Raw genomic sequence first — 70,708 nt, forward strand, 5'->3', positions numbered from 1 at the left:
ATCCATCCATCCAGAATCCATAAAACAGATGAAACAGTAGGACGATAAGATGATGCGTTCTACATGTGGTAATTCTAAAATAATGATATAGTTTTGCCACCATCTGTTACAACACATGGGGAACTAAAACAAGGGACCGAAAAAAGAAAAGCTTTGATGAAAAAAACAAAAAAACGAAATAGAAAAAAAAAGGGTCTGGTGGGACAGTTTCAAGAGGCTGGACTCAGGGTTCGGCATGGATTCCCTTTCTTGTCCTTCTGTTCACTGTTCTCTCTCTTTTAGTAAAAGTACTTTCCAGCCTGTGAAGGCCCTACGCAGCCACGCTCTTTCATTACACGCACCATGCCTCCCAGCACACAGATGGGTCGGACACTGGCTCTCGGGTAAGCTCGTATATTTTACAAACTTCTTCTTTTTAGATGTACTGAAGATATATTATTTTATTTTCTTCGGGGGCCACACTGTTCTAAGAAAGACCCACAACACGGTAACACTGCATAGTATTCGATTCGCAGGATGCTGGATGACTGCAACATCCATTAGTGTGATATTGATGTCAAACACATTCATTAAGTTTACTTTGAAAGAGTTTATAGAGGACCGTCATGATTAGAAATAAGCGGGGGGAAAAAACAACAACAAAAAAACAACATATGGCCATAGTGTAGGCCTGCAAGCACAATGCAGATGTACCACACCGTAGGCCTATATCAATTCAAAAAATTGCACTTTTAATCCAAGCCAGCCCATAGACAGGAGGTGCGTCTACGATGCAGTCAATATATGGGTGGCACACAACCATAAAAAGCACAGCCTTCTTTGCGGCGTTTGATTTACTGTCACGGGGGCACGGTCGGAGGGCATCATGAAACCCTTGTCAGATCACTAATGAGGCTGTGCACGTCTTTCAAGCACTCTTTATATCCTCTCTTTCGCCTCTTCCCCTTTCCCTCGTAGCGTCCTTCCTTGTCCCTCGTTCCAGGATATTTTTAGGAATTATATCCCCGGGCTGATGGGCGATGTTCTAGGCGCTAAAGTGGGATTGCTTTTATCTGCCGGTGTCTTTGTTTGTATTCTTTATTTTTCAATTGGATACTTGTTATGTGGAAAAGAAAAGATAATCTCTGTTAAGTTCTCTCCTTGTATAACTGAAATGAATTTTGTGTCTCTTTACAAGCCATAACTCACCAGAGAGTTGTCTATACGTTTTAAATGTTGGGCTTTATATTGACATCATAGTGAGGGCTATATTGAACATCTCAGGGATCGACTCCAGGCCAAAGTTTCCTCTCTTATTTTCTGTTTCCAGTTACAGTCTCTAGGCTACTAAGTCAATGGCCCTGATTTATCATAGCTTCCATTGTGGACTGTGTGCCTCTCCACAATGATTGCATAACATAAGACTACCTCACCTTAGGTATTTTAACTCTATGCAGGGTCATCTTGTAAGCTATAATTTATGTTTTAAATAGATGAAATACGACGTTGGAAGGGCCGCTGTGCTTTCCCCCCTCACCGTGTCGTTTCATCCGTCTAAAGAGACTCACTTTATTTGACTAGCCACCATTGGCCCTCTTAAAATAATATAAGGGCAACACAGTTCTCCAAGGAAATTAAGTGCAAGTTGATAATTAAGCTATGAATCACCGGGACACTTGCTATGGGAAAGTTTTAAGGAGGACCGGGTCCGGCCAGGGTTAGCAATCATTTGCAGTGGTCACATTAAAATGTGCTGACAGCAGCGACGGGAACAAGTTCCCACTTTGATCCGATGACAGACCTCCACCTAATCTACATGTCACGTCCACTCCCTGTGCCCACCCTTATTAACTCATGAAGCTTGTAAAAACAAAAAGAGCTAAAAAGAAGGAATAAATACAAGAATGAGATTGTTTTGGAACCAAAACCCTGGCAAATATTACTTGTACATCACACGTGCAGTTGAACAATTGCACGTCTTGTCGCACGTTTTAATCTCTATTTAAAATCTTAAAATTGGCGATTTTCTAATTTTGTTATCTTTTCTTTTGGTTTGTAGTTATTTGTGTAATTTATTTTCATTCATTGAAACCCATATACTGAATGTTGTTTTGAAAGCACAATATCGTGTATTTTTCTTCTGTTAGCATATTAGCATTGTTTCAGCAAATATAATTGTGTTGGACAACCGAATATGGAAACAAAATAAGTATTGAGAATAATACCAAAAACACGTTGGCTCCGCCTGTATAGCCCACTGTAATATTACGTTACCGGTCTCTGTAGGAAGAATTGACCAGATTCATAACTCAAGCTGGTTGTAGACGGTGAACCGCAGGCAGATAGTCCAATCGGTTGGTGGGTCATCGAGAGGCAACGTCCTAAGAACATCAGGCAAGGTGTTCTGCTGCCCCCCAGGGGCCTGAAAGAGAGCTCGCAGACAGGCCGTTGTGTTGGGTTCCCGCCGCCTGCCACTGGATGCATGGGACTCAAATTTACCATGGATGTGTTAGGAGTTGACACATGTAGGCCTAGGTATAATAGAAGATGATTCTTTGATTCTATTTTTTCTTTGGAAAAAAATAAATAATAATAATAATAATAATAATTGTAGTATCACTTCAACTGCAATTATATTTACTTTCTTTCATCTATTTAATGGATATATGGGTTGTGTACTTTTCAAAAATAGGCCTAGACTAAGGCCTATTTGTTAACAACAGTGGAAAAGCAATCCAAAAAGGAATTGTTACTCATTATTTTTGTGTCAAAGTTCTTAAGATCCAATAAATGTGTTGCGTAAAAATATGCAACTGCTACCTATTTTGGGAAAATATTAATAATCTTATGGTTATGACGCATTTACAAAGTTACCAAATTATCAATTCATAAATGTAACAGTTATTGTATGAAAAACTGTCGCTAGAGCAACAGAGCATGTTGAGAATAAATCATCAAATCTCAATCATCAAATTTAGAAACGTGAAACCCTTATCGATGTTACACAAAACAAAACTGAAGATGAATCACTGGAGTAGATTATGATGCACAAGTGAAGCACTCTCAAACATCTGTTTCCTGTGTGTGTTACAGAAAGATATTGCTTTGTAGCAAAGCGAGATGTGCCATCAGTGACTGGTGGAACAATACTTTGTGTTTCCTCCCAAACAGACACAATGTCACAGAGGCACGTGTCTACATTTTGTAGTTGCTCGGGGAAAATAATTGCCTTATCTGCAACTGTCAAAATGATGAATGCCCCAGAGAGCTCCGAGAATTGACTGATGGAATTGTAGGGTGGGTGTGTGTGTGGTGGTGGTGGTGGTGGTGGTGGGGATGTAATCCCTGATCGGAACACTTTGTATAATACATTAACCCTCCTGGTACAATAGGCTGCACAGAAACAGATTTGTATAGACTTGTAGAAATAAATTCGACAGAGGTTGAAGGATCGATAAACAGCAGGATTTATGGGCTTGTCTGAGTAAGTCAATGCCATACAAGGAGTATTTTATAAAAATGAAAAAAAAGCAATGCTAGATGTATTTATGATGGATCAGTAATTCTATTAAAATAAATAGACCAGTAGTATGTGACATGTATTTGGAGCTTTGTTGTAATGTGTGTATAGAATACAGGCCTACTAGTAGTATTATTAGTGCACCTTGTCTTTTATGAATTTTCAGAATCTCAAATTGGGATCTCACATTAGTTTGGATGTCTATGATATGGCTAGGATGTGCTAGTAAAACTTCATTATTTGATTATATAAATCATTTTCGTACAGAAGATAACTTGGGGGTGGGGTGCGAGGGGGGAGGGGGGTGCTGCTATGTCCCCCTTACTCCTTAAGGACCAGGGGTGTGAACCCCCTTTAAAAAGCAAAACCGTGCCAAATATGAAGGGATATCTTTCTTAATTATAGAAGACATTCATATTTGATCACGCCGTCTGAAAAACGGTACCTACCCATCTCCCTCCCGTTGGTCACACCTGGCTGGATCACGTTTTTATCCCCAATATGAGCCGGGAACACACCTGTAGCAGGTTAATGACCCCAGACTTTCCACATCATTTCATTTACCAGCCCACTGCCGGGGAAGCTAAACGCTTCACTCCCAATTCACTAAATTATGAATTAGCTAAAAGGTGAGGTGATTAAAGATTCTCTTTTTTTTGGGGGGGTGGGGGTCCAACCAATAGGGCTCTTCCGGCAAGGCTAAAAGGAATGTATTCCGCCGTTAGTTAGAAAACGGCTCCCATATCAATTTCGGGGAAACATAAATATTAGAGGAGGAAGGCAAATTATGTGAAAATTACCAATCATAGGGTGCAACTAGAGAGGAGTTGCTCCTAATGGCGGAGCTGATGGCACAATGAGCATTGTGCATAGCCAAGTGTGTTATTCCGTTATCTGGGAGTGATGCCATTTTGACGCGTGGGCATACATCAAGATATCTCAGCTGAACCGGTTTATAAATGCACACTCACTCAAATCAATGATACCTTATGAAACCACAGGAGTGTGTTGTTCCATATATGAAATCAAATTGTAACACGTAGAAATACTGTTGATGTTGTTACCTGAGTTGTTATTTTTGGGATAATCATAAAATCTCGAGATGTTATAAGACACTCCCTAGATTGTACATTATGCTCCATATTCCCAATGATTCAGTAAGACATTTATTTAGCCTTAATGACAGCTTGTCAAACACACACAAAACTTCCAGCTCTGATAGTATGTACTGTTTCTGACACGTCACATGGTACAAACTGTGATATCTGAATAATGCTGCTAAATCATTATAAGTAGCATAGAGATCAGTGCCTTGCTCTTCCCCAAGGCTTAGTAGCATCTGGCTCTACATGTGTGCAGCAGCTACATGCATGTTTCGTCGTTATTAATCCCAATTAATTGTCCCTGCATTTTCCCGTTTCAATATTTGACTTTGACGTGTTGAAAGACCTTAATTAAAATTGACTTTGCACACAAGCATGTGCTCTTGTGTCTCAGCTTCAAATTGCAAATAGGTGTTACTTAACATGAACATCTTGACGTTCACATTTGGGCACAGACGGTGGCCTAATGTCGCTGGTTTCTTCCACTCACGCACGCTCATAGATAGAAGGCGTTTGTCCTCAGTAATAGGCATTAATAGGCAGACTGATGTCTCTACTCAATTCTGTAAATTGGAAAGCGTGTGAGACTAATGACTACTGTGTGTGTGTGTGTGTGTGTGTGTGTGTGTGTGTGTGTGTGTGTGTGTGTGTGTGTGTGTGTGTGTGTGTATGTGTGTGTGTGTGCGTGTGTGTGTGTGTGTGTGTTGTGCGTGTTTGTGTGTGTTTGCGTGCGCGTGTGTGAGCGTGCGGGGTATGTCCGTTTGTTTGTGTGTGTGTGTGTGCGCATATATGTGTGTGCATGTGTGTGTATGTTTGTGTGTGAGTGTGTCTGTGTGTGTGCATTTGTGTGTGTGTGTGTGTTTGTGCGTGTGTGTGTGTGTGTGTGTGTGCGTGTGTTTGTGTGTGCATGCATGTGCGTGCTCTGTCTGCCTAGAGCCACCAGGGAGAGCTGTGTCTATTCCTTAAAATCACTACAACTCACTACACCAACTGTACCAAGGAGAGTGTAGAGACTGGCTTCATAGCAGGCTTGTTTGTTTAAGGGGCAACAAACATGACTGTACACACAAGTGAGTTTTTTCTTGTTGTTGTTGTTGTTGTTGAGGACCCTCCTCTTCGTTTGGACATAGGATGAAGGAGAACTCAATTAGTGATCCAACTATTGGTGTATTTTACCGAACCCCACATTTCATCTGTTGGGTCGGTATTTGATCTTTAACTGTAAAATATTTCATTCAAGATTCAGCTCCTTAATGGGCCCTGATGTACTTTTGCAAATTGGGCCACCGTGCGCTCTGAATTGAGAAGCCAACTCTTTGAAGAAAGTGTGTCCATAAAATGTCCAGCGCAGGATGTGAGGTTGTCGGGGTCTATTGCTTCTGCTGCCCATTAACTAGGGATTAGTCCTGGTCAGCCAGACAGGCCCTTTGAAGGGGTAATTCCACACACTCCCCCACAATAGAGAATCAGGAAGCAATCATAACACAAACCCAAGAGATGGGTTCAACTAAGGAAGTCAACTTTTCTTCTGTTGATGATTAATGCAAAGATTGTACGCTGCTGTCGTACAAAGCCGGAACATAGATAGGGACATCTGATTCTCATTGTCAGACACACTCATCCACCCCTCTTTCTTGAGAGTGTAAAGTCAGAAAAAAAACCATTTAAACTCAAGCAGTTGTGGTGAGGAGCGGTGTGCAGCCAGTAGGGAGTCACAGAGCAGGCCCACCACGCCGAGTCCCATATATCTGTCAACACGCCGCGCACGGGTCTGCGGTGGTACCATGGTAAATAAAGTTGTTTGTGAAAGAAAAAAGAGTTACCATTTTACACACATACACATCTTTTTCAAGAGAGGTTTGAAAATGTGTCAGACAAAAGAGTCAAACGTAGTATAATAGACTTAATTCAATTGCTGTATCTTCTAGACTGAAAGGGAGACAGGATACATTCAAAACCTCTCTTTCTACTGGGCAGCTGTCTACTGAGGTGTAGTAGACTCACAGAAATCATGATTACAGTTTACTAGGTAAAACTGGTAAGGTCCCATTACAGCATGCTTACTGGTCTGCCATCATAGTGATGAGTGATAGCTGTATGATCTCATGGACATTCGTCTGATGAAACTAGTTTTATTTATGTGTTTACTATGTGATGGCCTATTTTTATCAGCAGTTCACAGTTTGTTTATTGTACTAGTTTGAAGTTTTAATGACTGAGATGAGTGAGGTTTGTTTGTGGAAAAGATTTCTTTTTTAACTCGGAGAAGGAACTCAATGGACCTTTAATTTTAAGGACCTGAAAAAAGACAATTTCCTGCCGTGTTGTGCTAATACAAAACATTAGCACATAAACCGAAATAGAAATTCAACCCGCTACACGCAATACTTTTTTCCCACACAAAGGACTAGTTGTTCGGCTAACTTCCAGCCCGGTCCTGAGTGCTGCCCTTGACTAGCCCAAAAGAGTTCCGTCTGCCCAGGCAGGGGCCTTCATTCGGACTTTAATGCAAATGTCCATGGTTGCTAAAAGGGACACGAAAAGGGGGAGGGCGAGTTGAGTTGGCACGAGAAGGAGAAGGCTCGCCATGTTTCCCATGCCCACTGCCAGAAGAGAGATAAGCCTTTAGTTGGATGGATACGGTCCGATAGGAACAACCGTTTATGATGCTTCCTGGTAAATTCAGTAGAAAACAGACTAATAATAATAATATAAGTTCATGAAGCAAAGATGAATTCAAATATAGAACTGAAGTAGCCTTTGAGTACCACAGAGCTTTACCTGAATCTTAAAGAGATTTAAAAATAATCTTTTGACGTCAATCAGCTGTCATCTACTGTTAATGATAGGTCTGGGCCTGCCACCTGTTTGGCAAATTCTTGCTCTAGTAGATGATTGCATATCTGCAAAGGCGAATAGGAAGTGTGTGTGTGTGTGTGTGTGTGTGTGTGTGTGTGTGTGTGTGTGTGTGTGTGTGTGTGTGTGTGTGTGTGTGTGTGTGTGTGTGTGTGCTTAAGTGGGTAGTTTCAAGGCCAGTACTGATGGTACTGTGTAGTATGTAAAGCACCACTATAGTGTGCTCTGCCTGCAAATAATCAGTGTCCTCTGTTCTTTGTTGAAAAGCACACCTGTACTCCTTTGGGTAGCAAGCTCTCAGTTGGCTGCTATGCCGCCATGTACACACAGGTGCACCAGCATACGACATAAATGAGAGATTCTCCAAAAATATATATTTTTAAAAAGTTAGACCAATAGAACTGGTGTGTGAATTTAGTACCGTCTTACGATGTGGGCACTCAGAGGTTTCAGTTTGTGGTGCTGTTGAACTGGAGAGGGACTCATTGTCTCATTACTGTGTTCTTGTGGTGCGCTTCTGTAAGCATTGCAGCGGTAAGACAATGCTATACTTGCAAACATCACACAGACAACAAAGCACTCCATAACAACTGGGGGTGGTACTGTTCTGCAGTGGGGATTTCTGGTACATGCTCAAGGTTTTTATTTTCTTCAAGGGAGCATTTTGCTATTATACCGTATCGAATGAGACGAGAAGTTACAAAATGACAGCCTTGTGAGGCAGGAATAGAGAGTCTTTGTTCACCAGAAGGAGCTGGTGTATGAAAATTGACCTTTGCTAATGCCTCCCATTTAGCTCTCAATCACTCTCCTTTTCTTTCTCTCTATCCCTCCTGTTCTCTCATTCTGTTCTCGCGCTCCCTTGCTTTCTCTGTCTCTGTCTTTGGCGCTCCATTTCTCTCTCTACCTTCATCTCACTCTCTCTCTTACTCTCTCGCTTATTTACCCTCTCCTGTTTCCCCCCTCCTCCTTTCTCTCTCTCTATCCCTTATGCTCTCTCATCCTGTTCTCTCGCTCTCTTTCTCTCTGTCGCGCTCCATTTCTCACTCTTTCTCCCTCCTTCTCACTCTCTCACTTGCTCTCTCACTCTCCCTCTCCCGTTCCCCCTCTCTCCCTGTTTATCTCTCTCCCTATCTCTCTCTCTCTCTCTCTCTCTCTCTCTCTCTCTCTCTCTCTCTCTCTCTCTCTCTCTCTCTCTCTCTCTCTCTCTCTCTCTCTCTCTCTCTCTCTTACTACAGAGGAAACTTTCTGAGAACCTCCATTGCATATGATGATGTGTTTTGGACCATTGGCAATATTTAGGGTGTGTAAATAATAAATGATAAATGGACTGCATTTATATAGTTATTTTCTAACCAGTGGCAACTCAAAGCTCTTTACAACACTGTCTAACATTCACCCATTCATACGCATAACGACTGCAGAGTCAACCATGCAAAGCGACAGCCAGCTCGTCGGGAGCAGCCGTGGTGAGGGGTCTTGCTCAGGGACACGTGGACACTCCGAGCAGCTTGGGATCAAACTAGCAACTTTACAGTTCTCAGTCAACCCGCTCTGCCTCCGGAGCCAAATGCCTCCTCGCCCCGGCATACTGGAAGAACCCCTGCACCCTGTCCCCTCCACATTATTAACCATTTGGTTCCTCCCCCTTCCACTTTTATTCCAGGGTAGATACATAACCAGTAATTTTCAATATCATCCCACTGCAGACGCAAATGGGCGTTCTCGTGTGGTGGGGGATCCCGTTTACGCAGACTGGAACGCCCCTTCTTATTCTTCGTCGCCTTTCTCGCTGAACTGTATTAAAATGTCAAAGTATACTACTTCGAAACTATGTAAATAGTGTTGTAAATGAACTTCCAAAGCTTTTCAAATCTTCTTAGGAAAATAACTTCACAAGGTGTGTCTTTTTACAATTTATTCGTTACCAGCATTCGTAGTGTTGATCAGCAGTGAAGTAGTCTGCTATAAGACGTTGACGTCGCTTAGCAACCGAAGACGCTGGGGTTGACAAGTTACCAGACTACTACCCATGCAAGTGAACGGAGCGGAGCGTTCGACGGCATTGAGAAGACCAGTGTAATAAAGGCCTATAAAATGTCTGTTTTTATGGCATAGATTTCTCCTCAGATTAGGCCAATAAAGCAATGATAACAAAACAAAAAAAACACAAACGCTCGAACAAGGCCCGGCCGGCCCGGCAGGCCGGGTCGAGTCAATCAAAACCCTCATTGTTTAACATGAATAGGCTAAACAAATGACCGCTGTAGCATATTTAAACACAATTCAAATTGTGCAGAGAATTATTTCCATTGGTCATTCTCAGTGGCGGCTGGCGATCAAACATGTTGGTGGGGCACAGTAACAGGCAGGGGGTCTGAGGTTCCCCCCACCCCCATATTTTTGGTGCATTTGGGGATGGCCACTATATTTACCTACTATTAATTCAGATTCATAGCCTACATCCTGACTTGCAGGGCCTGGACAAGCTTACACTGCATCTACAGACCTACTTCATGGCCATTCCACCAGCCATTGCTATTTAACCCATTGTTGTTATTCTGATATCAAGACAAATCATGATCACTGTCCTATAGCGTCCATTTTTTGTGATTCTCAATGTCTACTTCAAATGCAGTTAGAAATATGGGACAGCTGCTTCATTTTGTTTATATGCTACAGGCCGAAAGACCAAATTAATATGTAACTTACTTGCTCCTTTTAAGATAACATTGCTTGGGGAGTCCAATTCCTCCACTGAAAAGGGTGGAAAGTGCTTACAACTCTCTGCTAGTTAGCGATCACTGTTGTTTTTTATTGGTCGTCATGAAAAAAACATAAGGGGTAACACTGTTGTTTTTTATTGGTCGTCATGAAAAAACACAAGGGGTAACACTGTAGTTTTTATCAAATGAAACATGAGGGATGACACTGTCATTTTAATCAAATGAAACATAAGGGGTAACACTGTTGTTTTTTATCGGTCGTCATGAAAAACATAAGGGGTAACACTGTAGTTTTTATCAAATGAAACATGGTTGTCATGAAAAAAACCATAAGGGGTAACACTGTTGTTTTTGTCATAAAATAAGGGGTAACACTGTCGTTTTTTATTGGTCGTCATGAAAAAACATAAGGGAAATAATAGAAATACACACATACATTTTAATGTCATGTATATCCTCTTTATTGATGATTGATTATTGTGTATTGTCATCGCCTCAGTGCTGCAGTGGAGTGTACTCTGCCTAACCCACTGGCGACCGCGGCTCAATTTCTGTGGAAAACAAAATATCTTTAATTTGAAACGTAATGCTATCATGTCTATTGCATATATATTGTCATATATAACCACAGACATATTTAAATTATTAATCTCAGTGGCAAGTGGAGAGAGCTGTGAGCTAACCCCCTGGAGACCGGGGTTCAAGTCTGGTTGATGTCCTCTGTTGGAAGACTATCTATTGCCTCCAAACCAAAAACAACCTTAAAGCCAATCAACAGCACCATCAGGATGGCTCTACTTAATGTGAGGTCTCTTAATAACAAATCATTTTTAGTTAATGATTTTATTAACACTTCCAAACTGGATTTTATGTTTTTAACTGAAACATGGCTGGAACAAAATAACAGTGCAACCGTTCTGATAGAGACAGCTCCTCCCGACTATAACTTTTTTGATGCATGTAGATCTGGAAAAAGAGGTGGAGGGGTTGCTGCTATATTTAAAAATGTATTTCAGGGGAAACAGATGTTATTTGGGGATTTTCCATCGTTTGAATACCTTAGTGCTGTATTGAAATGCTCCCCCAGAGTTCTCCTATTAATTATTTACAGGCCACCCACATATTCTGCAAATTATTGTCTAGCATCTCCACATATTTTGACTGTCTAGTTATAACTGGTGACTTCAATTTTCATACTGATGATTTGAATGACAAGTGTGCAAAAAAACTTTTTACCATTTTGGACACATTTGAACTGTCTCAACATGTGAAAGAGGCTACTCATTGCAAGGGGCACACTCTAGACCTGGTTATCACAAAGGGCCTCAATGTTTCTGATCTCTCTGTGACTGATCCTTCCTTGTCTGACCACTTTGTGTTTTCTTTAACATATCTTTTATTCCCGACATACAGACAAAATCAAACACTGTCAAAAAACGGTATATCAATGAAGATTCTAATGTACTTTTTAAAAAGGCCATCTCCTTGCTACCACCTCTAAACCCATGTACTGCTGATGATCTTGTAGAAAACTTTAATTTGAAAATTTTGAAAGTCATAGATGTCATTGCACCTTATAAGGTTAAAACGATTTCTGGAAAGCAAAAGGCACCCTGGAGAAAAGCTGCTTCTGTAACAGCACAGAAAAAGGAATGCAGGAAGGTTGAACGCATCTGGCGTAAAACAAAACTTCATATTCACCATGATATCTATAAAGAGAGCCTCCGTGCCTACAATTTAGACTTAAAAAATGCTAGAGAAACATTTTTCTCCAATATCATTAAAACCAACACTAATAATGCAAAAACCCTATTTGCAACTGTTGACAGACTGACCAACCCCCCAACAGAAATTCCACCTGATCTCCATTCCACGCAGAAATGCAATGAGTTTGCAGCTTTTTATATTGATAAAATTGAAGGTATCAGACGCGCCATCAATATCTCCACGTCAAACAAAAATGTTGGACTACCACCCTGTTCAGGCAAAAATTACGTGGCAAGGATGGCATGCTTTAATGTTATAGACTCTCAAAATCTTGTGGAAACTGTGACACAACTAAAGCCATCCACCTGTTGCCTTGATACTATACCTACCAACCTCTTTAAGAATGTTTTCGACTGCCTAGCAGTAGACATATTGCAGATAGTTAACAACTCTCTCCAGTCAGGCAAGTTCCCAAAAGCTTTGAAAACTGCAGTTATTAAACCCCTTTTAAAAAAGCGGAGCCTAGATGCCTCTATTATTAACCACTACAGACCAATATCAAATCTACCCTTCATAAGTAAAATCATTGAGAAAGTTGTCCTCCAGCAACTAAATCACTTCCTGGCATCAACTGGTTGCTATGACACCTTCCAATCAGGATTTCGACCCCTGCACAGCACTGAGACCGCCCTTATTAAAGTTGTAAACGACATCCGTCTTAACACAGACTCTGGCAAAACCTCAATACTAATGCTACTTGACCTCAGTGCTGCATTCGACACTGTAGACCATACATTACTTCTGGAAAGGTTAGAAAACTGGGTGGGGCTTTCAGGCACTGTCTTAAATTGGTTCAGGTCCTACCTACAAAATAGGAACTACTTTGTTTCCATTGGCGACTTTGTATCAGAATCAACCAACGTGACATGTGGAGTCCCACAAGGTTCGATCTTAGGACCCTCTTTATTCAACATCTACATGCTCCCACTAGGGCAAATCATGCAAAATAACAATATTGACCATCATTGCTATGCTGATGACACGCAAATCTATGTATCGCTATCACCAAATGACTATCGGCCCATAGATCTGCTGTGCCAGTGCATTGAGCAAGTGAAGGAATGGATGTGCCGAAATTTCCTTCAACTAAATGAGGACAAAACAGAGATAATTGTATTTGGTCCTAAAACGGAAAGGCTTAAAGTAACCCAACACCTTCACTCTCTGTCCCTGAAAACCTCAATCAAAGCCAGAAATCTAGGGGTTATCATGGATTCAGATTTACATTTTGACAGTCACATCAAATCAGTTACAAAATCGGCATATTATCACCTTAAAAATGTAGCAAGACTTAGAGGGCTCATGTCCACCGAAGACTTACAAAAACTTGTACATGCCTTTATCACTAGTAAGCTTGATTACTGCAATGGTCTCCTCACAGGTCTTCCAAAACAAACTCTGAGGAAGCTTCAGCTTGTTCAGAATGCTGCTGCTAGAGTTCTAACAAAGACCAAAAGATTTGATCATATTACACCAATTCTGAAATCGTTACATTGGCTTCCTGTAGGTCAGAGAATTGATTTTAAAATCATGTTGCTAACCTATAAATCCCTACATGGTTTAGGCCCAAAATATTTAACTGATATGCTTCCACTACATCAGCCTTCTAGACCACTAAGATCCTCTGAGACCAATCTGTTAATTATCCCCAGAGTAAACACAAAACATGGGAAAGCAGGATTTAGTTACTATGCAACAAATAGCTGGAATAAACTCCCAGAGGATTTAAGACTTGCCCCAACTCTGAGCACCTTTAAAACAAGACTGAAGACTTTTATGTTTGCTATAGCTTTCTGCTAAAATCTTAAATACATTGCACTTTCTAAAAGCTTTTTTAACTTTGCCTTTATTTTCTATTTTAATACTAAAATGCCTTTTTCTATATTAACCATTTCTTTGCATATGTTTTTCTTTTACTTATCTATTATTTTATTTTATTGTATGACAATGTTTATATGTGAAGCACTTTGAGTCTGCCTTGTGTATGAAAAGTGCTATATAAATAAAGTTGCCTTGCCTTGCCTTGCCTTGCCTTGCCTATCATGTCTATTGTCTATTATGTCATATATAACCTCATAACCAGAGCTGTGAGCTTACCCCCTGGAGACCGGGGTTCAAGTCCGGTTGATGTCCTCTGTTGGAAGACTCTTATCTCTATTTCATGCGAATTATAAAGTCAAGTATAACCATTGTGTTGACTTTAATCGGTGTCTTGATGGTGCATAGATAAGTTCGGAGGTTAATACTCGAAACAGCTCACGTTCGGATCCCTGCAAAAACGTTGACAGGGGTACCGCTGTTGTTTTTTATTGGTCGTCATGAAAAAAAAACATATATGAAAAAATTGTCCTTGTCAAATAAAATATAAGGGTTAACACTGTTGTTTTTCATCAGTCATCATGGAAAAAAAACATAAGGGGTATCACTGTCGTTTTTATCAGTCGTGATGAAAAAAAACATAAGGGGTAACACTGTCATTTTTTTATTGTCGTCATGAAAAAAAACACAAGGGGTAACACTTGTTTTTATCGGTCGTCATGAAAAAAACATAAGGGGTAACACTGTCGTTTTTTATCGGTCGTCATGAAAAAAAACCTTAAGGGGTAACACTGTCGTTTTTTATCGGTCGTCATGAAAAAAAACATAAGGGGTAACACTGTCGTTTTTTTATCGGTCGTTTTTTATTGATCGTCATGAAAAAAAACACAAGGTGTAACACTGTTGTTTTATATCGGTCGTCATGAAAAAAACATAAGGGGTAACGCTGTTGTTTTTTATTGGTCTTCATGAAAAAAACACAAGGGGTAACACTGTTGTTTTTATCGGTCGTCATGAAAAAAAACATAAGGGGTAATGCTGTCGTTTTTTATCAGTCGTCATGAAAAAAACATAAGGGGTAACGCTGTTGTTTTTTATTGGTCGTCATGAAAAAAAACACAAGGGGTAACACTGTCGTTTTTTATCGGCCGTCATGAAAAAAAAACATAAGGGGTAACGCTGTTGTTTTTATCGGTCGTCATGAAAAAAACATAAGGGGTAACACTGTCGTTTTTTATTGGTCGTCATGAAATAAAAACACAAGGGGTAACACTGTTTTTTTTATCTGTTGTCATGAAAAATCCATAAGGGGTAACACAGTCGAAATGTATAGAATAAAACATAGGGGGTAACACTGTCGTTTTTATCAAATGAAACATGAGGGGTGACACTGTCGTTTTTCTTTGGTCGTCATGAAAAAAACATAAGGGGTAACACTGTCGTTTTTTATCGGTCGTCATGAAAAAAAACATGAGGGGTAACGCTGTTGTTTTTTATTGGTCTTCATGAAAAAAAAACACAAGGGGTGACACTGTTGTTTTTATCGGTCGTCATAAAAAAAACATAAGGGGTAACACTGTCGTTTTTTTATCAGTCGTCATGAAAAAAAACCTTAAGGGGTAACACTGTCGTTTTTTATCGGTCGTCATGAAAAAAAACATAAGGGGTAACACTGTTGTTTTTTATTGGTCGTCATGAAATAAAAACACAAGGGGTAACACTGTTTTTTTTATCTGTCGTCATGAAAAATCCATAAGGGGTAACACAGTCGAAATGTATAGAATAAAACATTGGGGGTAACACTGTCGTTTTTATCAAATGTAACATGAGGGGTGACACTGTCGTTTTTCTTCGGTCGTCATGAAAAAAAACATGCGGGGTAACACTGTCGTTTTTTATCGGTCGTCATGGAAAAAAACATGAGGGGTAACGCTATTGTTTTTTATTGGTCTTCATGAAAAAAAACACACGGGGTAACACTGTTGTTTTTATCGGTCGTCATGAAAAAAACCTTAAGGGGTAACACTGTTGTTTTTTATCGGTCGTCATGAAAAAAAACATAAGGGGTAACACTGTCGTTTTTTTATCGGTCGTTTTTTATTGGTCGTCATGAAAAAAAAACACAAGGGGTAACACTGTTGTTTTATATCGGTCGTCATGAAAAAAACATAAGGGGTAACGCTGTTGTTTTTTATTGGTCTTCATGAAAAAAAACACAAGGGGTAACACTGTTGTTTTTATCGGTCGTCATGAAAAAAACATAAGGGGTAACACTGTCCTTTTTTATTGGTCCTCATGAAAAAAAACATAAGGGGTAACACTGTCCTTTTTTATTGGTCCTCATGAAAAAAAACATAAGGGGTAACACTGTCGTTTTTTATCGGTCGTCATGAAAAAAACATAAGGGGTAACACTGTTGTTTTTTATTGGTCGTCATGAAGAAAAACATAAGGGGTAACACTGTCGTTTTTTATTGGTCGTCATGAAAAAAAACATAAGGGGTAACACTGTTGTTTTTTATCGGTCGTCATGAAAAAAAACATAAGGGGTAACACTGTCTTTTTTTATCGGTCGTCATGAAAAAAAACATAAGGGGTAACACTGTCCTTTTTTATTGGTCCTCATGAAAAAAAACATAAGGGGTAACACTGTCGTTTTTTATTGGTCGTCATGAAAAAAACCATAAGGGGTAACACTGTCGTTTTTTTATTGGTCGTCATGAAAAAAACATAAGGGAAATAATAGAAATACACACATAATAATAATTCTTTATTTCAGACCCAGGAAGATCCATATCAACACAGACAAAATAAACAAACATACATTTTAATGTCATGTATATCCTCTTTATTGATGATTGATTAATGAGTTTTGTCTTAGCCTCTGTGGTGCAGTGGAGTGCACTCTGCCTAGCCCCTTGGAGACCGGGGTTCAACTCCGGTTGATGTCTCCTGTTGAAATGTCGAAATTCATCAAATAAAACATAAGGGGTAACACTGTTATTTTTTATTGGTCCTCATGAAAAAAAACATAAGGGATAACACTGTCGTTTTTTATCGGTCGTCATGAAAAAAACATAAGGGGTAACACTGTTGTTTTTATCAAATGAAACGTAAAGGGAAACACTGTGGTTTTTTATCCGTCGTCATGAAAAACCCATAAGGGGTAACACTGTCGTTTTTTAGCGGTCGTCATGAAAAAAACTTAAGGGGTAACACTGTTGTTTTTTATTGGTCGTCATGAAAAAAAACATATTTGAAAAATATAAATAATTGTCCTTGTCAAATAAAATAGAAGGGGTAACACTGTTGTTTTTCATCAGTCAGCATGGGAAAAACACATAAGGGGTAACACTGTTGTTTTTCTTTGGTCGTCATGAAAGAAAACACAAAGGGTAACACTGTCGTTTTAATCAAATGAAACATGAGGGGTAACACCACTCATCGGTCATCATGAAAAAAAACATAAGGGGTAACACTGTGGTTTTTTATTGGTCATCATGGGAAAAAAACACAAGGGGTAACACTGTTGTTTTTTATCGGTCGTCATGAAAAAAACATAAGGGGTAACACTGTTGTTTTTTATTGGTCATCATGGGAAAAAAACATAAGGGGTAACACTGTCGTTTTTATCAAATGAAACGTAAAGGGAAACACTGTGGTTTTTTATCCGTCGTCATGAAAAACCCATAAGGGGTAACACTGTTGTTTTTTATTGGTCCTCATGAAAAAAAACATAAGGGTAACACTGTCTTTTTTTATCGGTCGTCCTGAAAAAAACATAAGGGGTAACACAGTTGTTTTTATTGGTCATCATGGGAAAAAAACATAAGGGGTAACACTGTCGTTTTTATCAAATGAAACGTAAAGGGAAACACTGTGGTTTTTTATCCGTCGTCATGAAAACCCATAAGGGGTAACACTGTTGTTTTTTATTGGTCCTCATGAAAAAAAACATAAGGGGTAACACTGTCTTTTTTTATCGGTCGTCCTGAAAAAAACATAAGGGGTAACACAGTTGTTTTTTATTGGTCATCATGGGAAAAAAACATAAGGGGTAACACTGTCGTTTTTATCAAATGAAACGTGAAGGGAAACACTGTGGTTTATTATCCGTCGTCATGAAAAACACATAAGGGGTAACACTGTCGTTTTTTATCGGTGGTCATGAAAAAAACATAAGGGGTAACACTGTTGTTTTTTATTGGTCGTCATGAAAAAAACCATATTTGAAAAATATAAATAATTGTCCTTGTCAAATAAAATATAAGGGGTAACACCGTTGTTTTTCATCAGTCAGCATGGGACAAACACATAAGGGGTAACACTGTTGTTTTTCTTTGGTCGTCATGAAAAAAACACAAGGGTAACACTGTCGTTTTAATCAAATGAAACATGAGGGGTAACACTGTTGTTTTTTATTGGTCGTCATGAAAAACACATAAGGGGTAACACAGTTGTCTTTTATTGGTCGTCATGAAAAAAAAAAAGGGGTAACACTGTTGTTATTTATTGGTCGTCATGAAAAAAAACATATTTGAAAAATATAAATAATTGTCCTTGTCAAATAAAATATAAGTGGGAACACTGTTGTTTTCATCGGTCAGCATGGGAAAAGCACATAAGGGGTAACACTGTTGTTTTTCTTTGGTCGTCATGAAAAAAAACACAAGGGGTAACACTGTTGTTTTTTATTGGTCGTCATGAAAAAAAACATATTTGAAAAATATAAAATAATTGTCCTTGTCAAATAAAATATAAGGGGGAACACTGTTGTTTTTCGTCAGTCAGCATGGGAAAAGCACATAAGGGGTAACACTGTTGTTTTTCTTTGGTCGTCATGAAAAAAAACACAAGGGGTAACACTGTCGTTTTAATCAAATGAAACATGAGGGGTAACACCACTCATCGGTCGTCATTAAAAAAAAACATAAGGGGTAACACTGTTGTTTTTTATTGCTCGTCATGAAAAAAAACACAAGGGGTATAAGTGTTGTTTTTTATTGGTCGTCAGGGGTAACACTGTCGTATTTTATTGGTCGTCATGAAAAAAACATAAGGGAAATAATAGAAATACACACATAATAATAATTCTTTATTTCAGACCCAGGAGGATCCATATCAACACAGACAAAATAAACAAACATACATTTTAATGTCATGTATATCCTCTTTATTGATGATTGATTAATGTTTTTTGCCTTAGTCTCCGTGGTGCAGTGGAGTGCACTCTGCCTAGCCCCCTGGAGACCGGGGTTCAACTCCGGTAGATGTCTTCTGTTGAAATGTCGAAATTCATCAAATAAAACATAACACTGTTGTTTTTTATTGGTCCTCATGAAAAAAAACATAAGGGGTACTGTCGTTTTTATCAAATGAAACGTAAAGGGAAACACTGTGGTTTTTTATCCGTCGTCATGAAAAACCCATAAGGGGTAACACTGTTGTTTTTTATTGGTCCTCATGAAAAAAACATAAGGGGTAACACTGTCTTTTTTTATCGGTCGTCCTGAAAAAAACATAAGGGGTAACACAGTTGTTTTTTATTGGTCATCATGGGAAAAAAACATAAGGGGTAACACTGTCGTTTTTATCAAATGAAACGTAAAGGGAAACACTGTGGTTTTTATCCGTCGTCATGAAAAACCCATAAGGGGTAACACTGTTGTTTTTATTGGTCCTCATGAAAAAAAACATAAGGGGTAACACTGTCTTTTTTTATCGGTCGTCCTGAAAAAAACATAAGGGGTAACACAGTTGTTTTTTATTGGTCATCATGGGAAAAAAACATAAGGGGTAACACTGTCGTTTTTATCAAATGAAACGTGAAGGGAAACACTGTGGTTTATTATCCGTCGTCATGAAAAACCCATAAGGGGTAACACTGTCGTTTTTTATCGGTGGTCATGAAAAAAACATAAGGGGTAACACTGTTGTTTTTTATTGGTCGTCATGAAAAAAACCATATTTGAAAAATATGAATAATTGTCCTTGTCAAATAAAATATAAGGGGTAACACCGTTGTTTTTCATCAGTCAGCATGGGACAAACACATAAGGGGTAACACTGTTGTTTTTCTTTGGTCGTCATGAAAAAAAAACCACAAAGGGGTAACACTGTCGTTTTAATCAAATGAAACATGAGGGGTAACACTGTTGTTTTTTATTGGTCGTCATGAAAAACACATAAGGAGTAACACTGTCGTTTTTTATTGGTCCTCATGAAAAAAAACATAAGGGGTAACACTGTTGTTTTTTATTGGTCGTCATGAAATAAAAACACAAGGGGTAACACTGTTTTTTTTTCTGTCGTCATGAAAAATCCATAAGGGGTAACACAGTCGAAATGTATAGAATAAAACATTGGGGGTAACACTGTCGTTTTTATCAAATGTAACATGAGGGGTGACACTGTCGTTTTTCTTTGGTCGTCATGAAAAAAAACATGCGGGGTAACACTGTCGTTTTTTATCGGTCGTCATGGAAAAAAACATGAGGGGTAACGCTATTGTTTTTTATTGGTCTTCATGAAAAAAACACACGGGGTAACACTGTTGTTTTTATCGGTCGTCATGAAAAAAACCTTAAGGGGTAACACTGTTGTTTTTTATCGGTCGTCATGAAAAAAAACATAAGGGGTAACACTGTCGTTTTTTTATCGGTCGTTTTTTATTGGTCGTCATGAAAAAAAACACAAGGGGTAACACTGTTGTTTTATATCGGTCGTCATGAAAAAAACATAAGGGGTAACGCTGTTGTTTTTTATTGGTCTTCATGAAAAAAACACAAGGGGTAACACTGTTGTTTTTATCGGTCGTCATGAAAAAAACATAAGGGGTAACACTGTCCTTTTTTATTGGTCCTCATGAAAAAAAACATAAGGGGTAACACTGTCCTTTTTTATTGGTCCTCATGAAAAAAAACATAAGGGGTAACACTGTCGTTTTTTATCGGTCGTCATGAAAAAAACATAAGGGGTAACACTGTTGTTTTTTATTGGTCGTCATGAAGAAAAACATAAGGGGTAACACTGTCGTTTTTTATTGGTCGTCATGAAAAAAAACATAAGGGGTAACACTGTTGTTTTTTATCGGTCGTCATGAAAAAAACATAAGGGGTAACACTGTCTTTTTTTATCGGTCGTCATGAAAAAAAACATAAGGGGTAACACTGTCCTTTTTTATTGGTCCTCATGAAAAAAAACATAAGGGGTAACACTGTCGTTTTTTTTGGTCGTCATGAAAAAAACCATAAGGGGTAACACTGTCGTTTTTTTATTGGTCGTCATGAAAAAAAACATAAGGGAAATAATAGAAATACACACATAATAATAATTATTTATTTCAGACCCAGGAAGATCCATATCAACACAGACAAAATAAACAAACATACATTTTAATGTCATGTATATCCTCTTTATTGATGATTGATTAATGAGTTTTGTCTTAGCCTCTGTGGTGCAGTGGAGTGCACTCTGCCTAGCCCCTTGGAGACCGGGGTTCAACTCCGGTTGATGTCTCCTGTTGAAATGTCGAAATTCATCAAATAAAACATAAGGGGTAACACTGTTATTTTTTATTGGTCCTCATGAAAAAAAACATAAGGGATAACACTGTCGTTTTTTATCGGTCGTCATGAAAAAACATAAGGGGTAACACTGTTGTTTTTATCAAATGAAACGTAAAGGGAAACACTGTGGTTTTTTATCCGTCGTCATGAAAAACCCATAAGGGGTAACACTGTCGTTTTTTAGCGGTCGTCATGAAAAAAACATAAGGGGTAACACTGTTGTTTTTTATTGGTCGTCATGAAAAAAACATATTTGAAAAATATAAATAATTGTCCTTGTCAAATAAAATAGAAGGGGTAACACTGTTGTTTTTTATCAGTCAGCATGGGAAAAACACATAAGGGGTAACACTGTTGTTTTTCTTTGGTCGTCATGAAAGAAAACACAAAGGGTAACACTGTCGTTTTAATCAAATGAAACATGAGGGGTAACACCACTCATCGGTCATCATGAAAAAAAACATAAGGGGTAACACTGTGGTTTTTTATTGGTCATCATGGGAAAAAACACAAGGGGTAACACTGTTGTTTTTTATCGGTCGTCATGAAAAAAACATAAGGGGTAACACTGTTGTTTTTTATTGGTCATCATGGGAAAAAAACATAAGGGGTAACACTGTCGTTTTTATCAAATGAAACGTAAAGGGAAACACTGTGGTTTTTTATCCGTCGTCATGAAAAACCCATAAGGGGTAACACTGTTGTTTTTTATTGGTCCTCATGAAAAAAAACATAAGGGGTAACACTGTCTTTTTTATCGGTCGTCCTGAAAAAAACATAAGGGGTAACACAGTTGTTTTTTATTGGTCATCATGGGAAAAAAAACATAAGGGGTAACACTGTCGTTTTTTATCAAATGAAACGTAAAGGGAAACACTGTGGTTTTTTATCCGTCGTCATGAAAAACCCATAAGGGGTAACACTGTTGTTTTTTTTGGTCCTCATGAAAAAAAACATAAGGGGTAACACTGTCTTTTTTTATCGGTCGTCCTGAAAAAAACATAAGGGGTAACACAGTTGTTTTTTATTGGTCATCATGGGAAAAAAACATAAGGGGTAACACTGTCGTTTTTTATCAAATGAAACGTGAAGGGAAACACTGTGGTTTATTATCCGTCGTCATGAAAAACCCATAAGGGGTAACACTGTCGTTTTTTATCGGTGGTCATGAAAAAAACATAAGGGGTAACACTGTTGTTTTTTATTGGTCGTCATGAAAAAAACCATATTTGAAAAATATAAATAATTGTCCTTGTCAAATAAAATATAAGGGGTAACACCGTTGTTTTTCATCAGTCAGCATGGGACAAACACATAAGGGGTAACACTGTTGTTTTTCTTTGGTCGTCATGAAAAAAAACACAAGGGGTAACACTGTCGTTTTAATCAAATGAAACATGAGGGGTAACATTGTTGTTTTTTATTGGTCGTCATGAAAAACACATAAGGGGTAACACAGTTGTCTTTTATTGGTCGTCATGAAAAAAAAAAAAGGGGTAACACTGTTGTTATTTATGGTCGTCATGAAAAAAAAATATTTGAAAAATATAAATAATTGTCCTTGTCAAATAAAATATAAGTGGGAACACTGTTGTTTTTCATCGGTCAGCATGGGAAAAGCACATAAGGGGTAACACTGTTGTTTTTCTTTGGTCGTCATGAAAAAAACACAAGGGGTAACACTGTTGTTTTTTATTGGTCGTCATGAAAAAAACATATTTGAAAAATATAAAATAATTGTCCTTGTCAAATAAAATATAAGGGGGAACACTGTTGTTTTTCGTCAGTCAGCATGGGAAAAGCACATAAGGGGTAACACTGTTGTTTTTCTTTGGTCGTCATGAAAAAAAACACAAGGGGTAACACTGTCGTTTTAATCAAATGAAACATGAGGGGTAACACCACTCATCGGTCGTCATTAAAAAAAAAACATAAGGGGTAACACTGTTGTTTTTTATTGCTCGTCATGAAAAAAAACACAAGGGGTAACACTTTTGTTTTTTATTGGTCATCATGGGAAAAAAACATAAGGGGTAACACTGTAATTTTTATCAAATTAAACGTAAAGGGTAACACTGTTGTTTTTTATTGGTCGAAGACTAACAAGGAGTTCCCTGTTAGTCTTCTCACCTACACACAACAGCTCAACAGCTGGGACGCTGCAGTGCTAAAATATAGTAGGTGTCCGGGAGTCGAGGTGGGCGGGACTTCTGCGCCCTGGCTCTTATTCGAAGGGATGCTGGCGTTTGATCTGCATGTCAAAAAGCAGACTGGCTACCTCCAGTGGAGGATTGTACCCGGGATTATCCTATCTATAGCTTAAGTTTGATGAGTGTTTTAAAGGAGTTGTATTTGTGGTTTAAGGGGCTTGGTGAGTGTTTTTCAATAGAACTGCTTGTGTACAGTTCAAAGTATTGTGCCTGGAAAAAGAAGGTGCAAACATTATACTTACCTCATAATTCTGAGATAATTCCCCTGTTAATTCAGAAAAAAGCATCTGTGCGACTTACTAAAGTGTGCATGCCAATTTCAGGTGAGTGTGTTTTTTAGAACATGCATCTGTTATTAATACGCTGTAATATTTAAAGGTTTGACATTTCTAAATATGTGTCAAATTAAGTATGAATTTATTCTGCTAAAGCAACTCAAAGCTAGAATTATGATTCACAGAAAAGGATTGACCGTTCTGTAATTATACTTTAAGGCGGTGCCTTAACTATCTTCCGTTTCTGGTCAGACACACACACCACACACACCACACACACACACACACACACACACCACACACACACACACACAACACACACCCACACACACACACACACACACACACACACACACCCACACACACACACACACACACACACACACACACACACACACACACACACACACTAGCAATCTCATACACACACACACACACACACACACACACACACACACACACACACACACACACACACACACACACACACACACACACACACACACACACACACACACACACACACACACACAATGTGTGTGTGTCTAGCACAAACAGTTCCTATGGAGGCTTCATCATTCTTCTTTAGTCACAGGGAAAGAGACAGCGGTGAAAAGAAAAGAAGAAAAGTGGAAACCAAGAGCAGTGTTTTAAACGCCTTCAGCATCTATTTTGTCCTCTGCTGGCATCCTTGGAGAAACATCTAAACATGGAATCCCACCAAGGCCTCTTATAATGGTCACTCTTTAGCGTACACGCCACTGCCCTGCTCTTAAGGATTCTCTTCTCCCCTTCATCTGCCAGTCCTGTGGCGGGAGAGCAGACAGCGTTGCGTGGCTGTCTAAAACACACGGTTACCACCATAACATCTGTTGTGCTAACAGACCTGTCATTAGGCGGTGGAGAATAAATATTAATCTATTAGTGGTCATTGCCTCATAGCCGGTGTCCTACCGTGGGCTCCTTCCACACTGTCCCCGAATTCCACCCTTAGCTCTATCTATTGGGCTACTCCATCTCAAAAGGCTTCCAAACTGTATAGCAGAGGTATTTATGGTGAGTTTTTGTTGAATGCTCGGTCTTTGGAGTGTTGCCAAAATACGGTTTATTGTGGGACCAACGGTGACCAATGGTCGCTAGTTTTACATTTTTTACCCCTTCTCTTCTCCCTGTGCTTTTTGCCCACACAAAAGAAACTATTGAGATGCTCTTAGGTTAATGAAATACCGGAGCTCTGTGTTCCCAGTCAGAGCACGCTGAGGAAACACATTCATCTGTTAAAGACCCTTCCCCAACCTGAATTATCCCCCAAAGTAGTACTACTGCAAATTTAAGTTTAGATTATCCTCCAATTTCTATTCATGTTTGTATCACATCTAAATACAGGATATACTTCAGAAAATATGAAAGATGTGAGGGTATCGCTCTCCAAACTCTTAGGATATTTTAGACTTGATCACAAGTCACACCATCACATGACATATTACATTTGGGTATGTGCTTGATTAAACTCAGCCCTGTCCACTTAGTCTTCAACTGGTGCTCTTCTGTGCCCTCAGGAATGTTGCTCCAAGCTTTGAATATACATCAAGTGTTTATCTTCCCTCTGAGAATCAAGAAAGGGACAGTAAATCTCACAATGGGCTTTATTCAACCAGCAAATACCTCGTTCCAGCGTTCAGCTCGGTAGGGGGGACTGAATTCCACATTCAGTTCACCTCACCGAGCTATTGTTTGACACAAAGATGGCAAGGTGAATAAGACCTATGGGATCGGTTCACTGTGAGGCACCGCCATGCTTTTTCTCCTTGTTGCATTCTGCCACCTGCTAGAGAGAGTAAGAGAGAGAGACTCTCTCTCTCCCTCTCTCTCTCTCTCTCTCTCTCTCTCTCCTCTCTCTCTCTCTCTCTCTCTCTTGCTATTTTTGCTGTTATTAAAGTAGGTTCTAACATGACGGAACCTGACAATTTCAGAGCGTTGTAGATTATTACACGGCAGCACAAAAACAACCTGTTTTCATTCACACAACTTGACGTACCAGTTGAGTAGACTCAAAAACACACACTGTGTACTGTATAGGCCTATCCCGTTACCGTAACTGCTTAATTTCCCATGAGATCCACACATATTTGGAAGGTCTCATGTTTCAGCTATGATAGTTTGAGATAAAAAATAAGAAAATAGGTGGGTAGATTAGGAAGCCAATGAACGCATCGGCATATGAGAAGCACTAAGGTGGAATCAGAAATATGCAACCTTTTAACCGGGGGGAAGGAGAGCATTGGGCAGAGAGGAGGTTGGTGTCCCAAGTGTACGTCGCATCACGTGTCATTTTAGGACCAGTTTTGTGCTCTTACTCAACCAACCTTGATCCCTCTATAGACCCACTCCATCCAAAAACAGATGGCCTGTACCACACAGCAGTGTTTAAAGTAATGGTTTACCACATGGTTGCAGGTGTGTATTTTCAATATAATTAACACAATTTTCCACAGTGACACTTTATTTCTGGTGTTGTGGGTTCTGGGTGTTGAACTGTTTTCATAAAAAACATAGTTCTCATGCAAAGGATGTCATTCAGCACCAGAAATATATATATAAACATACATATATATCTATATAACTTCCATGACCACTGCCATCATACTGATTGTTTTTTTGTGTCTTTTGCACATTCCTTGGTGGCTGTAATGGTCAGACAGCTTGCCACTATATACCCTCATCTAGAACCCACATCCCATGTGGAGTTTTCCCTCCTTTGGCTGAATCTAAATGCAGAGCTACTGCGAGCAGTCATCGTGGTCACATGTCCTTCTGTTGGTGTTTTCATGGGCGTCATGGCTTCCCTTAATATGCCCTTTATCGTTTCAATGGCCTGATGTGCCTGATGTGATGCATTCACAAGTTTTGCAATATCACTTGGCCTAAAAAAACAACCTGGAGTAATTGTCATATTGAGCAATACGATAAAGTCTTGATGTTTTGACAGGGAGATCCCTAATCTTAAGGCCTTGTTTCTTTTGTTTTAGCTTTTTTCGCTCAATTTCCTCGTTAACATATACATGCTGTAGTTTCAATTCAGTGCAACAAAACATTTTAACTAACTGACTTAAGTTTGATTTGTGTAACCGTGTCTATGTTGGCAGTTTAAAACAAAGAAGGAATAGATTGGAATTCGTAGTTACTCTGGGGTACAATTTCTGCCTGCAACAGCGTACAATTAACTTTTTTTATCAGCCAGACAGAAGATGGCGTGATACTTAATCCTATGTCATAAAAAAGGCTGCTATAAAAAACTGTTTTTTTTCATGCCAACGTTAAAAAGATAGCACAGTTTAGGCTGCTAGAAGGCCTAAAGGGTGCTGAACACAACAGCCTAAGAAAGATTTAGCCGAAACAGATGGATACAATACAGAAAGACAACCAGTTTGGTCTGGGCTTTGTGTGGTCGTGTTGGATCTGACAACCTTTGTCAAGGGCATGGGCATGTGGGTGCCTGTTTGTCTCTGAACTGTCACGCTTGATGTCTAGGTGTACGTGTTGGAATCAAGTCAACCTTTGAGGGAGACTGTTTCTCTTTTCTGATTTCTGATTCCTAAAAAGTTAACCAATTGATGTATTAAAGTGATAGTTCTGGGTCCTTCTGTTTATAGAATAGTGATAGTTCTGGGTTGGAGGCCCGGTCAAATCCCAGATTATCAGCTCTTACTAGAAGTAACCAAATTGTGCTGAATGGTTTGCAGAGCAAGAATGTACAGAGTGATGAATGTAGCACTAACGGTGCTCAGAAAAATGTTGATATATATTTTTTCGATTCACTGATCAAATAGAGAAGAGGGTAATCGCTAACTTTGGAGAAGTGGAATGGTGTTATTTACCCACTCTAATCAGTGGCAACCGCTTCCAATGATTTCAACTAACCCAGTAGGATGCTAATTGAACTTCATAGAGCCCTGCCCCCATAAAGAAAAAATATTACACAACGAGGAACACGTTTCTTTTTGTAGGTGAGCTTGTTCTAGCAGAGCCCGGCAATTCTCAACAGTTTTTCCACACACAGCCTTTTATGCACTTTATCACGACCTGTGGTGTCAATTGATTTAAGACTCTGAGACGTTCAACTGTTATAAGGGCAAAAGAGGGCCCTGTGTTTTAAGTCTAGCTCTGACACGAGTGTTATGCGTATGAAGCGGTCCTACGTGCATTTACAGATTAAGGCAACCTTCTGATCTCCTGCTCAAGGCTGCCTATTTTCAACCCCCTCGCGTTTGATGTGGCTGTGCACCAAATAACTAAGGGCAGGAGGGTGGGGTTACCTAAATACCCTTATTTTATTTCAAATTGCAATGAAGGAGGAGGGGGGTTAATTCTGCATAAAGTGGTTATGCTATTCTATATTTGCCCCTTACCATATGGTGGCGGTAACTCCACCCTCCACACATGTCCCACATGAAGCGGACTCCAATATAAGAGTTTATGAATGCCCCGCTTCTCTTCATTAATTTTTTCCTTGGTCACCGTGCGACGTATCTAAGACACTGCTGCCGACATGGAGATAAATAAACAGCCCTGCCTTGACCTCACCCTGCATTTAGAAATGGGCCAGTGACGAAGGGGAAATGGGGTGGCGGGGGCGGGGGGAAGTCGGTGTCACTGAGGTGGAACAGGAATGTGACTTTGCTAGTAAAGCTAAACAAACAAACAAAGCCTAAAACCGAGCGGAGAATGGGACATAGAGAGGTACAATGATGTGTAGATAACAAGGGGAAATGTAGGAGAGACAAGGACAAGGGAAATGAAAAAAACAGGTGCATAGAGAGAAATAAAAAAGGATGGACAGGGAAGGTTGAGAAGTGGAGAGAGTGGGAAACAGACAGGGAGAAACGAGGTCAAAGGATACAAAGAGAAGAGGCTGGGAGAGTTGCAGAGAGAAAGACTGTGTGCATATTTAAATATGAGAGAGAGAGAGAGAGAGAGAGCTAGAGAGAGAGAGAGAGAGAGAAGAGAGAGGAGAGAGAGAGAATATCCTCCTGGGGGTTGAGGCAGGCGGGCGGGGTCAGGTGGAGGAAAATGGCTTTGACCACATTATGTGTAGTGCTGGGGTAATTGCTGGGTACAGGAACCTAAATAGATACGCGCCCCACAGTGGTAAACATACTGGAAGTTAGCCCTGCTTCCCTCCGAAACGGTCCCTGTGGCTCGTTCCGTCCAAGACTAACTCCCTGTCCTTGACCAGCTCTGACTCAACAAACATGTGGTGGGAAAGGTACAGAATGGGTGGGTGGGGTCAGGTCATCCTGAACAGGCCTGAAAAATACGTTGGAGACTGTAACTGGGATTAGGAGTTTGCCCATAAACCTGAATTCGCTGGGTCTATTGTAAAGAGAAAAAATCGAGAAATTATATCGTCTCATCCGCACTGACTATTTATTGTTAATAATAGATCCAATGAAACACCATTCTATTCCTGACCTGACATTCATTGGGGAATATGTGCAAATCTTTTAGAGTTGATCATATCTTCAGTTTCAAAATATGTTGTCATTGGATACTGCATTTAAGTTTTGTACCATTTACTATTAAGTTGTCAAGTAAACTCTATCAACTGACAGTGAGTTCGGATTAATTCAATCAGGAGCAGGCAAAGGTTATGTCAGTTTGCTCAAGCAGGTATACTGGAAGGCAGTGGACATTTGGGTTTGAAGTTGAACCCAGAACCATTTAGCTGCGAGTCAGACACTCTAACCACTATCCTGGTCCCTGGTTGATATGAAGTAAGTAGTACAAGTTTATGTATTGGTAAAACCACACAACCCTGGTTGTAGAAGAAGAAGCATGACATGGCATGATCCTAATATCACCTACATCAGAACAAAAATTACATAACATGCAACAACTGGAAGTTGACATTTATTGTGACAAAATGCACATGAAGGAGTGTATGTTGATTTACAGCCTGACAGACCTGGAGATCAACCCCCTGTTTGAAAGACACTAGCCATGAGGCTTATGTCAACAGTGACACACACCTTCCACACAATCCTCACAGAACCCTGCAAGCCAGCTGCAGATTCAAACGTCAGCATACATTTGAGCAACCTAAACAGCTGCTCCTACAGAATGGATCCCAACAGCCTGCTTTTCTGTTCTTGTACAGCTTCCTGCAGATCGACATTAGAACGTGAAACAGAAAGTGCCTAAAGCGTGCAGAAGGAAGGAGTGATTTACATTGTGCCCACAAACCTGGAGTCCATAATGATGGTTAAACAGCAGGAAAAATAAATAAGCATAAAACAAAACCACTTATTATTAGTTTTTAGGTTAACATGGCTAGGCAATGGGCTTTTCCTGCTTCAATAAAGTTTACAAGGCCACTCATTGTTGGAGCTGGGCAATGTAGTACATTTCACTACAGATCTCATTGGTATAAAAAGCAACTTCTGTTGACTGCACATTATTTGATCATAAGCGTTTCTTCAAGTGACCCCCCCCCCCCCCCCCCCCCCCCCCCCCCCCCCCCCTACATCTACAGTATATAAGTACAGTAATATCTCTTTCAGCTTTCTTAAAAGCTATGTTTTCACATGCACACTAACAGATTACCGCAATAGTTTCCTTTCATACCAACAGAAAGGAACAGTGTTGTCCCACCACAAAGACCCCACAAGAACAAACAATACGCAATATGACTGTTAAAGACAATGGTCTATTAACATTCTTTCATTTAAATAGTAAAGCACTTTAAAGAGTGTATTATCAGACAAGATCTTTTTGAGGCTAGCAGCCCCTAATAAATAATTATCTATCTTTCAAGCCCAAACACTTTCTCTTGAGGGTTCCAAGGTTTGCAAGTCCTACCTAGTTAAAAACCTTATTTTCAATCAAACTTATTGATTTGTCTGTTAACATTTCTTCACTGCTTACAAACTTGTAGCCAAACAGTTTCAACGTCGACCCACAAACCTTTTGAACGACCTGAGCTATCTTGAAAGGTATTATTCGCCCGCCACTTTTCTACTTGTTCCGAGGATTTCTTCTGCGTTGAATAAAGGCCACCGGTCTCCTTGGAGGCCTGTGTGTTGCTGAGAATCCAGGCCTTCACCTTTGAAGTAAACGGAATTCCAGCAAAATTGTACATCTCCACAGCCTTCTGCAGGGGGAACCGGGCGATGTCCTCATAGCGCACCAACATGTAGCGCCGACGCAGCCACAGTGGCTGCTTCAGGCCCAGTTCGGCCGACATCCTCAGGTTGTTGCAGTTCCCTTTGAGCTTACTAACCTCCACGTCGTCGATGGGCACGTCCCCATCCTCGGCCCACTGCTTCCAGTTCTTGTATCGGTCGGCGAAGGCCACAATGCGAGACGCCAGCACGGCCCTGGGGTCCCGCACCAGCTGGATGAACCTGACGTCCAGGCCCGGTTCCTCGGCCAGCAGGCGCAGGGTTTGCAGTTGCCGCACCCTGACCAGCTTGATGGCCCTGTGCGCCTTCTGCAGGCAGGACTCCGAGGCCAGGGTGAGGTTGAGAGGGCCGCAGCGCCGGTTCTTGCAGGAGTGGTGCTCGAACACGCCTTTGACTGACGGACTGCACACAGAGTCCTCACACAGGGAGCTGCTGGAGCTCCTGCGGAAGAGGTCGGCGGTGACGTGGGCCACCGGCGCCGGCTCGATGAACCTCTCCAGCAGGGAGAAGTCACAGAGGAAGAGCCGCCGGAGGACCTCCGGGTAGGCCCAGTTGGCCGCCGTGCCGTTGACGCCGCCGGTCGCCAGGGTCAGCCTCTTCTCCACGTGCCACAGCGGCTCATACAGGTAGAAACATGTTGTCGCTCTGCTGGTTGAAGAACTCGCCCATGAACGAGGAGCCCGAGCGGGTGGTGGACAGCAGGAGGATGTGCTTTCCGGCCGCCCGAGCCCTCCGGCTGGTGCTGGGTGCGGTTCTCCACGTGCCGCTTCAACAGGGTGAAGGCCGGGTTGGGCTCGCGGGGGACGCGTGGTTCAAGCTTGCTGAGCCGTTGTGTCTCAGGAGTTCACGGGAGGACAGCACGGGCTCCAGAGGGGTGCGAGGCGTCTGCCTTAAGGTGAGCTTATCGGACACCCTGAACACATGGGGAGGAGTCACAATGGCACGTTACTTGGTTAACACGAATAGTAAGCGGTCCTTGAAGTGGAACTTAGCACAGGACAAATAGACGTTTTATGTTGCTAAATGGATGTCAGGTTAGTGAGCTGTCCTGGCGCGAAATGGTTAAAGAAAATGAGAGGCTGTTGAAGAAACACAAAAGCGCTTCATTGATCACTGAAATAGGCTTACCTTGAAATTATGTTGTTTTCCTTCTCGATAATAACAAGTGCCAAGAAAAAGACAATGGATATTGTGTATTTGATCCTCATCCTTGGATGTAGATGGTGGTTGGATATACTGTTACAGACTGCTTCTTAATAGGTTCTGCCAATCTCGAGAGCGTTCAGTGGACTTCTTAAAGAGCCCTCCGGTTATTTACATTCCCCATTGTGGCTGATGCTTCTTCCTGTAAATGAAATGAACAATAAAACTGTCAGTCACAGTGGAGGAAATTATAGAACTTGATGACACTATAATTTGTCAGTTGTTTTCACCAATTGTGACGTACACAAAAATAATATTGGTAATTGTATATTAAGACCCCAATTTTACCCAATATCCATATTTACCTTAAGGATGTAGTTGCTTGAGCCCTTGCTGATGATGCTTAGTCATGCACATCAAAATACAGCTGTAAAAACTATTTTGGTACTTCCCCTTTCTTGAGTTAGATATAGAGATTAAGACTTTTGAAAACAGATTTTGATTATATGTATCCAAATAAAAGGGTCTTGAAAGAGAGCTTCTTTGGAAACTTATTGAGTCAGCTTGTGTGGAGGACCATGTTATCTTTAAACACACCAGGGAACTACAGAAGCATGGCCACCCACCAAGCATGACCTGCTGCACCGTTGCAGCAACGTTGACCTTTAAACCTTTGCAGCTCATTGCCAAAATTTGTCGAAAGATCCTCAGCTGGCTGGCAGAATTGGCAAGGAACATTCTGTCTATACACTATCATTTGGCTCTTCAATATAGACAACAGACCATCCACAGTCCTGTTACGTCTGAGCCTCCTCAAACTGTGTTGTGTCCCTTCACCCCACCAGTGGGCACATACAAACAGGCCTTTCCCAGCTGCTCCTGTATGTCAATAGTGGGAGGAGATATTCACCCTAGAGCATGGCAGCTGATACTAAAGTCAACATAAACCTTCAACTTCAAGCAAAAAAATACTGCTTGAAGTTGGTGTTTCTGCCACAGCTGGGTTCTTTTTTTATAAAAGAAGGGGCCCATAAAAGAACACCGTTGAAATTCCGGCATCAACATTGAGCCACAATGCCTGCCACTCGGATTTCAATACAAGACTGTAGCCCCTGCAAACAAAACATGCCAAATATGGAACGCAATATATAAATGGACCATGACTTCAACAACCGCATAAGGGGACACACGAGTATTGAAGATATCAATGGCTTACTTGTTAAAGTATCAAATAGTCAGACTAACGACCATAAGTCAACGCCATGGCAACCACACAGTAGGGGAGGCTTTTTAGATTTCCCATTAAAACCAGCCTTTTGTAGGAAGGGAAAGTATCGTGATGCTTGTAACATGGCTGTAACATGGCTGTAGCATGGCTGTAACATGGCGGCAGACTGCTGTACCGTGTTCAACTCTTCTACACGTCTGGACGTCCAGTTCTCACATCCTGCTGCTGCGACCTTTAACCCGGGGACATAGTCCGGGCAACGTAGCCCCACTCCTAAAGGCCCACAAACTAAACATTGGAAATAGTTGGACACGGCCTGTGAAATTCTGTGAGATGGTATGGGAAGGTTTAGGGGTCCCGTGTAACACTGTCAATACGCAACGATGACGACGGCTTATGAAATGGTGAATGGCGGTTTGTACTGAGGGACGGTTGGGGGGATATCTCAGGCGGGTGGGCCGGGGTCTCCCATAAGGAGGGAATCTCAGATCTCTGTTGTACACCACCACGGTGCATATGGAAAAAACACAAGGCCCTCTGACAGAGCATAGTGTCCCAAAGGCCAAAAGGCAAGGCATGAACTCAAAGAATCACTCACACGTCATGGTTATCAATGACTAAGCTAAACAATATGTTGCTGGTCGTGTATGCTCGGAGACACAACATGCTCCCCGTAGACCAATTACTCTTTTATTTTGGATGGAAACGCTGACAGTGTATCTGAAGAAATAAATAAGTAACCATGAACTCAGAAACCATGGATGCGCTACAATGAAGCCTTTTTTTCTAGTTTTATTTCCTCCTCATAGCTCACTGACTTTAATAAAACATTCGGGGGAATTGCGACCTACCTATACTGATATAGGTCACCTATGATTGTGATTAAATAAAAAAATGACAGTCATACATATTATTAATAAACATACTCTCAATACTATCTTTGGTAAAATTTTACTATAGCTGTGGCGGAAAAAATATGCATCTTCTTCTCAAATATGTTTCAGAGATGAAAGGAAGGAATATAAAGCAATATTCTAGTTCACCAAAGTATGTGGCCTGCAGGTTTCATCATTTATATGGTATGCTAGATCCTCCCAAATTACCTAAGCTTTTTTCACAAAATACTTGTCCTGTGTAAAACCACCATTAGCTGACATTTCTGAATATTCAAAAACCACTGAGGCATGAGACACATTTGATCATCTGCTCATAACGAAACCGTGAATGCACCATTTATCACCTTGTTACAAATTATATTAATAGCTGCCTGTTATTTAATGTAAATCCTTTGTGACAGGAAAATTGAACATCAGTCAGCCATACCAATTGTAATTCGGTTTCTATGGAGGGTGTAGGCTGAAGCACACTATTTCGTGCGTTAAATATAATAGGACACATTTGCTCACGCGCACCCCACTGAATGTGCCATCTCACACAACTGTACATGAGGAAACAATGAAGCTGAATGTATTAAGATGCCATTTGAAATCAGTTGAGTTAAGTTATATTGCAAAACAAACATAGTTTACACACGTTTGGGGTAGACCTATAAATGATAGGAAATCAGTTTTTTTGTGAAAGTGTGTTCAAACTATAAACATCGTTTGCGAAGTATGGTAATAGACGCAAAGTCATCAGGCAATACCCACCGTTCAATCTGTTCAACGCAACAAGTTGCTGCGAAAGATAGCGTGACCGCTTACATCCTCTATGAAACAGTCCCTAAAGTTAAGTTTGTCCTTCGTTGGCGACTCCAGAAAGGTAAAATATCCCCATTCTGTCAAAAATCTATTAACATTTAAATTATCGATATTGATATAACAAGAACTAAAATTAAAAAAAAGTATTAGTTCTCGATAGTTACGTCTTGTTGCGCTCTCATTTTCCCAACCCCTCTCCAGTTTGAGATCGTTCAATTGAGTTGCAAGTCGGCAATTGCAACTCACTCAATCACAGGGGAAACTTAGGTCAAGCAAAACACCAGCAGGAGGCCTACTTGCTCGATTCTGTCTACCTTCAGGTAAAGAGCCTTGTTTATTGGTTTGTTCATTATGGACAAAAATGGACAATAACTATATGTTTTTTTTGTTTTAATATTTTAAAATACGAATTAGAAAGTCATATTCAGGGAGTACATATTATTACTGCGCTAATTATTTACTTAAAATTAAGGAGGCGAATACTACCATCTAGTGTACAACATTACGTTGTTGCGTTTACATTTCTGGATTATTTCGGGTATGACATACAAAGGTATGCGAAAATGTAGTTTATTATATTTAAATGTAAGATATAAAGTTATATGCATTTTAGTGTGTTGTGTGTTTTCTGTAGGCCGATATACTACATAGCTGTTCCAAACGAACTACAATTCCCAGCATCGGTCCATTAGTAATGACGTAATCAGAGACTCTTCAGGAAGGTTGCAAATTATGTTGCGTCAGTAGCTTGCGCACTTACATCAAGAAAGGTGAACAATTATCTAATCTGTGTTGGTAAGTAATACGAATAAATTTATTTTGACCGTCTAACAAGGTTAATGATGGGAATGCCGTATATTAGGTGTCATGTTATCCATGTAGATCCTATATTTTGTTATTATGTGGTTTCGCCAATGTGATTAAACATGCTCTTATCTGTTGGGGTCAAAACTGTTTGACAAACATATTTGACTGGAATCTTGTATATACCTATTATGTTGTCAACCTGTTTATTGTTCTACGTTTTGTCAACAGAGAGCAAAAACAAATCACAATGTTGGTGGCGAGACTAGCCTGCCTGAGGGCTCTCCCGGTGGCGGGCTCCGTCCCGTGTTGGCACAGGGCACTTCTGCCCTGAGAAGCCAGGCTATGCCCACATGGCAGCCTTTGCTCAGGAACCATCAGGTATATTACATTTCCATTGTTGAGGTCTGCCTTGTTTGTATTCGTTTGATTAAGCCGTGCCACCTATCTAGGCATCTTGACTCCCCACTTCTATGTGTTTTCTTAAAATATGGTCTCTACCACTTCCAGACACTGGAAGTGGCCGGCTTGCATCCAGCAGCCACATCTTTTTAATGTGTCTTCATTGCTAGCTAATGTGGATCGAATGGGGGGAACCTTATGATCCCGATTCCTGCCTTAGCATTAAACATAGTTGGCCAGGAATTACTCTACTTAGTTTTGGAATATGTAGTTGTAAATCTGATCATACCCTTACTGATCTAATATCAATATAGTTTACGAAGCTTCAAATGATGGTATGTTATCATATCATTTATATAACTTGCATTAAGAAATGGTTAATGTTTGTAATGTTTTGTTGGCATGTGTGTACTTTTTCCTTTACTAGGGTTATTCCACCAAGGCCAGGTTTGGTTTCCGTCGCAGCAAGACCACCAGAGACCAGCTCAAGGAAGCAGCCTTTGAGCCAGCATCAGAAACTGCCATGAAAAGTGAATACAGCCACATAACCCATCAAATCCCTAACTTACTGTGTAGACTGAAGTGTTGTCAATACAGACCGAAAAAAACACCTTCATGTCTTTCTTAGAGTTTTGGAGCCACAATCTTCTTATACCACCGTTCTTGAAGCATATTTTACTTGTATCATTAGTTAATAGTGCAGTTGAATCTGATTGTCAAAGTGGATTAAGGTGAAGCACTAAACGTGTTGTTGACTTTGTCTGTAGTTGATGGCATGGGAAGGATGATCCTGGCTGGAGGAGCAGCTGTCGGTCTTGGCGCACTGTGCTATTACGGACTAGGCATGTCTAACGAAATCGGTGCAATTGAAAAAGCAGTGTAAGTCAACCTAAACAGACACACTATTGTCAGGCGTCTTCACAGATACAAGACACACCAGATACTGGCAAACAATACAGTCATTATGAATTTATACTTTGATTATCGCATTTATGGCGCACCTGAATATACTATTTATCTAATTGACTTGCAAACCAATCCAAAAAAAGTAGTTTGTAGTTTAATGCTGTTAAAACTATCACAATTTTTATCTATTATTTAAAATGTTTAGGAATAATTTGAAAGATATAAAACCCTACACTAGCAAGTATTAACCTACGCCACCAATATATGAAGTACATCCTAAATCATTAGGCTATTCAGGTAAGCATTGGACGTGTTTCTTTATTGATGCCACCGTCATCACCGTGGTCCCGTCTCCTCTGCAGGATCTGGCCGCAGTACGTGAAGGACAGGATCCACTCCACCTACATGTACTTTGCGGGCAGCGTTGGCTTCACAGCCCTGTCTGCCGTGTTAGTGAGCCGGACGCCCTGCGCTCATGGGTCTCATGATGAGGGGTTCCTGGCTCGTAAGTCAGCCTCTTTCCATCACGCAATGTCCTAGTTGTGATCATCCACTTGTCTGCTTATCTACCTGCGCTTGTCTGCCTTAGCCTTCTCCAGACACATTTAGTTTCGGATCAGGTTCGGAGTTTCGTGTTACCGTGTTACCGTTGTAGCTAGTAATACGTTTTATTCCAGTTCTCCCGATATATATATTTTATATGCCTTTCTTACATTTCCTACTTTGACAGGCAGTCAGCCCTGTGCTTATCTGCCAGCAATCCTTTTCTCAGGGTTTTTTCCCCACTCGTTATTAGTATTTCCTTTGTCATTTAATAACTGGATATTTCTATTTAGCATTCTAATACATTGCTTACGTTCACCAGGCAATGGGAGCTACGTTCGCAGCAATGATTGGCGCTGGAATGCTGGTCAGGTCCATATCGTATGAGCAGAGCCCTATGCCCAAACACCTTGCCTGGATCCTCCATGCAAGTATGTCTCTTATCAGAACACCGTTGTTACTTCTAGGGCACAGTGATTTGGCTGTTAAGTTTAGATGATGTGTAATTTTTTTTATCCCCTGTATCTTACCGACTGAAATATTAGTCCACAAATTACTACGCATTATTGAGCAGCTTGAAAGTTTAATTTAACTCTAGACAGAAACTAAACTTGAAGGCCAGACCATGAATGATTAAGCACAAATGTACATTTATTGGGGTGACTATGAAAAACCATCACTTAACTTATTCCTCATCCCTAAGGTGTGATGGGTGCAGGTCATAGCCCCCATGACCCTCTTGGGAGGGCCCCTGATGTTGAGGGCCGCCTGGTACACGGCGGGCATCGTTGGAGGCCTCTCCACCGTGGCCATGTGCGCGCCCAGCGAGAAATTCCTCAACATGGGCGGCCCTTTGGCGGTGGGCTTCGGAGTGGTGTTCGCCTCTTCCATCGGTTTGTAAAACGTCATAAGATCTTCAGTAGGGGTGGGGAATAAATCGATTAACACAGTTAAAACAATAATGAATCACAATTATTGTTTTTTTTCAACTTCCAAATATTTTTATAACGCCTTTTTGTTTAAGGTTTGCCTTCTTGTGTTTACCTTAATGGAATCACTTCTTCAAATACCAAAATGACAATCTTCTATACACTTAACTCTGCTTTCATGCCACTATTTGCCACACAGCCTTTCTTTGCGCACAGCGCTTGGAAGTAGATTTTGAAATAAGTACTCCGATGTACTGAATCGATTAGGATTTGGGACTCGTAAGTACTGAATCAATGTTTAGATTCGATCAAATTGTGACCCCAAGGATCTAATTCCAATTGCATTGTGAGACACCAAAAGTTTACTGTCCTTCAGCTTCATCTTCTTTATTTAATTTTTACTACTACTGTTTTAGTTCTTTATCAACCGCTTTTAATGCGAAGCGTCACCGGTAACCACCTGCCCATTGACGTGATTATTTACACTCCTCCCTCGTCCTTTCGGTCCACCTCCAGGCTCCATGTTCTTGCCCCCCCACCTCCATGTTCGGAGCAGGCCTGTACTCTGTGGCGGTCTACGGAGGCCTGGTCCTCTTCAGTTTGTTCCTTCCTCTACGACACGCAGAAGGTCATCAAGAAGGCAGAGACATACCCGCTGTACGGTGTTCAGAAATTCGACCCCATCAACGCGTAAGTCGCTGTGAATCTTGAATGTGAAGCCAATGTAAGCTTCACTGGGATTCACTCATCCTCACCACTAGACGAACATGACTCGTATTTGAATATCCACATTAATAGTTTGGATTAAAACAATGCTTTGTCAACAAGACTTTGTGGAAAGATATAACGATGTGTTATGTTATTTTCTGTAGGTGTATGGGGATCTACATGGACACATTGAACATCTTCATGAGGCTTGTGATGATCCTCTCTGGGAATGGCAGGAAGAAGTAGAAGACCACCGCCCGCTGGTGTTTGTTTTCTGCATCAACCGTCAAATACTCAAGCACCTTGTTCAGTCTACTAGCAGTATACTATACCTACAACCAGCCCGCTGTTGTTTTAAATTAAATCAAGTTTATGAACACATTGTGGAAACGCTTGCTGTGCTCTGGGGAAAAGTGCTTTTGTTCGTCTTGTCAATTCTGGTATTCCAAATAAGCGTTCAAAAAGTTTTATGAAAAGAGTGAAAAATACAAATGTATTTGTTATTGCTCTCGCTTGCAGAGGATGAGATTTGTCAGCATCTCTTGGGGTCTTGGAGATTTCTGAATTGTGTTCCAATTTTTATGTCTATTTATTTTTACGAGGGGATCATCCTGTTTTGGCAAAGAGACAAAGGGGAAACCCATGAATATGAGATGTGGAAATGCTCAGACATGTGTTGTATTTAGCTCATTATTATACAGTACACAATCTACAAATGCTACTAGTAAGATGGGGTTAATGAGACTTCTGCCAGATCTGTATACTCATTTCGGAAATCAATAAAGATTATACAATTTTGAATTCTCTTTTTCTCTGTTTGCATTAGGAGAACATGTACTGTAAAAAACGATTTTGAGTGATTGATACCAAGTAATTTATGTTTACTTTAACTGGACAAACTGGCCTGGCGTTAAGATTATCCTCAACAACACCTTACTCCTTGTCTAATTTGACCTGAGAGTGCTCAATGGGGGATCTAAAGATAACCTTGTTGACCTGCTCATTCATAACCAAAAGAAGCTGGACATGTTTCCTATGTGAGCTTTTCTGTTTTTGCTAAGTACAGGGATAATAACAGCCCTGTTAAGATTGACAGCGATATCAGTCAGACCATATAAAGGTCAGGAGTGCGTTTTAGGAGAGCTGGCTATAATTCTGGACTTGTGAGCCAAACAAGCAAGCACAACATAATGGAGATGGAAAAAAACACTTAACTAGAATGACAAATATATGCATTTATAATCACACTATATTTTATATTTTATCTGCCAATGTATGTACTTAATTACCGTATTCGGGATACCATCTCAGATTAAATGACTGGATATCTATTAGGCGATGGACACAATCGTGTCAGTGAAGTTCCTACAACGACCAGATAGTGGTAGTAATGTGCTGAAAGACAAAGAGCATAACCAAAATCTTCAGAGAACAAGAGTGTTGTTCTGTGTTGTCAAATATTGTGACATATCAGGAAAGTAGCTAATATACGTCCCTGCTAAAAGCATCATGATGAGACAAGTAAGTTTATGTTATGTTATATTAATACAATCTGCTATCTGGACAAAACGTGTTAATTTACCTCGTTCATAGATCAATGCGACACAATTCTCCTCAAATGTACTGACATCTGCTGTCGCCGCGTTGTGGTTCATTTTTCGTAAGCTTGTAATGGTCGCTGTTCAAGCTCAATTTAAGTACAGCTCATAGCTGATTACTTTAAAAAAGGTCGGCACATTCATTTAATCCAGTATACGATGTGTTGATTTAAAAGCCAAACGACCAAAGTTAATTGCAAACAATCAGGTCACTCATCAACTGTGTTCCCCAGGACGACAATGATGAAGACGTGTCCCTGTTCGATGCAGAGGAGGATTCTGGGCAGAAGTCAAAAAAATCCAACTTGAAGTGGGTCTTCTTACAACTCTATATTAATTTAATACTTTAAATCCTATTCTTCTGTCCATTACAAAACATTAAAATTGAATGCCTTACATCTATTTTGTACATTTATAGGCATCCAGTAGCGTCATTCTTCCACCTTTTCTTCCGAGTTACTGCGATTTGTGCATACCTGCTCTGTGGATTTTGGAGTAGCAGCTTCATCGCCTGTATGGTCACTATAATCCTCCTGCTGTCCTGTGACTTCTGGACCGTAAAGGTACTTTATCATGACATGATTAGATGCCGTTACTCTGGATGATCACCAGTTGTGTATTGCTTAGTAGTTAACAAAATATCAATGTTTTTATAAGGGATATTACCAATCTAAAATTGGGCATTATCAGTTGGTATGGTAGAAACGTGAAACTGCCGTGTGTGTGTGTGTGTGTGTGTGTGTGTGTGTGTGTGTGTGTGTGTGTGTGTGTGTGTGTGTGTGTGTGTGTGTGTGTGTGTGTGTGTGTGTGTGTGTGTGTGTGAGTGATTTCCTGGCAAACCCCAAAAACAAATTGCATAATCTATTCACAGAACATCACTGGCAGATTGATGGTAGGTCTGAGATGGTGGAACCAGGTGGATGACAATGGAGAGAATCATTGGGTGTTGAGTCAAGAAAGGTGAGGTGTCAGCCTGCAAACTAACTATTTGTTATTGAACCCCTACTTTAACATCCATATCCAAACATGTGAATATTCTGGTTAGCTTAATTCAGTGGGCCTGCATTGTAGAGATGTCCATTGTGTGCCAGTATCTTGCAATTTACATGTGTATTTTTTTCCCACCAACCATAGGCTACAGGAAAGCAGCAGACAGGCAACTCTGAGTCACGTATCTTCTGGCTTGGGCTGGTGGTGTGCCCTGTTCTCTGGGTTGTATTCTTCTTCAGCACCCTCTTCTCCTTTGAGATCAAGTGGCTGGTAAGTGTTGGCGTTGGACGGCTAGGTTCCTGTGAGGCTGCACACATGCAACTCTTGGAAACCTTTTTTTGTAGTCTCTTGTCTCACCCACACAGGCTGTCGTGATCATGGGCGTGGTGTTACAAGGGGCCAACCTCTACGGATATGTGCGATGCAAAGCAGGGGGCAAGACCAGCCTGAAGAACATGGCTACCAACTATTTGGGCAGGCAGTTTTCTCAAACAGGTGCTGTGACTTTTGGTGTTTGCCAAATTCAAGCATGTCAGCTTTGATTGTTGTTTCATGCGTTTTTTTTAATGCAATATATCTTTTCCCCCCCCGCACAGGCTGTGTCTAAAACTGAAGAGATGTGAAACTCGACGATTCTACCAAGTTTGCATACTTCTTAACACCATGGCATAGAGTTTATAAACTGTTGGATACGATGGTTGTTGGGATTGAATGTGCATCTGAATGCAAATTGAAATGAAGTTCAGATTTATTTGTTGTTGAATACATTTTTCTTTTAACTATTACATCAAACAAACAGTACGTTGTTTGACCTCCATTGTCATGGAGTCCGGGACTGCGATGCAACAGCTTTTTAAATCTGAAAAGGGATGTGTTGTGTGTGTGTGTGTGTATGTGTTTTTTTTCTATTTCTGAGTATGGGGCTTGGGACATTTGGTTTGAAATAATCACTCTAAATTATTTTACAACATTGCAATGACAAGACACGGGAATCCTCCCCTTTCTTTTCCATATGTCTTGTTTTTGATGTTTGCTTTCATTGCATCTTCCTCAATGAATGGTCATATTGTACATGTGGTATAGTAAAGATGGCTGTAACAATGTAATGAATTCAATGCATTTGTAAATAACTAATGTAAAGAGACTTGTGTGGAACATTCTTCTTTGTGAATACATTTATATAATGTTCCTAACTGTTGCCATGCTAAAAAACGTGTTAAATATAATGATAAATTGTATACATGGATATAATTGTGGTCAATAATGAACATGCATACGTGTTCAAACTATATTTTTTGCTTAAAGATTGACAAGGATGACATAAGTTAGCAATGGTCATATTAACTATTTCGTTTATAAATTATTTAATATAAATTCTCGTGGTACTGTGTTATTTGAGGAGAACAGGTTAGATTAAATGACACAATTGATGTTATAATTAAAGATATGCGATTCAAAATCGAATATACCATATACCCGATTAAGCAGGGGCAAGCCTTATGTTTTGGTTTCATGCAATACAATTTCTTTGCCACAACAAAGATGGCGTCTTTGTTGTACCTAATGGCTACTCAAGAGGCGGAAGCGGAAGAGACCCGTTTCCTCCACAACAGCAAATTCAGGAGGTCATTGTTTTGAATATTAAAGGAGTCTACGATTATACATAACGCAGTTTGCCATCATTTAATGGGAATATTCTTCGAAGCTGAAGATGATCCCAACCGAGGATGCATCCGCAAGGAAAAAGGAGATCGAGGAGAAACTGAAACAGGTCGGAAATAAGTGCAATGGGTGTGAATCGTTAACTAGCTAGATAGCGGTCTAGATAGCATTTCAATATGCGTTATACATTGCTTTACTCATGGAAATGAAATGAAATGCCTTTGTTCTGATGACTTGCCTGTATTTGGTTTGTCGTTCACTACAAACTGTGGAATACAGGAGCAAGAGACGTTGTCATTCATCCGAGAAAATCTGGAGAAGAGTGATCAGCTGACTAAAGGAATGGTATGAAGAGATACACACAACTGTATCACTGTATTGAAACCGCTACATACAAACACATACACTCACCAAAACTGACCAACAGTAATCAATACAAGAAAACATTGCTTCATAATATGGTTTCTCGATATACTCTTTTTCCTTTGTCACAGGTCTCCATTCTGTCATCATTTGAAAGCCGTCTCATGCAGTTGGAGAATTCCATCATACCGGTCCACAAGCAGACGGAGAACCTGCAACGGCTGCAGGAGAATGTGGATAAGACGTTGTCCTGCATGGACCATGTCATCAGCTACTACCATGTTGCTAAAGACACCGACAGGATCATACGAGAGGGGTGAGAGTTTTTCTGATTATGACATACTGTAATATCTGTGTTATTAGGCTGTTTTCAATTGACGGTTTAATGGAGTAAACTGGATTCCAATACAATGTACATTTGTCCGATCCAGTCCAACGGGCAGACTGGCAGAATACCTGTCCTGTATTGCTAAGATCCAGAAGGCAGTGGAGTATTTCCAGGACAACAACCCAGACAGTCCAGAACTCAACACAGTGGTACAGTTTTATGGGTTTCAAATTGTATCACTTCAATTTCATTGTAAAGAGGAAAATGTCGGCTAGCCCCGTGTTGAACTGTATTTTTCACTCATTTATAATCTCCAGTCTTCTCTCATAAAGTCAAAACTTGGGGCAGAATAGCCTCGTGGTTAATGTGGTATCTGCTCATTAAGGAGTTGGTTCAGATGTCCTGTACTCTCTGGCTAGAGCTAGCGCCATTCTAATAGCATTATTTCTGTTGTGTATTTGCATTGAAATTCCTCAACCTCACAGAAGCCAAATTTCCCCATGACAACAGCCATCCGCCATCGTTCGTTCTCCCTTGTTTGTCGTACAGAAAGCCCGCTTTGAGAAGGGCAAGGAGCTGCTGGAGGCCGAGTTCCGCAACCTGCTGACCCGCTACAGTAAGCCCGTGCCCCCGATCCTGATCCTGGATGCCCTAACCGTGGACGACGAGCTGGAGGTCCAGGAGGAGGTGATGCTGGAGCACCTACCTGAGGCAGTGCTGCAGGACATCATCTGCATCTCCGGCTGGCTGGTGGAGTACGGACGCAACCAGGGTACAGGGGATTGCGCGTGCATGCACACAACGAACACACAATCACGTGCGAAACACACTCACAAACCCTTGCACACGCTAGCAAGCACACGCTCACACATGTGCAAACACACAAGCTCACATGTACACACACACACACAACACACACACGCGCGCGCACACACACACACACACACACACACACACACACACACACACACACACACACACACACACACACACACACACACACACACCACACACACACACACACACACACACACACACACACACACACACCACACACACACCAAAAATGAGGGCAATTCTAGTTGAAACACATTCAATAATTTTGAGGTGTTTCATTATCACCCCGAGGAAGGCAGCAATTCCCTGTGTGAGTCTCCATTACAAAGTGTACCCCGGAGGCAGCTTTAACAAGACTCAGATGCATGCAGTTAATATTCCCAGAGAAACCCCAAGACATCAGTAGCAGGCCTGTTAGCACGCTCATTACAATCCTGTCTATACCATACAGTCAAGTGAGTGAATGTGTTGTCAGCATCCATTCACAGGTCCTGTCCAGCATCACTTCCGAACAATGTCCTTTGAAAAATGTATATAATACTTGCATTGTTTTTCCCCAATCTCACTCTCTTCCCGTAGATTTTATGAACGTGTATTTCCAGATCCGCTCCAACCAGCTTGACCGCTCCATCAAAGGCTTGAAGGACCACTTTCGCAAGAACAGCGCCTCGTCGGGGGTGCTGTACTCGCCCGCTGTCCAGACCAAACGCAAGGACACCCCCACCAAGAAGGCTCCCAAGAGACCAGGTCAGTCCCCCCCACCCCCCTTTGGGAAATAACTCCCAGGGTCCCCGTGATTTCTTCGCTCTCCCCACTGCTTTCACCACTCAGGGTCCCGGATCATTCAGGCCAAACTAAAATGATTACTTTCATTTTTTACGATCGCTCACCACGCCCCATTTCACGCGTTCATGCCACGCTCGGAACCAACTCCGAAAGAGGTCAAAACCGCTCTGATTCGTGGATCCCTCTTCATTGTTATTGTCGTGTCGCTCATGTGCCTGGCAGTTGATGAGAGTGCACGTACCACACAGCAGGAGGCGTACGTTACTTTGATCAAAAGCCGACACTGGTCCCTCTCTCCCTCCCCTACCACCATCCCCATCATTGACCTTATACACCCTCCTGACCCCTCACTAACCTTTCCTCCTCTCCTTTCCTTCTAAATCATTGTGTGGCGATGACAGTCTACATATCAGGTAAAGAGAAGGCGGCCTTGTTGTTTATCTTTGTTAAGTGTGTGTGTCTTGTGCGGCCATTGCTCGCTAGCAGTCTGACGGATGCAGCGGTACACGTTAGTCAACAGCACCTGAAGAGATTGCTTTTTTTGCACTTTTAACACTGTTGTAGTAGTTGTTGCGGGCATAGTGGCATCATAGCACAGATGTAAATACATTTGGTATTATAGTGGCATTATATGGCATAGGTTAGTGGTATTTCCCTCCCACTTTGGCTGTTGTTTTTTGTCCAATTAAGTTGTAAGAACTGTGGGTGAATTAGCTTATTGATGCTCAGGGTTTTTGCTTTGCCCTGCTGTTCGTGGAGACGCCACTAATGACTTTTAAGACGCCGCTTCTTTAATATCATCTAACTGAATCCACATGGACTCACCGCATGAGTTCACTGCTTAATGCGCTTCCACACGTAATCGTCGCAGTTGCAGATTCGCTGGATGTTATTGAGGCATTTTCTGGCAAATGCAATTAAATCCTTACTCGTTGACGGCAGCCATCGCCTGCTCTAATAACAATTCATTATTTTTGTCCACCATAACCCTCTACATTTTTATGATTAGGTTTCATTTATTTGCTACTCCACTAACGCCAATGCATTCTTTTACTTGCAATCTTTATTGTCGTCAATTGTCTTCTCTCTTCTCTGTGCATCCCTAAACCATGTAACAAAATGTTTTGTAATAATTGTCATAACAATATGTAATTAGTATTTGTAATTATAATGGCTGGTTTTGTGTTTTTTTTTCCCCCCTCCCAAACCTAACCTGTTTATTGTGCCTTTTTTTAATTTTGTGTTAGGTATTGTATGTTTTTTGTACACAGACACACACATGGTAGATCTAGCTGCTCCTGTCTCTCTCTATAGCGGTGCTCTTGTCCTACTGTGGTGTATCAGGGCTGGGGGTCTTGTCCTGCCCGGTGGTGGGATGGTGTGTTTGTCCGTGTTTCAATACTCACCCCTTAGCTCTACCCCCCCCCCCCTCCCTTTCTTTTTTCTTCTCTTTCCCCTCCTCCTCCTCCTCCTCCTCCTGCTCTCGTTTTCTCCTCTTTGGCTGCTTCGGGACGCTGGTGGTTGCCATGGGGACTCTCTTGCTCCCCCTCACTGTGTGTGTGTGGTGGACACCAGGGACCATTCGCAAGGCTCAGAACCTTCTCAAACAGTACTCACAGCATGGGCTGGATGGGAAAAAGGGGGGCTCTAACCTCACTCCTATGGAAGGTAACGCACCTCTGGTGTACTCTTCGGTGTCTCTCTCTGTGTCTGTCTGGTCTTCTGTTGGTCTGTCTGTCTCTCTGTGGGACACACACACACACACACACACCCACACACACACACACACACACACACACACACACACACACACACACACACACACACAGTCACACACAGTCACACACACACACCACACACACACACACACACACACTAGCCGGTCTCTTAGACATAATTTGAAGCAGAATTAATGGAACGTCATTGATTCACCGAGTTCCAAATTTGACCATAGAAGGATGACTCCGTTTGGGAATGAAGCGGACCATTTATAATCATCCTCCTAGTTGGTCCGTACCGAACAATGGAATCCGCTGATTCCAGTGTTCGGTACGGACCCACTTTGGGTAGGGCCTTCACAAACTACAAACAAACACACACACACGGTTACACTCACACATCTCTCCGGGTGCTCTCTCAGTCCATGCCCCCCTGGGCTCCACTCTACGCAAAGCGGGTGCCCCCCCCTCTCGCCCCTAGCGCCCCCCCCCCCCCATTTCCTCCCCTCCGTCCCTCTTCTCGGGTGCTTGGTGGTGGTCCGCAGATAGATGTTAAGTCCAGACTCTAGGGGGGTGGGGGGCGTCCCTCAGTGGACCCCCGGTGATGTTTCATTAAATCTCAGGCTAACCCCCCAACCCACCGCTACCATCCAACCCAAACCACCAGATCACGACCCGCGGGTCAAACATCACTCTGACGCCCTGAACGAGAAGCACGGGGCTGCCTCGGGTAAGCGGGCCGGCGACCAGACCCACCTCACACGCATGAAGAGAAACACTGTGGCTCCTCGTCACGGCTATCGGATAAGAGGAGTTAGTTCAGGACCATGAAATCGTTTCAAAAGAGATACACTAATTATTTAGATTGAGAAGATGATCCACGAGAAATCGTTTGTTAAGTGTTTATACAATATAAGTCGAATAATAATATTTGATAACACTGCTGATAATATGGCTTCCAACTAATCTAGGCCAGCACCAGCTTTGAGAACAGGGGAAGAAGAGGCCAATAGTTCTTATCCTTAAATGACTGAACTGTATATTATTATAATGATAACAGTATCCTAGCCATGACGTGAAAGTGTATCTTTTAAGAAGCGAACGCGAGCACAATATCACAACATAATGTCTAAAGCATGTTCTAGTTTTTTTTAACATGAGTAATAGGCCAGTGCAGTAACGGACACACAATCATGACGTTCCTGGCCGTTTGAAATGCCGAGCGGTCTCTGAACCCCCCCCCCCCCCCCCCCCCCCCCCCCCCCCGCCGTCTGCCTCCCAGGGAAGGACGACGTGCTGGACATAGAGATCGACTCGTACATTCACTGCATCAGCGCCTTCGTCAAGCTGGCCCAGAGCGAGTACGCGCTGCTGACGGAGATCATCCCCGAGCACCACCAGAAGAAGACCTTCGACTCCCTGATCCAGGTGAGCCCTGGATCAGGGAGTGAGCGCCAATGTGTCGTAAACGTGTCAATCCCTTTTAAACACACTGTTTTTCAGATAATTATTTGTTCGGTTCAAAGAGAGATGCACCACTGTAATTTTGAATTGGTGCATATTTTTGCAAATGAATTGAGTTACAAATGTTGACGCACCTAGGGCATGTTGTACTTTCTCCTCATTGTGACCAAGTCACAGAACGAAGTCGGGGGCTCTTAGACTATATTTCAATGTTCTGCTACCACAAAACTAACTTTAAACTATAAGCCAAGAGTTTGGGGGAATCTCATTATTTTGTAATAAAACAAGTTTAGTTATTTTTAGCCTTATGAGAAACAAAGGATTGTTCACAATACGAGGTAGTGGCTTTGTGTGTGTGTGTTTGTATATGTGTATGTCTGTGTGTGTGTGTGTGTGTATATATATTGTACTAGATGAGAATCATGTTCAAACTGCACCTTAACCGCTCTTATGCACTCCTGTTTAGATCTCAACCACATTTCGTTGTCTCTGTCCTTGTACTCTGCACAATGACAATAAAGTTGAATCAGAATATACATATACTGTGTATATATATATATATACAAACCGCTGCCTGCAATTGGTCGACAACGCCACGTCAATGACTGTGTGTCATCTCACCGTGACACACGTCATCTCACCATGACACACGTCATCTCCCCGTGACCCGCGTCATTAAACTTTCCACAGTAGGCCATAGACAATATGGTATCCCGTGGAAACCGCCCTGTTCAACAGCCTACGCACACACACGGCAATCTGGGTTTTCCCCTGGGCCTTGACGTTTTCCCTGCGACCTTCCTCCTCCCCGCCACAGGAGGCGCTGGACAACCTGATGCTGGAGGGAGACAACATCGTGTCGGCGGCGCGCAGGGCCATCATGAGGCACGACTACTCGGCCGTCCTCACCATCTTCCCCATCCTCAAGCACCTGAAGAACTCCAAGTCTGACTTCGACAGCACCCTCCAGGTAGGCGCCGGGACGTCCCGTACGTACGGTACCAGGCCGCGCTGAGCGATGGTCTGAGCGGCGGTATGAAACCAATGAGGCTAAGGAAACGTGGCTGACCCCAGGGACACTCATTGGTAGACGATGCAGCGTTTGGTGGTGTTGTAGTTGTTGTTGTTGTTGTTGTTGTTGGTTGTTTATGTTGGTGGTGTGGTTCCAGGGGACGGCGGCTAGCACTAAGAACAAACTGCCCACTCTGATCACCTCCATGGAAAGCATAGGAGCCAAAGCTCTGGAGGAGTTTGCAGACAGCATCAAGGCAAGACCCCTTATATATATCATCGATATTATGTTGAATATAGTAAATACAATGAATATTCCTTTTTATTTTATTGTACGTATATATTCAGCTCTCAAAACATATATTGTCTAACCCCCCTACATGTTTGTTTTTTACCATAGAACGATCCGGATAAGGAGTACAACATGCCCAAGGATGGAACTGTCCACGAACTGACAAGCAATGTAAGCCATTGCAGTGTTGCTTCTGGTTGTGTGTTTGTGTGTATACACAGCAGTACAAACTCACAAACACCTGCCTACTAGGGTCTCTCGCTCTCTCGCTCTCTCTTCTTGCTCGCTCACTCGCTCGCTGTTGTTACTTCCTCAGGCAGGGATAGAGACCCCTTAGTAACAGCTCATTGAACAGCACTACCTTAGTCAAATAGACTGAAGTGGCTCTGGTCAATGTTTTCATCATCTCTCTCTCTCTCTCTCTCTCTCTCTCTCTCTCCCTCTTGTCTCTATGTCTCTAATATTCACAGGCCATCCTGTTCCTGCAACAGCTGCTGGACTTCCACGAGACGGCAGGAGCCATGTTGGCCTCTCAAGGTAGAGCCAAGTCGCTTTGAGGGACGCCAAGAGACACGCTTCCATCATCTTAGCCTTGAATAAGATACCATTTTATATGCATGTGAATTTTAAATATGGATACGCAAGAATCCATGAAGAATGATCACTGCATTTGTAATTGTGGGTACTGGTTTGAAAAGATTCATTATACATCATTTCTGTAGTACTATATGTCCATACTCTCAACCTTCACCCCTCAATCGTTCCAGGACCCAGCCATCGGTCTCTTTCCTCGGCTTGCCTTGCATGCAGTTCCTTAAAGGGGCACTACTGATGTACACATGGAGGTTCCCGTTGGGATTGAGATAGTGGGAACGAGTCTTTAAAGGGGCAGTGAACCCAAAATCTTTTTTCCGAGGCACATCGACGTCAAAACAAAGGGACTCCGTTAGTGGTGTGTGTTGATGTGTGGAGCTCCATCTTGATGGATATTTCTCTGAGCTTCTCGGATATTTATGATATAACGCCGTAATGTCTTACGCATTTCATACATGCATACGTACATCCATCACTCTTAACGCCCCTACACAATGACGGTAGTCTAATAGCTTTAAATAAACCTCTCAAAGTTGGCGTGGGTCATCAGCATGGGTATAACTGGCCCCCTCCTTCCCGGAATTCATAGTTTTATCTTATTTATTTTATGTTCCCGATTTATATTTTAGAATTTGCTAAAAACAGGGGGTTCACCTTCCCTTTAAAAAATGTCGTGCAATTTTCCAATCTAACCTCTGGCAAAGGTCACTGTCACTTTATTTTATAATTGATTGCAAAAACAGCATCCAGTCGAATTCCTCTTCCTTCCGCCCGTTCCCCTCGCCATCTCCTCCTGGCCATGCATAATGTCTGCATCCTTCGTCCTCCTCCTATCCCTTTCTGTTCTCCAGCAATGTGGTCTTGACCTCTCATCGCACCCTGTCCGTCTCTCTGTCTGTCTCATCCCTGTTCGCTACTTGGCTTGTTCTGTACTAACAAAATTATCTTCTAACCTATTGCACCTTTTTTTTTCTCTTCTCTCTTCTTCTCTGGCTCTTGTCTTTCTCTTTCGCCTTGCCTCTGCCCGCTTAGTACTGGGCGACACTTACAATATACCTTTAGACCCCCGAGGTAAGCAAAAGATGGCCCTGGAACAAGACCCCCTCCCCCCCCCCCCCCCCCTGTTTTACTCTTTTTGATGAAGTTGATATTTTCTTAGCTTTACATGTTTATATTTCTCCTAGGGATTAATTTGTAAAGTGTATCTAATCAGTGATGATTGTGATCTTAACAATTGCTTCTCTTTAACAAAAACAAAATGAGTTAGAGAGGCCTGTTTGAACAGTGGCACAGTTCTGTTTCTTTGATACACAAATGACTAGCAGTTTCTTTGTGTGGTCTGCCATGGAAACCGTTTCATTACCGTCTGGTGAATTGAAATCTGTGAGTTTGTTTCTTTAATGGAAGAGGAAACTTCCCCAATATTAAGCCAATGGAAAATAGAGCGATATCCAACAATGTTTAAAAAAATGTATAAATGCAAATGTTTGACACATCAGGTGGCCCGCTGCTCATGTTAACAGTGTTATAAATGTACGTGTTGTTCCAGAGACCAGCTCCTCCGCCAGCAGCTACAGCTCAGAGTTCAGCAAAAGGCTCCTTAGCACGTATATATGTAAGTGGAATAATAGTAAAAACTAAAAACAAACCCTCACAGTCACAGCATCGGAACAACGACATGTGTCGCTCTGCTTTGTGTGGTGTTTGTGTGTGTCCAGGCAAGGTGCTGGGAAACCTACAGCTCAATCTGCTCAGCAAGTCCAAGGTGTATGAGGACTCTGCTCTGAGTGCCATCTTCCTGCACAACAACTACAACTACATCCTCAAGTCCCTGGAGAAGTATAAGCACTCGTTTTGTCGTTGGGGTTTTTCCACGCAATTGCCAAATTTATTCTCACAATGTGATTATAGTGTTAATTAGAACACTGATACCATTATCAAACTTGAAAACAATTTACTATTGTTCAAAGTATTGTTGAAAGTAATCAAATACCAAAATCGAATAATTGTTTTTAATAATACTATAAAAATTATACAAAAAAGATGTTCTAATTTAATATGTTAATAATAATACAAATTTCCTTGGTTCCACTATGATGCAGGGCCAGCTGTTTTTACATTACTACAGTACAGTTTCCCTTTAGTAAGGCTCTAGTCTCAAGTTGTTCATGTCCTCCCTCTGTGACCTGTGACCTCTCAGATCGGACCTGATCGCCCTGGTGAAAGTGACCCAGAAGAAGGCTGAGGTTTCCTACAGAGAGCTGATCGAGCAGCAGATCCAGATGTACCAACGCAGGTAAAAAAACAACGACACAACATCAGGAACAACGACTTGCGTGTGTGATCTAGGGTCCCGACCTGACGTCTTCTTCCCCTTGTGTTCTCTCCCAGCTGGTTCAGGGTCACGGAGCATCTGACCGACCGGAACATGCCCGTCATCCAGCCTTACAACAAGGTCAGCCTACACAGATTGAGGGAACAAGGAACCAGGAATCATGCCTCGTTCTTTTGATTTAAATAGACATAAACAGATTCTCATTAAAAAAAATGGCCGAGAGGCCAAGCAAAGCAAAAGGAAATAAATATTATACGTTCAGGAAAACAAGGTTGACGCTTTTATATGTGCTACGTTTCAGCTCAAAGACAAAGAGCGGCAAGTGATCAAAGACAAGTTCAAGGTAAGGTCCGGATGAGGGGTACACACTGCAGGGTCTCACTGCTTCTGGTCATTGTTTCAAGAAATGCTTAAAAATAGCCTCCCCTTTTCCATAAACAAATCCTCACCTCCACCCCCACCACCAGGGCTTCAACGACGGCCTGGAGGAGCTGTGTAAGACCCAGAAGGGCTGGGCCATCCCGGACAAGGAGCAGCGAGACTTCATCCGCCAGGCCCAGAAGAGGGTGGTGTCTGAGGGCTACAGGGCCTTCCTGCACAGGTGACTAGCGGGGTGCTGTGTTCAGCTGGCTACGCACAGGGCTCCTAGGTTCCAGAGCCAGGGGTTTGTTAAGCAAATGCAACAAACACAGGGTAGTTCTGAGCAATGAAGCTAAAAAGTCAAGGCACTACGACTAATTAGTTGGTGTTAAGAAAATATGAAAAGCAAAAATACACAGTTAGTAGTTACACATTTTTTCTTTTTTTAATGTCGAATCAAATATGTACTTCTACATATACATATCAGTCATATGTTTTGTATAAATATCATGCATTTTATTTGTCCTAGGTGGCAATTGGGTGTGTCAAATCAAAGGACGGGGTTAGCGTTACAGGACAGGAGAAATTGAATTAGTATAAAAACAACAAAACATTAAAGAGTTATTGAGCCGATGTTGCTGTGCCGAACTTTCCACACGAGAGAACCTGTAGTTTGTTTGTTGTTAAAATTACGTTACGGACGGTGCACTTTTCTAGAACAAGGGATATTGATGGACGCATGAATATACAATTCTAAAAATAAATAAAACAACTAGATATGGTAGATACGAGTTCATGTTGTTGTTGTTCTTTTGTTGCGTAGATGCGCCAACATCCAGTTCACCAAGAACCCGGAGAAGTATCACAAGTACCGGCCGGAGCAGGTGGAGGACATGATCGAACGGCTGTTTGACACCTCGGCTTAAGCGCCCCGCCCACAAATCCTCACATGGACGGCCAACCCCTGCCTTCCTCCAGCACTAAAGAAACCCCTAGTTACAGCCACCCCCCCCCCCCCCCCCCCCCCCCCCTAACAACAAATAACGCTTCTCTGAAGACCCCCCCCTAATGCCACGATCCTGTATGTGTCCTAACGAATGTTGGTGTGATTCTTTTTTGTACAAATATGACAATTATGTATTTATATGTAATTTACTTGGATGACTCCAAATCGAATCAGATGAATAAAGGGAACCTGTATCACTGATTATTGTTTTCGTTTTTTGATGAATAGAGCCTGTTCTATTGCAGACAGGCAGCACATCCATACACAAATCCTTCTTGGCCTGCATTTATATCGATTTTCTATCCCGTGCTCCCTCAATAAATAAGTACAGTTAGAACCTCACATTCACCCATTCACAGCCGCAAGCCAACGGCGGTGTCCACCATACCTGCTTGGAGGAGCAGTCAGGGGAGGTGTCCAGCTCATGGACACCATGACCCTTTTAGCTGTGAGGAAGCAGGCATCGATTAAGCTCAAGGCAGCCATAAAGGTGTCATTATAAACGTAGAGAAGCCTATGTATATTTATAGTAGTTTGTCTGATTTAGTATTGGATCTTACTTTTTAAGAATGTATATATTAAGTGTAGGACATCAATGACATTATAAATGGGATGGGTGTGTGAGCATCTTGGTGTGAAGAATCGCACTAGACCCACAGCCTGCCAATACATCAATCATCAGGTAATCTGTTTTGTACAGAAGGGGCTCTCCGTATAACTCCGGACACTTGGCAACTTGGCCTAGATGGAAAATTTGTTATGAAGTGTTCTGATGTGGCAGACAACACGATTTTGGTGGTTACAATTCCGTCTGAAAGAGATGTAGGCCTACAGATTGTTATGGTTACCTTTTTAATTATTGTAACTACATAGATAAAAAACAATGAGTGATTTCTGTTATTTTATTGTATTGTATTTTATACATTTATTTTGTCCCTTTAACGTTGTTTGACCCAACTAAACCCACAGCAGAAGCACTTTTTTTTTTTGTTTTTCTTACAGATAAGAACCATACCAAAAACCACATACAACTCAATATAGTCCACCACATCACATACAAATTACAAGGTTTTGGAACATTCTACTGTTGCTTTGGATGTTAAGTCCAGTTTCGTTTTTGGCACATCCCTTTCGACAGAAGTTGCATAAACAATCTGAATTACTGTGAATTGCTCTCTGATGTAATAAAGAAACATTGATCTCACTTCTGTTGACTCAATGCACAATTCGTTTGCTCATTCGACAGGTGTTCCTCAAGCCCAAACACAAAGCGTTCCAACTGAAAAAGTTATCAGACCTTGAATAAAAACAAAGTCAAGAATATTCCTTAATAGATGAATAAGGGATATGGACGGTTACGCAAGACACTAGTTCCTGCGCTATCATTCTGTTTCAGGTCGATGTTATTTAACCGCTAAGTGGAGCCTGCAGTTTGGCATTGATCTTTTTAGATTAAAATGTCAAAAGTGGCCTTATGTACAATAGGCTTCGAATAAATCTGTCTTCCTTAGTGATTAATGAAGGCTGGCTACTTAACCTGGCATCTGCAGCTGCCCAGCTCCAACCGCATGGTCATATGTTATCAGCCTTTCTCGACTACTGTGCTGATGTGTGTGTGTTTGTGTGTGTGTGTGTGCGCGTGTGTGTTTGTGCGTGTGTGGGTTTGACACTTGCAGTTGATTTGCTTCTGAACGGCAGGATTACGCAACAGAGTATCAATACGCATCAACGCCACAAGTTATCACTAAGGATTAGAAGGATGCAATAAAAACATAGATAGGATCTGCTATCTGAAAACACACAGTGGAAGATGACGCGTATGACAATCCTCCTTTGTGTGTGCGCCAAAGAGCAGATCCGGAGCAATAAAATCAGAGTAGTTCGGCAATTATTAGGGTTTATTATCTGGTTGTATTTCCATAAAGCACTAAAATGTAATTTGAAATATAATTATTTCGAACCCCTCTCTCTCTCTCTCTCTCTCTTGATGCTTTTGAGGCAGAATTTCTGTCACCGTGACTCATGCATGCTGTTATCTTTCTTAGTGTTACATCCCGCAGGGGTTTGGTGTGTTAGTTGTAAGAACGATGATGTGGTCTGAATAATCGTCAAATAATCCAGTTGAAGTCCATGAGTGTGAGGGAGAGAAAATGTATAGCCTTCCTAGTTTAGCTTTTTCAGAGTGCCAGTTTTATAATACAGTAGGAATGTTGACTACTCTCCACACCATATCTTGCATTGCTGATAATGAAGATAATTTGGATTAGAAGGCCTCTAAAATGCCTTCTAAATCCCATCCACATCATCAGCTTTCCCTGAAGCAATCCCTTTGGGATATGACTGATAGCGTAAATAAATAAGGAGGTTACTTATCATCAATGCCATACAGGATATTTACCGTATTTCAACAGCACATTGTCACCCAGTGTATCGTTGCAGGAAAATGAAGCAGCCTTATTTTTCCAAGAACCCGCACGGCATCCCGGGCGCTTGCCCCCGTTGCCTCCAGAGCTGTTTATTCTGGTAACGCCTTGTTCCCAGATAGGGAGGCTTTCTGTGTAATCGCTCGTTGAAACCATTTAACTACCCTTTCATTATGGGATGATTTCATTTCCAACCGTTGCTGTCTTCATTTAAGCATCCGCTTTACAACCCAAATGGGATTTCAAGTTGGCATTTGATGTCAACGTCAACAAAAGGTCAATGACCTTAAAAGGCAGTGTACAGCACAGGATTTTGCCATCATACAAAAAAACAAAAGGGTTCTTTCATTCCTGATCTATTGACATCAAGTTAACGCTGTCCAGAAATTAACAACATAATCTGTGACCATCTAGGCATGGATCAATACACAGCAGTATCATTAAATAATGCACATGTACACCTTGCTCAGATCACAGTAATAAAAACACAGGGACAACACATTCCTTTGCAAGAAAAGCAAGCACTTGCATTCAGCTTAAACCTCCTCTTTCTAGCAATTCCATAAGGAGGGTGTAGAAAGTAAGAGTCTCTTCATCTAGCCAGTACATAATATGAGCAATAGTCAACTTTAGCACTGCACTCATGCATCAAATTGGGAATGAAGTAGAATGTATTAATTCCTGTTTACATGGTTTAACATTCACCCTATTCTCATCCCCTCCCTTAAAGGCCTCCGTCTATATCCCCCCAGAGTTGATCGGGAAAAGGTTGGGGGGGTGGGATTAGCATTAAATTATCTTCTTTCATCTATCAATAAAACAACCGATCCCCTCAGACCAACTGGGGGGCCAATCTCACCCAGGTCATACATCACACCTTGTTGATCAACTTAGAGGGAGTCGAGGTGTACCTTTCTGTTTTGTATAACGTAGAGAACAGGTGTTTTGTTATAATGTTGTTTGGGATCATTTAAACAAAGAGCAATACAGTTAGCAGCGTTAAAGACTAAGAGTCAACCAGGTAGCAGGACTGTTCAGGTTGTTCGGGTATCCTTCAAGAGCCTGCGAATAAAGGAACAAACATTTTTGCCTGGCTCCTCTGGTCAGCCCGGGACAAAGTACTCGGAAACCGCACCTTATTCTGAAGGATCCTCCTCATATGGCGAGCTAGCCGACCATGAGTAAACAAGAAGGACCTTCCTCTACACTACAGGAACTACACTAGAATGTGCATGCATGTTAGGGCACTTCGACGTCTCCGCGTTGGGAGGGGGGGGGGGGGGGGGGGGGAACAAGGGTTCCCCGCGGGCCAGCTCCTCAGTTGGAGGTCTCCGCGCTGCTGGCCGTGTGGACGGCCATCCTGGAGGCGGCGTGGGGCCTGTTCCCTGGCCTCTTCTTCAGCGCGCAGCAGAACAGCTTGCCGAAGCCCTTGCGGAAGTGCCTGGAGACCAGGGCGTACACCACGGGGTTGAGGCAGGAGTTCATGTAGGCCAGCAGGTGCGAGAGGATGCGCAGCGCGTAGGTGGTGTGGTTGAGCGGGAACGGGCCGAACCACATGCACAGCACCAGCAGGTGGTGGGGCAGCCAGCAGAGGCCGAAGAGCGCCGCCACCGCGATGAGCATCTTGGTGACCCGCCGCTTGGCCCGGCGGGACTCCGACATGTCGGGGGTCCGGGGGGGGTCGGCGCTGGTCCACAGGTGGCGCACGGTGCGGGCGTAGGTCACGCCCAGCACGGCGAAGGGGAGGAGGTAGCCGAAGACCAGGGTGCACATGTCCATGGCGAGGCGGGGCGCGGGCTCCCACACGGGGAGGCAGGCCCGGCTGCCGCCCAGCTCCACCTGGCGGTAGTAGCTGAGGTAGGGCCCGGAGAAGAGCAGCGCCAGCAGCCACACCAGGGAGATGGACGCCAGGGCATACCTGGGTGTCCTCATCTGCCTGGAGTGCAGCGGGTAGCAGATGGCCTGGTACCTGCTTCCACAGGGCGGCAGCGCAGCGGTTATATTTAACTTTATATTTAATAAAGTATGGAAGGGTTTTGTTATGTTTGTTTGCGTAAGACTTTAGGCAGCTGCCAAACGGGCTGAGAATCGTCTAGATTGTCATGTGTTTCGGTCAAAAATTGGAAATAAATATACATAATTTGGATGAAAGTGTACTGATGTATATAGAATGAATTAATTGTAGTCCATATGAATCACTGCAATAAATCACTACAGCAAAACACAACGGCAATAATAATATAAGTGATTGTTAAATGTTTATAGAGCTCTAATGTTTACAGCCCATTCAGTTAAGTTGCATTGTGCCTTTGACACACCCTTTGCATTACGAATCAATGACTTGCACATCTCGGAGATTAATAAATAACGCACCTGTCCAATGACACAGCTGCCAGGGTGAAGATGCTGGCGTGCATAGTCAGAAATATAAGAAAGTGGACCGCTTTGCAGAACACCGGGCCGAACACCCACTCGTCCATGGTGTAAATGGTGGCTTGAAAGGGCACACAAAAGACAATAAAAGACAGGTCTGCAATCCCCAGGTTAAAAATAAACAAACTTGTCGTCTTGGTGTTCATCTTCCCAGTGCGAAAAAGCACAGCAAGGACCAGACAGTTTCCCACCGTGCCGACCAGGAAAATCAGCGAGAACGCCAGAGAAATGAAAGCGGTCTCGAGTTTCCATGCGACCGTGGTGGAGTTACAAGAGAAAAGATCCATGTTTGCATCATTTACACCCATTGTCCAAAACCAGCGGACTGAGGAAAAAGTGTGCAGGGGGTAAGAATAGGATGCGAATGACCTCAAGAGCAGCACCGTTTGGTCATGCCAGGGTGGTAGCAGCAGCACGTTAAGAAAGACCTGCACACGGTTTACAATCCCAATCGATCAATGCAAAACATGGGTCGTCTCGTCCTTCTGCAGCCACTTCACATTTCCGAAGCAGCAACTTTTGTAGTTTGTCCTTCGTTGGCCTATTAGAATAAGCTAAAGTTGTATCGAAGCGTAATGACGCTGTTTCAATTCGCTGACAATAGCAGATAATTAGTTATACAAACGTTGTCATCTTAATTGGACTAGCCGACTAGGGCACGGTGGGTAGCCTACCTGGTTGATGAGTAGACGAACACGTGTGTGTCTGAAATCTTCTAATTCTGGATTGTGTTTGGCGCCGTCAAGTGGACTCATTTTGTACAACGCGTTTGAAACTTGGCCGGTTCGTGATTACTCGATTCTTCAGCTCAAGCATGCTGGACATTCTACAGTCCACCAGATGTCGTCAGCGTATCTGTCTGTCCGACATGCCTGTTCGATTTATTCTGGGCGGTAAAAATAAGCCTGTTGGTCCGAGCTGATGCTGATGACTTTATGAAAAAAAGTTTTGAAAGCGATAACATTACTTTTTTTAATTCTGCAGAAAGCCCTCACTTCCAGATGTAGGGCTGATTGCATCAATAAGATTGAGTTAAATGTTACGTTTGCTGATGACTTCAAGGATTTAATTAAGCCTATTTGTATACAATTCAATTCCTTCAGTAGTTTTGTTTCGTCTTGGCACGGGAATGCTTTTTTTTTAAACAAACATTAGTTAAAAAGGTAAAAACAAATGAGTAAACCATCCGCCCGATGTCTTACTTATACTGTGGTTGTAGGAACTACATTCCAACCCATGTTAAGGAAAGGAACAAATACATCTGTTGTACTATGTATGATATGACGTGAGCCATGCAGGCTTCACTTATCCGCTGACAGGGGCCAGATCACTGTGTGTGCCGAGAGAAGCCGAGCGGCTCGCAGTACAGATGAGCATCGGTGCACCTCAAACAGTTAAATATTTAGTTTGGTGAAGCTCAGCTAGTCTACCGGCACACAATTAATCTCCTCAAATGAGAGAGTTGGGTCAAACAAAACATTATTCTCTCAAGGGAGAACGTGCTTGTGTGTGTAGTGGTGTTTGTGTTTGTGTGTGTGTGTGTGTGTGTGTGTGTGTGTGTGTGTGTGTGTGTGTGTGTGTGTGTGTGTGTGTGTGTGTGTGTGTGTGTGTGTGTTTTTGAGAGAGAGAGAGTGAAGTGGTGTGGTGTGCGAAAATCTGTGTGTGTGTGTGTGTGTGTGTGTGTGTGTGTGTGTGTGTGTGTGTGTGTGTGTGTGTGTGTGTGTGTGTGTGTGTGTGTGTGTGTGTGTGTGTGTGGGGGGGGGGGGTGTGGGTGTGTGAGTGTGTGTGTGTGTGTGTGTGTGTGTGTGTGTGTGTGTGTGTGTGCATGTATGTGTGTGTGTGTGTGTGTGTATGTGTGTGAGGGTGTGCGAATTGCCGTTGGACGGTCTGTGTGTGTCTGTTTGTGTGCGTGTGTGTGTGTCCGTGCGAGTGTGTTTACTTCAGAATGTCATTGAGCATAGGAGTCTTCCAAGCTACAATTGGGAGTAGAGTTAAATTCCATACAAAGAAAATAAATCATTCCGGTAGTTTCTTTTTTCTCAGGATCCATAATTTTACATGAGCTAAGACCCTAAATACCCTGCTATTCACAGCCTCTGGTAACACAGCATGGCTTTTAAACCAGTTTGAATGGACCATCAACCCAGTCTGGCTCCCTAATGGTTCCTGCAGCCGCTTCTACTGGGCAGCCTTTTAGCCGAGCAAGCAAGTTTATGTGGAAGTGGGGAAGAGACACAAATTAGGAGCTCTGAAAAGTGCTTTTTAGAAAAACAGTAGCATGGAAACGGAGGGGCCCCAAAGGTCCTGATCGGAGTGCTTTCTATTTTCCTAAAATGGCTGCAGACGATTTAAATTCCTCAAAGGCAAGAAGAAGAAGAAATTCCAGGGGAGAAATAATATGTGGTATTTGCTGAAACCACAATGTCTAATCATTGACACACCCTGTCCCACCCTGTAAGGTACCACACATGAATAAATCAATGCCGAACAACGTCTGATTGAACATAGCATTTTATTTAACATTGTAGAAAGTGTGTGACTTCTGTGAGATTATTTAGTTTATTTATGATGCCAATGGTCTCTCAGTTTCCCTCTTTGAAAATCTCTGCATCACCTTTTCATCATCTTGGCAGCCAGATCGACCAGTAGAGGGCAGCCAATCACACATGAAACCGTTGTGCTTGAACTGTTCCAATTACTAGATGACAAGTAAAAAAAAGAAACGCCCGTTTTTTTTTTAAATCCTTTTTTCATCAGGCATCCTTTGCTTTGGAAGAGGCTGAGCTCGCAGGCTTTGATCGTGTCGTCCTTAAAACACCAGACAAGGGGATTCTGTAGCAGACAGCCATACAGATGAAGTGATCTAATGAAGCAGCATATCTCTCTTGTAGTTAGACAACGTATTCCGACAGCAAACCAAGGACAAGTGCCGTCCACCCAACCCCACCCCACTGTACTGTACTGTAACTGGGCAGTATAAAGGACATCAGGATGCTACGCACAAGTACAGTTCCCTGAACAATATAACTATGGTTGGAGTAGGATGTGAAAGTCTGCATTCCAATGCAACGCCTTGTTGCCGCACACCAGTGCTTAAGTCACATCCATGGCACCAACAGACATTCCTCCCACTTCCTGTTAGGAAATTGCGTGTGTCAATACCAGTGTATGGAAAGCTCTGTATTAAAACCATATTTTTTCTGAAAGGAGATGGAATCGACTGGGCCTATTGGTGCTTTTGCTCCAGCGCACTTCTCGAAAGCATTTGGCTCTGGTGGGTTTGACTCTGTGTCCAGGAAATCAACGCCCACAAATAATTCACAACTGACATTAAAGGAAATACTCGCTCTAATGTTTGGGTGAACGATTTTATGACAATACACTTAATAAGCATCAAGATCCGATCAATACTTTCCCCTTTTGCGTTTGAAGGTGCGTGAAGAACGATAAAGGAGTACATCCAGCAGTGGTTAGGATGGACAGAAAGTGGATGGAGAATGTTATTCCACTACATGTCTCTCTACGTTTGTAGTTATGGGAAACCAAAATGGCCTCACTGGATGCACCTTGTATGTGCTAGACGCAGTGTGCAAAACCTGGTCTGTGGAGACGGCAAATGTTTGTGGATGTTTGGTTCGATGATGATACTTGGGAATGCAGAGTAGCTATCGTTGAATGTAGAGACTGGCTGAAAGAGTTTTCTTTTTACCTAAACGTGTTTTTTCATTTGCTTCTGAAGAAATAACAGGAAACTCAAATTGTAGGTACTTGGACCCCCTTGAATTAACTGTAATTGTAACCATGCTAACAAAACATCACAACCTTCAGGTCTTAAGTACCACGCTGAACGATGTGAATCATCCGTCTACAAGCGTCTTTTCAGAGTATACCCTCAAGAACGACCATGAAAAAAGCAAATCCTTGTACCCATCACTGGCACTCGGTAACAGTTAAATTCCTAGGCCGTTTCTCACGCGCAAGGTCACGAGATCCAGAGAAACCGTCGCGACTGCGCCGCGTCCCCCCCACCCTTGATGACGCCCTGACACCCAGCTTCCTGTCGCCTGTAACCGTGAGCAAGGCGGATGCACAATTCCCTTTCGACTTCCTGTTGGTGTTTCCCGTTGGCTGTCAGTGGAAGGTCAACGCTGCTGCCTCCGTGGCCGCGACCAGGGTACGGTCACCTCCTCTTCCTCCCTACCCTGTGTCAGCTTCCTTCCCCAGGGGAAGCCCTAGCAGGGAGGGGGCCCGTCGCTGGTTCAAACTCCACACATACACACACACACACACACACACACACGCAAACACACACAAACACACACACACACACACGCACACACACACAAACACACACACACACACACACACGCACACGCACGCGCACGCGCACGCGCACGCGCACGCACACGCACACGCACACGCACACACACACACACGCACACGCACACGCACACACACACACACAGGGGAGGAGGCTGGAAGTGGACGAGGCGGCAGCGTGGGTGTTTACAGAACACACAGGCGTGTCCCGTACATTCTGCTCTCCCCCCCTGTCAATGAAATGAAGGGGCCGAGGGCGGGTCTGAGATGGATATTTACAACGAAGCAAAGGGGGGCCTGGGGGGGGACGGGGGGGACGGGGGGGGACGACAGAACGGATGGATGCATGTTTTACCACTATATCATCAGCACCGCCCTTTCCTCTCCACTGTTTATTTTTCGGCAGATGTGGTTGTGGGTGTGTGTGTGCTGTGTGTGTGTGTGTGTGTGTGTGTGTGTGTGTGTGTGTGTGCGTGTGTGGTGTGTGTGTGTGTGTGTGTGTGTGTGGGTGTGTGTGTGCGTGTCCCGTCTACTCATAGTCTGACTCAGACTCGTAGGATTTGAATACATGTGGTCCGAAAGTGCGGGATGGATACTCCCCGACCTTCCCCAGTCTCCCAGACTATCCCCCAAATGACACAGAGTCCCTCCTCCAGGCGCCTTAGTCCACCCTGTTTGCACCCAACGTGGAATGTTCCTATTTTGTTTATTGAGTAGGTCATGTGACCTCGCACAGCGTAGCATTCAAATTCCGATGACTAAACGTTGATGATTGCTAGAGTTACGGAGAAAAAAAAAAGCAGGCTGATAAAGAATCCAAATCTTACCTTTAAACCTTCCTCAATGAGTGTTGCGTTTTATCGATGGCAAGACACTGGCTACTTGGAAAGGAAGGTGACTTGGAGAAGTGACGGAATGACATAATATAGGACCACAGGTGGGAATTGAACCTGGGTTGCTACAAGGTGTTGAATGTGTGTTTAAAAAGTGGTACATACTATCTTACAGGGGCCTCTCCGTTTTTGTGTTCCTTCATAATGGCTCCAGTCCCATGTGCTGCCATGCATAAACAAACATATTTAAATTCCTCCGTCTCATAAATCAATACAATGCTTCTGTCCTCCCTCTGCATTCCTGAGTGCTTGGTTAGATGCTGCCATGATATCTCCACATATGGAACCTTACGCAGAGAGCAAAAGAGTTGCATTGCTTAACATTAACCGCTGAATTATTCTGATTCCTTTGGAGGGTGTCAAGAACTTTAAACTATGGGATTCGACCAAAATTAAAGAAATATCAACTAGGACTCAACTAGTGCAAAACAATGTATGATAGTTATAGTAGCAAGTATTGGGTTACCTGGCATTGTTCGGCAACTTACAACATAGTATACATTCAATTTCATTCAATTCAAGAGTGGTTATAGGGGTACTGTAACCAAGGAACAACAAATAAACGTAAACATTTAAATATTGCTTCATGTAAGGAGCGGCAGCCATCTGGAAGGCTGGCCAGACTGAATAGTAAAATTTTAACAATGTGACGGGTACTACTTTGAATATGGTTTTGAATTCAGTAGCTAACTGCCAACACCGATGCCCAGAGTAAACCTCAAAGGCATGTAGAAACCTGAACTTTCTTTAGTGGTTTATAATATACAGGTTCATGGATGGCGATACATTTATTCTCATGCAACATCTAAACTGCTGGACATCTAGCATCATAACCCTTCTGAATGCAATAGGTTTATCCGTATTCCAAAAATAGTAATGTTGTCTTAGTGTTCACAGTTAAAGCATTGGGAAGCTAGGAAAACCGCCCAAAGAATAATGTTAAAGTAGCATGTAACGTTTTCCACAAGTCCTATGCGAGTATGGTTTCTGCAAGTGACTGGGAATGTTCCCGAGGACCACACACAGGGCAACCACATACCTCTACTTAAGGTGAAGCGTTTGTTTACATGGGCACCAAAGATACCCTGCTATTTAAAAGGGAATACTTCTGAAAGCATTCCCGTATACTGCCGTTTTAAATGAAAACATTCTTTCGGACGCCATCTGAAAGTGTAAACAGAGATTTTAGTTGGGACACTAGTGACACGACCCCTATCATGCCAAGGGTTCCAGGGAATTGTCCCTGCCAAAAATTGCAACCAAGGGGATAATGAACAAAATCAACTCCGTCCTCCCTCAAAAGAGATTTGCCATCTCTCCCATCACTTTAAATACATAAAACACATAAACCCAAGCCCTTAAACCAAAGTGCTTAAACGCATGTCTTGTGCATATCGATCCCTCCCAAGCTGAAACCGTTACGCCCTTTTCTGAAACGAATAAAATGTGTGGTAGATATTTATTGGATCCACTGTTGCTTTTAGCTTTAGGCACTGACTAACAGCAGACACAGCTTTTCCCATAACAGATATGAGCATTCTTCATGGTTGTCGGAGGAGTATATGAGGCAGACATAGAACAGGTTACGCACCTTCAAGTGATATACAAACCTCATGACAACCTCCTTCCAGATATCCACCCCCACCACCATCCACTCAGCAAACACACACATCGGCCTCCCTGATACCTCTGGAAAAATATTGTTAATCCTACACCTAATGATAGTCTTTAATTCACCGGTAGCTGTGTTGGACATCTCGGGTATCGGCTATCATGGGGATGCCCGACATTCCAAATCTGCAGTAAAATTGGCTCACCGCAGGGATCCATTCTTGGTCTTCTCGCATTTTTACTTTGCATATCCCAAATTGGATCTATCATTGAGACATCTCCGTGATAGCTCTACCTTTCGTTTCTGTTTACACTATCACATGAACACTGCATTACTCATTAGACCTTATCACCCAACCAGGCCTTTCAAATCTTTTACGATTTCCCCATAAAAAACTCTGAACAGGCGTGGTTCCTTGACAGTGGAGAGTATTTTCTTCTGGAAATACTTGTCATACTTATCTTACATATGAGTGACCATGGTGTTATTCTGTGTTACCTATGACTATTGTTTTGTGGTACACATAACATTGTTATTATCGTAATGCACTTTCTTCAGAATCTTTCCTCAATCCTGCACCTCAAATCTCTATTATCTTAGGGTCGATTTTCTAATGTCAATTGTATGCTCTATTCCCACCCTTACTTTTTTTTTTTTTTTTTAAACACTGCCCTGTAAGGTGACCTTGAGTGCTATGAAAGGCGCCCTAAAATAAAATTGATTATTATTATTATTATTACTCGTGAGTCATTACACTTTTGAGGTGTAATGTTCTGACGGACTGAAGACTCATTCATGTGACGCTGCACCTACGGCCTGCTTTTACGTGTGCTTGGCACACTCTGAGCAACGGTGGAGCAGGTGAAAAGGTCCTGAAACAGAGCTGCTATTTTGGAGGTGCTCAGACCACCTTATAAGGGGTGTGGACCTTCGGGCCAGCACTTATTTAACCACATCTCCTTGACGCCTGCATTCTGAAGACCGCTATATTCTGCTACACCACACGTCAGGTATACACAGCTAATTTAAGAAGCAAACTGAAAAATGCCAACTTCAATATTGATACAATTTTTCATTTTTTAAGTTTTTGTAGACAAGTAGACAATGACAAAGACAGTGTCACCTACATACCCATCCCTAGGGTTTTGTATGAGTGAAATTAATTGTGTCAATTTCTAAAGAACTAGGACTGATAATACTACGAGACATACTACGAATGTGAGGCTGCCCTACTTATCACCCAATATCTGACCAACAACATGCCCTCGGTAGCATTTAAGTTACCTCAAAATGATCTTAGGGGTCTTGCCTGAAAACAACGACTTTGATTTGATAGTCCTGATCACCTGGTGAGGTTAGAGGTTAATTTGCCTTTAAGAATAATTCATCTCTCTTTCTCTGTCGCTCTCCCTCTCTCTCCCGCTCTCTCTCTCTCTCTCTCTCTCTCTCTCTCTCTCTCTCTCTCTCTCTCTCTCTCTCTCTCTCTCTCTCTCTCTCTCTCACTCTCTCTTCTCTCCTCTCCTCTCTCTCTCTCTCTCTCTCTCTCTCTCTCTCTCATTCTCTCTCTCTCTCTCTCTCTCTCTCTCTCTCTCTCTCTCTCTCTCTCTCTCTCTCTCTCTCTCTCTCTCTCTCTCTCTCTCTCTCTCTTTTCTGTAGTTATATAATATATATCAGGATTTCTGATTACCGATGTGTACTGTGTCTGCTTAGGCTGCCCCATTCTCATGTTGTGTAAGTAATAATAATGATGTGTTATTATTATTACTACTATCATCATTATTCTTATAATAATAATAATAATTATCATTATCATCATTACGATGAGGTACTGGATCAGCGCCAGCGCGGTGTCTATCCCCTGCCCGACTGAGACGACAGAGGTGCAGTTGTGACCCCTGATTGCCCTTGAACACATCTCGCCCCTGGAGATGGGGAGCGGCCCACAGGGGACGGGAGAGAGGCAGCTAATTATCTGTAAATCCTCAACCCCTTTTCCCTGGCCCTTGACACTCGGGGGCGGGGCCTGCAGCTCACGGGCCGCACACACCCTGGCGGTGACCTGTCCGGTATCTGGTGGAGCGATTGCGCCGACCCGGGCACATACTAGTAGGCTACGCCACACACAAATACACCATGCGGAGGAGCTGGTATCATTTGAGCAGGGCCAACGTTTGGGGCGCTGGGGATGGAGGGGGGGGGGGGGGGGGGGGGTTGTGAAAGACCCCTCTGTGAATTTCAGACGTGTCTCGAAGTGTGTATTTATAAGCGGAAGGCCCCCCCAGCTTGGCATGCCCGGGATGCTTCGTATGTTACCAGAACTGTCGCCAACGTACGAGCGGCGTTCCTGCCTGCTATCACCGCTTCAATGCCAAAGATCAAGTATTGAAAACATTTTCCCCAGCTCGGCTGTAGGTCTGAGTTCTCAAGAGGTCTCGTTGTAAAAGTACCTTGTGTTTGTTTTCGGAATGCCACCATGGCACGAGCCGGTGCTTTGACTTACGACAAACATTTGTTGTCTTCTTTTTGGTTTTATCATTGTAGTTTGTCATTGGTTGGCTGGAAGTCTGGGCCTGGCCCTTGTTCAGGGACTGGAGTACACACCAGGTCATCCCAGGCCAATGCCTCCCCCTTAGCGTTTCCAGCATTAAACGGGCGCTGGCTTTCTGTCTCGTGCAACTGCCATCTTACACACATACACACACACACACACAAACATGCACACACCCACACATGCACACATACACATGCACACAAACACACACACATACACACACACACATGCACATTTGCACACACACACAAACACATAAGCACATTTGCACGCACACGCACACACACACGTGCAAAGTTTCCATGCCCCAATCCATTGTTTAAAATAACAGCAACATCTAGAACACTTACACTCGCACAGAACACAATCTGGCACAAGGCTAAGCAAAACAAAACTGCTCTCCATCGGCTCCAATTAACAACTTAGCTCACACCGTCTCTGCACAGTACACACACAAAATCTCAATCACTCCAAAGTATTCACTGATTTGTTGTTTTAACAAATACTTGGAAAACAGACTTTACAATGTCGGTAAATCATTGGCAAAATAATAATCATAAAAAAAACAACGACCTTGTTCAAACACACATTTGTGCTTTGATCTGATTAAAAGCAAGCAAGCATTACTCTTATTGAACTGATTGGTCAAAAAGAACAAATAGATATGATCTCCCCAGTTCAACAGGCCTGGATTTCCCTTTCCGACCCGAGCCCAACAGCCGGCATGTGTTTTACTGTCCTATAGCGTTCAGCGCAGGAAATACTCTAATGACCCATGAGATCCCTCATCACCTGCCAAGAGAAAGACAAAGAGGAATGCAGATATATCGCCCTTTTCCTGCTCCTCTCAAGATGGGCCTCTGAGGCTCATTAGGGACAGGAATACATGGTAGAGGAGAAAATAAGAAGAGAGCGAGCAAGAGAGAGAGAGTGAGAGAGAGGGAGAGAGAGAGAGAGAGAGAGAGAGAGAGAGAGAGAGAGAGAGAGAGAGAGAGAGAGAGAGAGAGAGAGAGAGAGAGAGAGAGAGAGAGAGAGAGAGAGAGAGAGAGAGAGAGAGAGAGAGGACGGGATGAAGGATAGGCCCAAAACAGGAAGAGAGCAAATTAGGATTCTTTGGAGGAGGAGGAGGAGGAGGAGGAGTGGTGGGAGGAAGAACAACACATCAGCTCTCAGGGTCATGACGGCCAAATAGTAACCTATGCATGGATGTGCTACACCATCTGTTAGCTTGAGATAAAACATACGTGCATGTAGATGGTGTATACATTGTGTGAGGAGGCTTAACTCGTCCCAGTTGATGTTTACCTCCTAAAAACATCTTGCTTTTTGTGGCCAGAAAATAAGGGAAACCCCCACATAAATGTACAAACGACAACCTGCCAAACCAATGTAATACCGATTGCGTTTTTTTCTTTACTGAACACTACTAAACCGGACAGAAGGGAGGGTCAATGTTTGTGCGGCACAAGCTATTTTATATCATCATCCATTTGATTTATGTAACAATCAATATCCATTTTCCACTTTGTACATTGCTGCAACCCAGCTCTATGACAATATGTTTAAAGAGATACCGCTGCGCTAGAATCCTTGCACTGCCGGACCCCCACCTGCTCTGTCGTCTACACAGAACCCAGACTGGTCGGTTGCCCAGCAGACGTTTTGAATTCTGCTGTCCCCTCGTTTCCACCTAACAGGGGTAGCTAACCATCTCAGGAAGTGTATAATCAGCTTTAAAAGGATCTGGAATTTTCTAATCCTCTGTTG

At 42.2% G+C, this 70,708-nt stretch overlaps 5 protein-coding genes across 15 annotated transcripts; 3 read left to right on the forward strand and 2 right to left on the reverse strand.

Moving 5' to 3' along the window:
* Positions 1-30,338: 30,338 nt before the first annotated feature.
* On the reverse strand, positions 30,339-35,308 carry LOC115531224 (carbohydrate sulfotransferase 3-like). Its single transcript, XM_030340354.1, is given in 7 exon segments — positions 30,339-30,817; positions 30,819-31,634; positions 31,636-31,716; positions 31,718-31,798; positions 31,801-31,915; positions 32,131-32,347; positions 35,023-35,308. Coding segments are annotated over 6 exon segments (1,311 nt in total). The 5' UTR covers positions 32,211-32,347; positions 35,023-35,308; the 3' UTR covers positions 30,339-30,679.
* Positions 35,309-36,127: 819 nt separating this feature from the next.
* Positions 36,128-40,166, forward strand: ghitm (growth hormone inducible transmembrane protein). Its single transcript, XM_030340355.1, is given in 13 exon segments — positions 36,128-36,173; positions 36,176-36,258; positions 36,707-36,809; positions 37,047-37,158; positions 37,548-37,650; positions 37,652-37,690; positions 38,051-38,159; positions 38,432-38,445; positions 38,447-38,621; positions 39,174-39,187; positions 39,189-39,266; positions 39,268-39,347; positions 39,530-40,166. Coding segments are annotated over 13 exon segments (1,038 nt in total). The 3' UTR covers positions 39,612-40,166.
* A 598-nt stretch (positions 40,167-40,764) lies between these two features.
* On the forward strand, positions 40,765-43,097 carry tvp23b (trans-golgi network vesicle protein 23 homolog B (S. cerevisiae)). The gene is given in 7 exon segments (XM_030339892.1): positions 40,765-40,886; positions 41,197-41,273; positions 41,382-41,526; positions 41,835-41,930; positions 42,098-42,223; positions 42,319-42,448; positions 42,550-43,097. Coding segments are annotated over 7 exon segments (597 nt in total). The 5' UTR covers positions 40,765-40,874; the 3' UTR covers positions 42,561-43,097.
* A 442-nt stretch (positions 43,098-43,539) lies between these two features.
* On the forward strand, positions 43,540-54,911 carry exoc7 (exocyst complex component 7). 11 transcript variants are annotated; one of them, XM_030339889.1, is made up of 22 exons: positions 43,540-43,724; positions 43,895-43,960; positions 44,110-44,294; positions 44,410-44,515; positions 44,856-45,078; positions 45,723-45,890; positions 46,331-46,342; positions 47,505-47,602; positions 48,314-48,377; positions 48,930-49,075; positions 49,929-50,081; positions 50,281-50,379; positions 50,523-50,585; positions 50,885-50,951; positions 52,041-52,079; positions 52,558-52,623; positions 52,727-52,847; positions 53,209-53,304; positions 53,400-53,463; positions 53,645-53,686; positions 53,811-53,944; positions 54,527-54,911. In XM_030339889.1, exons 1-22 carry the CDS (start codon positions 43,665-43,667, stop codon positions 54,627-54,629), a joined length of 2,175 nt encoding a protein of 724 aa, XP_030195749.1. In that variant the 5' UTR covers positions 43,540-43,664; the 3' UTR covers positions 54,630-54,911. The 11 variants fall into 11 exon arrangements, with proteins under 11 accessions (XP_030195749.1, XP_030195739.1, XP_030195741.1 ...); XM_030339879.1 differs by lacking the exon at positions 48,314-48,377 and having other exon boundaries at positions 47,505-47,597; XM_030339881.1 differs by lacking the exon at positions 47,505-47,602 and having other exon boundaries at positions 48,315-48,377.
* A 3,513-nt stretch (positions 54,912-58,424) lies between these two features.
* Positions 58,425-60,583, reverse strand: LOC115530983 (galanin receptor type 2). Its single transcript, XM_030339891.1, has 2 exons — positions 59,506-60,583; positions 58,425-59,101 (listed from the first exon to the last, which is right to left on the reverse strand). The coding sequence occupies exons 1-2, from the start codon at positions 59,871-59,873 to the stop codon at positions 58,450-58,452; spliced, it is 1,020 nt and encodes a 339-aa protein (XP_030195751.1). The 5' UTR covers positions 59,874-60,583; the 3' UTR covers positions 58,425-58,449.
* Between the last annotated feature and the right edge of the window lie 10,125 nt (positions 60,584-70,708).

This window comes from Gadus morhua, chromosome 18, assembly GCF_902167405.1.
Source record: "Gadus morhua chromosome 18, gadMor3.0, whole genome shotgun sequence".
NCBI classification, from domain to species: Eukaryota; Metazoa; Chordata; class Actinopteri; order Gadiformes; family Gadidae; genus Gadus; species Gadus morhua.

Bases quoted from the DNA above. Each gene is read 5' to 3' on its own strand.
- exoc7 (XM_030339889.1), top strand. From the start codon at position 43,665: ATGATCCCAACCGAGGATGCATCCGCAAGGAAAAAGGAGATCGAGGAG. The intron at 47,603-48,313 runs GCACCTCTGGTG...CCCAAACCACCA, and splicing joins TCACTCCTATGGAAGGTAAC to GATCACGACCCGCGGGTCAA. The intron at 53,305-53,399 runs GTAAAAAAACAA...GTTCTCTCCCAG, and splicing joins ATCCAGATGTACCAACGCAG to CTGGTTCAGGGTCACGGAGC.
- LOC115530983 (XM_030339891.1), bottom strand. From the start codon at position 59,873: ATGGGTGTAAATGATGCAAACATGGATCTTTTCTCTTGTAACTCCACC. The intron at 59,102-59,505 runs GTGCGTTATTTA...CTGTGGAAGCAG, and splicing joins GCAGCTGTGTCATTGGACAG to GTACCAGGCCATCTGCTACC.